Below are 72,089 nucleotides of genomic sequence, written 5' to 3'. Positions count from 1 at the left end.
GCAAACATTTTGAAACCGTACATATATATGTAAATATATTAATTTTGCAAAAACAAAATTCCAACGATTGAAATCAACTGCCGGCAGTTTGGTTTCCATCAGAGAGAGTGCATTCCCGATCATTACCCTTTGTCCGACAAAGTGGCCGATTCTGTCACTATGACCACCCACTCAGATGAATTCTCAAACTGCCCCAACATACCCAGGTTTTGATCCCCACTAAGGATCTCACTGATTGGCATATCAAAGGCAGCCTGATCCAGCACCTAGTGAAGTGTCATAATCGAGTCTAGGGGTCAGGTGTAACTTTCCAGTTTTGCCCATCTATCTCCAAGGCCCAGGGCAAGACTGGAAATCTGGTCCGGTTCAAGGATTCAAGTAATCCCATGCTGTATGTGCCTCGGGTCTTACCCTGATGGCTGAGACAGGCCATCCCAACACTTGGTGGCACACCAGTATCAGCCTTGGCAGGATAAATCTCCCCAGACTTATCCAACGGCTGTGAACATTTAAAACTAACATGAGTCTCTACAAATGTCCAGTTTTAGGGTTTTACACAGAATTAAACCAAACAACATGAATCAAACATGCACTTTATTTATTTCCACTAAATAACAAAAGTACATCAAAATGATTGAAGCTAAGGGCATACAAAACTGTCTAACAGCTCCCACTTGCACTTAGGTCCAATCTGGTACAAAACGGAGTCCCATACTTTCCACGTGTTTCTCAAACACCTTCTGTGTCAGTGGCTTAGTCAATGGGTCTGCCACATTATCCGCTGATGCTACCTTTTGAATTAGGACGTCCCCTCTACCAACGATCTCCCGCAGTACATGGTACTTCCTCTCGATGTGCTTTGACTTCGAGTGGGCCCGAGGCTCTTTAGCCTGGGCGATCGCTCCATTGTTGTCACACAACAACGGGATGGGTGATGTGCTGGATGGAGTCTCTCCCAATTCGTGTATGAATTTCTTCATCCACACGGCTTCCTTGGCAGCTTCACTTGCGACAATGTACTCGGCCTCGGTTGTGGAGTCTGCAGTGGACCCCTGTTTGCTGCTTTTCCAGCAAACAGCACACGATCCTATCGTGAAAACATACCCAGATGTAGACTTTCTATCATCTGGATCCGACTGGAAATCGGCATCGGTATACCCTAGAACTTGCAGTGAACTACCATCGAATACCAGACAAAACTCTTTCGTCCTTCGAAGGTATTTGAGTATGTTCTTCACAGCAGTCCAATGCTCCTGTCCTGGGTTTGCCTGGAATCTGCTTACCACACTCACCGCCTGAGCTATGTCCGGGCGAGTGCACAACATGGCATACATGATGCTCCCCACAGCTGAGGCATAGGGAACGTCTCTCATGCTCTCAATCTCCTCAGAAGTCTTGGGAGACATCTTCTTGGAGAGAGTGACTCCGTGCCTGAAAGGAACGTTTCCTTTCTTGGAGTTTTCCATGCTGTATCTTTTGACAATTTTGTCAATGTAAGCAGCCTGGGACAATCCAATTATCCGCTTCGATCTATCTCTATAGAGTCGAAGACCCAGTATGTATGAAGCTTCTCCAAGATCTTTCATGGAGAACTGCTGTGATAGCCATACCTTGACCGAAGTCAACATTCCTACATCATTCCCAATGAGTAGGATATCGTCCACGTACAAGACTAAAAAGGTGATCTTATCCCCACTGGATTTCCTGTAAACACAGGGCTCATCCGGATTCTGCTCAAAGTCAAACGTTTTGACTGCAGAATCAAAACGGATGTTCCAACTCCTAGAAGCCTGCTTAAGTCCATATATGGATCTATTAAGTTTACATACCATGTGTTCCTGACCAGCAGCAATGAAGCCTTGCGGCTGCTGCATGTAGATATCTTCACTAAGATCTCCATTCAGGAACGCTGTTTTGACATCCATTTGCCAAATCTCGTAATCATGGTACGCTGCTACAGCTAGCAGGATCCTAATGGATTTAAGCATGGCCACCGGTGAAAAGGTTTCCTCATAGTCGATGCCTTCTTTCTGAGTATACCCTTTCGCCACCAAACGAGCTTTAAAGGTCTCAATCCTGCCATCGGGGCCCTTCTTCCTCTTGTAGATCCATTTGCAACCAATTGCTTTTACCCCGGAGGGCGGATCCACTAGAGTCCAGACTCCATTGGTCTCCATTGAGTCCATCTCGGCTCTCATGGCCTCCACCCACTTCTGGGAGTCTATGTCTAACATAGCTTCCGCGTAAGACACGGGATCCTCTTCACTAGTCAAGGCTTCCACCAGGTAACTATCCTGGTCATAACCATATCGGACTGGTGGTCTGGATACCCGGGTGGACCTTCTAGGTTGGTCATTACCTGGAACTTGTGGGTCATCTCCCACTGCTCCTGAGCTCTCCTCATCAAGAACTATTTCCGGACGATGGGTGTCCAGGATGTAATCGGATTCTAAGAATCGGGCGTTTCGACTGCAGAACACTTTCTGCTCACTTGGGTCATAGAATAGATAACCCACCGAATCCTTTGGGTAGCCTATAAACAGGCAACGGCTGGTTTTAGATTCCAACTTGTCCGCACTTGTTCTTTTAACGTGTGCAGGACAACCCCAAATCTTCAAGTGTCTCACACTTGGCTTCCTTCTGGTCCAAAGCTCATATGGAGTTTTCGGAACTGATTTGGTTGGAACCCTATTCAGCACGTAGATAGCAGTCTCTAATGCGTATCCCCAAAAGGATGTGGGTAATTCTGAGCGTACGAGAAGTGACCGGACCATGTCTAATAAGGTCCTATTTCTCTTCTCTGAAACACCGTTGAGTTGAGGTGTAGCAGGAGGAGCTAGTTGTGACACTATCCCATTGGCCTTTAAGTAGTCCCTGAATTCGTCAGAGAGATACTCGCCACCTCGATCTGATCGAAGGGCCTTAATTTCTCTCCCTAACTGTTTCTCGACTTCCTGTCTGAACTCTTTGAACTTTTCAAATGATTCAGACTTATGTCTCATTAGGTACACGTAACCATACCGTGAAAAATCATCTGTAAAGGTGATGAAGTACACGTGTTGATTCCGTGTCCTAACACTCAGGGGACCACATACATCAGTATGTATTAGGTCAAGTGTGCCTGCACATCTTTCAGGCTTACCGTCAAATGGCCGCTTAGTCATCTTACCTTGGAGGCAAGGTTCACAAGTGGGAAGATTTTCTATGGTTAGAAAATCCAAAGGACCATCCTTTACCAGTCTTGTGATTCGGTCGATACCGATGTGGCCAAGTCGGTAATGCCAGAGGCACGTGAGATTTACTGTATCACGAGTCCTTTTCTTGGGATTTTCGACCGACGTAGTTTCGGTTAAGTTAGTTTCCAAAGAAGGATGCAGAACATAGAGACCGTTCTCTAGCTCCCCGCATGCGATGAATTTATTATTCCGTTTAACAGTAATCATATTACTAAAGTAAACAGTATATCCATCAGCACACAATTTTGAAACAGAAATTAAATTCCTTCTCAAGTTCTGTACATAAAGACAATCTTTAAGTACAAGGACTCCTTCTTTAAAAACTAATTCTACGGTTCCTATTGCCGCAGCTGCAACACTTGCAGTTGTTCCCAAGAACAGTGTCACTTCACCTTCACTCAGCCTTCTGCTAACTTTGAACCCCTGCAGTGAGTTACACGCATGAGTTGAAGCCCCGGAGTCAACACACCAGGACACAGAAGTAACTAACATATTAGTTTCTATGACACAAGTTTCGATATTACCTTTCTTAGATTCCAGGTAGGTAGGACAGTTCCTCTTCCAGTGGCCGGTCTGCTTGCAGAAGTGACAGACATCAGATGCCTTGTTCTTCTTCTGCTTCTTGGGTTTGGTAGTCTTCTTCTGGGGCTTCTTTGCCTTTCTCTTTCTCTTGCCCGATTTGTTAGCTTCAGCAAGCATAACCACAGGCTCATCCTTCTTGAGTAAATCCTCGGCCCTCTGCAACATATTGCTGAGTTCCTGGACGCTGACATTCAGCTTATTCATATTGTAGTTCATAGTGAACGCATTGAAGGAAGAGGGCAAAGAATTTAGGATGGCATCCACTTGCGTGCCAAGATCTAGCCCGGATCCAAGAGCTTCAAGTTCGTTGATGTATCCCATCATCCGAAGACAATGGTCATGAACTTTCTGCCCTTTGGTCATCTGCGCGGTCATGAACAATTTCAGGACCTTCTATCGAGTAGAACGGTTCTGCTCCTCATACATTGTCCTTAGACTGTCCAATATGTCCTTGGCAAGTTCGATCTGATCGAACTGCCTCTGTATTGAGTTGTCTAATGAGGCAATGACAAAGCAGCGGGCTAGGGAGTTCTTATCCTCCCAATCTTGGTAGTCCCTCCTACGGGCCTCAGAAGCCCTATCACCCGGACGTTCCGGGGCAGGATTTTTCACTACCTTGTCTAACTTTTCAGAAGTTAGGACCAGCATAAGATTTCTGTACCAGTCGGCATAGTTTGGGCCCTTAAGCTTGTTATCGTCTAGAAGCTTTGCAAATTGACCGTTTGCCATTTTCTGATAAAACAGCAAAATCATTAGTCCACAACCTTAGTTTGATTCATGTTTACCTACATAGATATGGCTTTTAATCTATGTTCCATTCCCATTCGTTCATCTCTGAGATTTCCCTCCTATCTCAGTGACGGAGACGACGAAATGTCTCTGGAAATGTGGGAAATCACATGGGGTGCGTGAAGCCAACTGTTTCAGCTGCATAACCCCACCACCTTTCTGTGACGGATCATATCCACTCATCAAATGAGTTTCCCTTTGGCCTCTGTCAGACAAGGTTCAGAGCCGTTTTCAGGTAAACCCTTCTGTCAGTGAGTGCACACCCATCATATTCAGGTTACGCCAAGGTACCGTGAGAGAGTTCCCATTTTCTGGTGAAGCCCCTCCCACATCGGTCTATGACGCGCCTATCATCTTATGAAACACTCTAACAGATCCAACAGCAAATGGATAGCCCAATTTTATGGTGTGTTTCCTCATTACTGATGGACCCATCATTGTGCTAATGACGGAAGGCCTTTAGAGAGTCCATCATATGGATCTCCCTATCGCTTGCATTCATATTTGCTGGAGGGAACAAAATCACGGCCTAGTTCTAATTTAGGTCAAACCAAAGTGGCTCCCACTGACTTTCATAAAGTCAGATTTCTGGTGGGCCTTCATCGGCTAGGGGTTCCGTACGCATCCCTTTTCAGGGTTGTGGGGCCCACCAGGCAAAGAGGGGGTCATCCAATGACCTTCAGGGACACCATGGCAATGATGTGCATTCAGCCATGGTGTGTGCAAGAGCCACTAACGAGTCATCACGGGCCAAGTACTTATGGCCCATGGTCGCAGCACATCAAACATCCAAACTTCACATGTAAAGGAGGAATTGATCCAATCAATTAATTGCTGTAAAGCCCATTCAACGACCCATTTAAAAACCAAGTCATTAACGATTAATGTCCACTAGGTGTATGGGCTGAATCGCAGATAGCAGTTCGGCCCATACAGCTTATCTCACAATAATGGGCTTTTGCAGTTTTAACCCTTTAAAACTGGGCTTTACAGGTGGGCCGAATTAATCCCTGTAATTGAACATCAGATTTGGAACAAAAGTGTGAGACAATTGGACTGAGAACAGCCCCTTTCGAAACCCAGATTTGGTCCAAACAGTTTTGGTCCAATCTAGTCCGAAATGGTCCAAAACTGATTTTCAATTCAAGAATTAATTATTGAATGATCTGAAATTAATAGTTTTGATTTCTAGCAAACACAAAACAATTATGGACTGTTCGCACCACCTGCAAAACAAAGGTTAATCACAAGGGTTGCAGTTTCATAAACTGCAAATCGCAGAAAACGATTTCTCCATCTGCAAATCTCCAACGCCGCCATCTTCTTCCATCTTCTTTAATCAAGAAAAATAACAGAAATCCTATTTCTATTAATTACATTCTTGATCAAATCCTATACATTCAGTCTAAAAATAAAAAAAAATTATTTACAGACCGAATTGAATGAAATAAATAAATAGAAAAGAAAAAGGGTGCGCAGACCATCTGCGCTAAAACTGCATTGCGATCTCCAGGTTTGAACAGTCCATTAAATCAAAATAAATAAAGAACAATTCCAAATAAATTTTGGATTTAATAGAAATTAATTTCAGATCAATCGCCCTTAACAAGAAACAGTTTCTTGAAAAAAAGAAAACAATCTGCGCAAATCTTGAAAGAACACCTTCTATCCATCTGCGCAGGGTCAGATCTGATTTTCTTTTGGTTCAAGATTCGAACCTGTGGCTCTGATACCACTGAAAGAATGGTAGGATCCATCTAATGGACGCCATAAAGGTTGCGGAATGTGTGGGGCGAATTTCAAAAATTTCCGACCTTCTCCCAACTGGGAATCATATTCCCTGAATTTAGAATACAATATCCAAGGATCTACTTGAACCCTAATCAAACCAGATCTGCACCAAAAGATAAATGGGAGGATTATACCTAATCCGGAGAAGCAGTATCTCCCAAAGTTGGTGTTCACGCCCAAAGAATGCTCCAAGATCTGTCCCTGCTGAAGATGACACAGCTGTGGATGGAACAGAACCAGCAGGGTGCGTCCTACACACTGGATCCTTCACAAGAATCCCCTGGATGTACTAAACACTGAATTCTTTCAGTCTTTCTTGCAAGACTGATGTCAAGAACTGGTTTCTTGACTTTCTTTTCTGCAAAGATCAAATCTTGCAACAATGCAGATGGCGGCGGCAGGAGGAGATTTCCAGAAACGAAAAGGCTGAACTGTTTTCTTTTCTGGAGAGAATGAGATCTAATCTCAATTCGCAGGAACCTTTCTTGCTTACCAGAACCTCTTGGATCGAAATCTGATTTCCCTCTCTTGGTTCATTCGAAAATCTCCTCTCTTTTCTTCTTGATTAAGAAATCTCCTAATTAGGAGTTATCCCAATCCAAATCAGTATTTGGATAGAGGATAATCTTAATCCCTTTCCCAGATAGAGTTAGCTTACTCCTGATCTTATCAGGAGGTTACCAGATTCAAATCTGATTTGAATTTGGTCTCTAAGAGTGGATAAGGCTAAGAGCCCAATCCTTTTTGCTAACTTCTATCTCAAATTCGCCCCATTGATGGGTGATCATATCAGCCCACTTCGAAATGGGCTTTTGGCCCATTAAGTATTCAGTGTTTAATTAGTTTCCAATCTGCTGCCCAGTTGGGCTTCTTTGTATGGCGTGGGACCCAAGCATTGATCTACACACCAGCCACATGGGTTCGGCCCAGCCTTTAATACAAGGCCCAGCCAAATTCACTGAAAATCTCAATGAACCCCTTGAGTCCATCGTATGAACCCTATGGGCCCAACACTTACATTAAGTGGTCCCTGGGCCAAGCCATCTTATAAAAACCCAGGGACTGTGGGCAGGTGCAAGATTAGCCCATCAGGTATTATCCTAAATGGTCTTACACTTAACCTCTCAGCCCTTAATGATCAAGCACTGCCCGACAAGAGAGGACCTCTCCCTCGGCTGCAAGGAACAGTGCCGCACTCTCCTCTCACATGGATCCCGGGAATTAAAACCATTTGCAAACATTTTGAAACCGTACATATATATGTAAATATATTAATTTTGCAAAAACAAAATTCCAACGATTGAAATCAACTGCCGGCAGTTTGGTTTCCATCAGAGAGAGTGCATTCCCGATCATTACCCTTTGTCCGACAAAGTGGCCGATTCTGTCACTATGACCACCCACTCAGATGAATTCTCAAACTGCCCCAACATACCCAGGTTTTGATCCCCACTAAGGATCTCACTGATTGGCATATCAAAGGCAGCCTGATCCAGCACCTAGTGAAGTGTCATAATCGAGTCTAGGGGTCAGGTGTAACTTTCCAGTTTTGCCCATCTATCTCCAAGGCCCAGGGCAAGACTGGAAATCTGGTCCGGTTCAAGGATTCAAGTAATCCCATGCTGTATGTGCCTCGGGTCTTACCCTGATGGCTGAGACAGGCCATCCCAACACTTGGTGGCACACCAGTATCAGCCTTGGCAGGATAAATCTCCCCAGACTTATCCAACGGCTGTGAACATTTAAAACTAACATGAGTCTCTACAAATGTCCAGTTTTAGGGTTTTACACAGAATTAAACCAAACAACATGAATCAAACATGCACTTTATTTATTTCCACTAAATAACAAAAGTACATCAAAATGATTGAAGCTAAGGGCATACAAAACTGTCTAACAAGATGAACTGCCTAGTGTGCTATGGGCCTACCGGACTACCGTCAAGACCGCCATGGGTGAGACTCCCTTCAACCTCACTTACGACACGGAAGCGGTGATCCCAGCAGAAATCAAGGTACCAACACAATGTTAGAGGCCTACGACGAGGAGACAAACAATGACGATCTCTGTACCAACCTCGACCTGGTGAAAGAAGTACGAGACCTGGCATACATCCGGACTGCAGCTTACCAGCAAAGAATGGGTCGGTACTATAATGCCCGGGTCAAGAAGCGACACTTCCGTGTCGGCGACCTGGTTCTTCGGAAGGTTATGGTACCTGAGCCTGGTGTTGGTAAGCTTGGGTCGAACTGGGAAGGTCTGTACCGAGTAAGATGGGTATTCGGGGAAGGTACATACGGGCTCGAGACCCTAGAAGGGAAACAAGTACCTCGAGCGTGGAACATCAGCAACCTGAGAAGATACTACCTATGATCGCCAAACTGGAGAGAGGACTGCGAGTCACTCCCAGAAGCCTAAGGGCCATGATGCCGACCTGACATAAGACCTCGGCATTACGATAAGTCCTAGTCGCCTCTTTGGGATGGGCAGACAAGTCCTAGTCGCCTCTTCGGCATGGGCAAACAAGTCCTAGTCGCCTCTTCGGCATAGGCAAATCACCCCTCATGCCTAAAGCATAAACAGTTCAGGTAAAAACCCTACGATGTCTAGCCCAGTTCGGCATATAATAATAGGTTGGACCCACTAGCTCTAAGGGACAACCGACATCCAAGCGAGTAGCCTATGCGCAGACAGGTCAGGTATTGTTAGATAGTGTATGCCCTTAGCTCCAATCAGAATGATGTACATTATGACATTTATTGTAAATGAATAAAGTACATATTTGATTCATGTTATTATGGTGTGCTTCTGTGTAATACCCTTAAACTAGACACATATGAGACTCGTGTTAGTTTAGAATCTTGACAACCGTTGGATAGATCTGGGGAGATTTATCCTGCCAAGGCTGACACTGATGTGCCACCAAGTTGGTTGGGGTGGCTTGTCTCAATTACCAGGGTGAGACCTGAGGTACATGCAGTGTGGGTTTTCTTGGAACCTTGAACCGGACCAGAATTTCAATATTGCCCTGGACCTTGGAGATTGATGGGCAAAATTGGAATGTTACACCTGACCCCTAGACTCGATTATGATACTGCACTAGGTGTTGGATTGGGTTGTCTTTGATATGCCAATCAGTGAGATCCTTAAAGGGGGTCAAAACCTCGGTATGTTGGGACAGTCCAAGAATTCATCTGAGTGGGTGATCAAAGTGACAGGATCAGCTCCTTTGTCGGACAAAGGTAATGATCGGGGATGCACTCTCTCTGATGGAAACCAAAGCTGTCAGCAGCCAATTTCAATCGTTGAAATTTGTTTTTGAAAAATATATTTATAATAGAGATATACATACATATATATATTATGGTTTCAAAATGTTTACAAAAGGTTTTAATTCCCGGGATCCATGTGAGGAGAGTACAGCACTGTTCCTTGCAGCCGAGGGAGAGGTTCTCTCTTGTCAGGCAGTGTTTGATCATTATAGGCTGAGAGGTTAAGTGTAAGACCATTGAGGGTAATTCCTGATGGGCTAATCTTGCATCTGCCCACAGTCCCTGGGTTTTTATAAGGTGGCTTGGCCCAGGGACCACTTAGTGTAAGTGTTAGGCCCATTAAGAGCCCATGGTGATGGGCTCAGGGGTTCACAATCCATAACAGTGAATTCGGCCAGGCCTTGTAACAGAGGCTAAGCTGAACCCATGTGGCTGATGTGTAGATCAATGTTTGGGTCCCACGCCATACAAGGAAACCCAACTCGGCAACAGTTTAGAGGTTGAATGAGCACATGGACTTAATGGGCCTAAAGCCCAATTCGAATTGGTATAATATGATTATTTAAAGAGGGGCGGTTATGGGATTTAGATCAGTAGGTAGGATAAGGACTTATCCCTATCCACTCAGAGAGTCCAGATCCAAATAAAAATTTGGATTAGGAAACTCCTAATAAGATTATGAGGGTTGATCTTAATCTGCAGATAAGATAAGGATTTATCCTTATCTCCTAAAGAGAGTCCAAATTCAAATAAGGATTTGAATTAGGAAACTCCTAATGAGATTAGAAGAAGCTCTCTTTAGGGTATAAAAGGAGGAAGGGGACGAACCCCAGACACACAATTCAGATTACAAAGACAAGAGAGAAGACAGCTCCAGTGAGACTGACGCCATCTTCTGCTCTTGCCTTCTCCTCCTGCTGCCGCCATTGCCAATTTGCTCTCCACTTGTAGGAGCGATCAAGAAGCGTTCTTGATATCAATTTTTGGTGAAAAACTGATCTAAAGTCGTGCTCACTCACCCTCCATCGAATTCTTGCTGAAGAGTTCGATTCTTGCTGAAGAACCACCTGTTGATTCTGCTCCACCCTACGCTGTGTCATCTTCAGTGCGAGCAGTCTTTGGCGTTTTCCTTAGGCGTGAACACCTTCGTTGGGAGTTACTATTACTCCGTACTAGGTATATCCCTCTCCTACCTTTTGGTTTCAGATCTGGTTCGGTTTAGGGTTCAAGACTGATCCTTGAAAATGCAGTTTTCTAAAACAGGGAATGTGATTCCCAGATGGGAGAGAGAGAAATTTTTGAAATTTCGCCCTACTTTCCTACAAGGTTCGGCTATCCATATGATGGATCTCTCATCCCCTCAGGTATATACCCGACAATGCTTGCTCACCTCAGCATACATTATGCGAAGTTACCCTTACTAGTAGTCCAGCTCGGTAGCTCTACAGTTCAGGGTAACCTGCACTTGGAAAAAATTTTATTTCAGTTACCCCTACTTGCAGTCCGGTTCGGTAGCTCGACAGTTCGGGGTAACCTATACATTTATACTCCTACTTGGTTTAGTTCACCAGTTCGGAAGTTATCTACACTTAAAAAATTTTTGCACAAAAATAGTCAAAATGTTTTAATTTCACTAATGTAAAAATGTTGAGTACAAAAGAGAGAAAAAGCAAAAAACTTTCATTATAAACCGAGCTCGGAGGCCCGGGGTACAAGATTCCAAGAGAAGAGGCAAAAAATATGCGTTCGGACTGCCAGGCAGGTCGGTCTCCGTATGATCCTCCTCCGCGTCCTCTCGACCTGATGGGCCCGCCTCTGGGACTTCATCGTCGCTTTCCTCTTCGGAGGAGCCAGGCTCTTCGTTCACCGCCTTCGCCACCTCGGGAGTAAGGTTAGACATAGAAACGACTCCGAGGTCTAGTTCAAGAAAGTTCTACCGCATCAGATATTTACACAACTTGAAGCCGGAACGGTAAGAGCTTGATCCATACTCGACCTGGAGGTTGTGGAACTCCATAGACTCCTTGAAGTTTTCAATGGTGCGCTCCCTCTCTTCAGCTCGCACCTCTTGAATGGTTGTCTCGAAGATTTGGGTGCGCTCTTGGATCATTGCTTCAAGATTCTCGTTCTCACGTTGAAGCTTCCCCTTCTCCTCGGTCAGCGCCAAGATCAGCTCATGTTGGCTCTAAGCTCCCTTCTTATCCAGAAGAACCTCACCCCAAGCTATGTCCAGCTCGCGGTAAAGTTTCTGTGCCTTCTCCTTCGGCTTGCCGAGCTTGCTTCAGGCGGACCTCGGACTGGTAGATTAATGAGTGAATGGTAGAGTTCACCTAAGCAAAGAAAGCAAAGGTAAGTACACTTAAAAAGCAGACAAGGAAACGAAGTGTAAAGTAAGAATACTCACCACCATGCAATAGCTGGCAGCCCGGCCTCTGAGCTGACTCGTAGGCAAGTCAGCCCACTCTGCGACCTCGGCAGGAAAAACAACATCCTTACTCTTGATTAGCCCGAGCTGAGGGTTCATTATACTTTCCTTCGGGAGCTGGGGCTCGGGCGCGGGAGTACTCTCCGGTTCATGAGGCAGAACGCCTTCGTCTTGGTCTTCGTCCAGGTCCACAATGGGAGGTTGAGGATGGACCTCCTCCTCCGGGAGCTCGGTAGAGGTCGGCTCCTGCGCAGCGACCTCGGATGGAACAGGGGCAGAAGGACCGGCCTCCTGGCGGGACTTCTTTAAAGCCTTCCTCTTCTTCCCTCTCTAGAAACTCTTGAGAAGGTTCTCAGTGTCGACCTCCGGCATGGATACTGCAAGAGGAAAAGAAAGGGGAGTCACGAACTAAAGAAAATTTAAGGTAAATAAGTACCGAGGTGAAGACCTACCAGGAGGGCTCAGCCTAGCTCGCACAAGCTTCTCCTCGGCCAAGAAATATCTCATCTCCAGGCCGAGGTCCCTCTAGGAGTTAACAACCGCCCTAGCCTCTGCGTCTAAACTTACTCTGGGATCTTTGATAGCAACCCTCCAATGAGTCAGGAAGGGCCATCCCTCAAGATTCCGAACAAAAAAGTATCTTCTCTTCCAGGCCGGTACTTTGTTCGGGCTACAGAATAGGATTTTAAACCCGGGCCAAGGAGAGATGTAGTAACTTTGTCAGACGTCCCCGCGTAGACAAGCGGAGTTCTTTTTGATTGAGCAGATCGAACTAAAGACGTCTAAGGATAGAGGTCGGTTGTATTCGTGGAGCAGGGAGATAGTACCTACTATGGTCCAGATAGAGTTCAGGTGTAGTTGGTCGATGGTGATGTCAAAAAACTTGATTACTTCTATAATAAATGGATGGAGCAGGAAGTGCAGCCCGGTTACGAGCTGCTCTTCAAAAACTGCGAGCTCATGGTGATCATGAGCCCAAGGGTATTGACCTAAAGGAACACTAAAAATTAGGCTATCAGGGAGACGATAACGAGCTACCAAAGACAACAGCCTATTCGAGGTCATGGTAGAAGGACCAAAGTCATCCGGATCCCGACCCTGAGAAGAAGATGGGACCTCCTCTTTGGAGGTCGGTCCCTCCTCCCGAGCTTCAGGCTCCTTAGGCCGAGATGGCCCAACTTCAGGTAAGGAAGTTTCCTCTAAGGGGCAAAGGAGGGAGCTACCTAGTGAGGAGCTGACCTCGCCAACAGGAGCCGAGGACTGCACCTCGGCACCCTCGAGCTCACTAGAATCACCAAGGAGCCTATCTATGCTAGTACTAGACATGTTAAAACAGGAACAAGAAAGGAGAACAAACTAAGAAAAGATGAACTCACCAAAAGGAGAACGACCTCGGAATACAAAGAAGGAAGTAGTGAGCTGAAGGACTCCGACGCGACCTCGGGAGAGCTCAATCACAGGATTTTTGGTGAGGAAGAAGGGTCCCTCGGCCCCTACTTAAAGTTCACTGCGAGGCGATCAACGGTTGAGACCCACTAGATCCGACGACTCTCATGAAAACCGATTGCACGATGCTCGAGGATGAAATCGGTTGAGCGCGTTTTTTACGTCCGCAGAGTCCATAAACAGCGTGACGTCCACGCGTACACCTGACACGACTTGGGTTATTGCTGGTTAAATCGGAAGTTTGAACAGGTCCAACCAACTAATCTGCTCGGCAAACCGCCTAGACCTCGTGCCAAATCCACTTGGACTCGTCATGAACCCGCACCGGGTCAGAACCCCTGGCTCGGGGAGTGGGAGGCAATTGATGAAGGGTGATTGGCTCAACCTAGTAAAAAGGGGACACGTGGACACGACCTGACCAAGAGATGACAACTTAGCCCGACATGCCTAGTTTGCAACAGTCGAGCTCGGGCACCCAACCACTTCGGCATTAAGTCACCTCGGGACAAGGCCACATCAGTCCCAAGGCACTTTGGCATTTAGTCCAGTTCGGAACTAAAAAGTATCAGCTCGGGGAAACTGACCCAGACCACTACGTGGCGACCCCGAAAATCTCTCCAACAGACCCCGAACCTCGCGGGATCACACCGCATAACGGCAAGCCTTATCTCCTCCCCACCCAGTTCGGGAGGAATTGATAAGCCTTATCAGTTGGTAACATTATCCTCTAATTAAAGCGGAAACGGATCCCATCGTGATGAAGATCCCGGAACCGATCCGCAAAACCCGCGAGTACTCAGCTATATAAAGGCTCCAACCCCGAGGGCACAGGGTACACGTGATTTCTCTGCTCTCTAGCTCTCTAGCTCTCTACATTTTAAAGGCTATTTCAGCTCGCAAACAATTTACTAATTTAAGCATCGAAGCAACCTCGCCAGGCTAGCCACCCCAGGTTCTCATCTCATTTTGCAGATTTACCTAGCTCATCGTCTGACTGGAAGCCAGATCATCCTTCAGCAGGGAGCAGTCAGATCACACAACATCACTTAATTTTTTAAATAGTTCCTAATTCCTAAAGCATAAGAAAGTTAAACAGTGCAACCCAGTTCGGCCCAGGCCCAAGGCCCGCTCTATGGCCCAGCCCGGCATGGTCCAAGCCCACGGCACGGCCCAGCCTAAGCCTGCATGCTGGCAAGGCATGGCACGGGCCCGCTTAGGCCTGGGCCGTCGACCATGTCGGGCCAACCCTCAAAATTTCCACTGGGGAGGACGGCACAGCCCGTGGCGGCCCAAGAAAGCACGGCACGGCTCGCCTTTAGGGCGAGCCGCGCATGGCTTTACACCTCTAGGAGAAGAAGAAGAAAGCAGTACCGGCGGATGTGATTGTTGCCATGTTCATCGTTCGTTGTTGCAGCACTTTCCCTAAGAAGAAGCATCGCCAACGGCTATCGCAATATTCATTATCACCGTCGTTGCAACATCGTTTATCATTTTCTTACATCTTTCTAAATTTCTCTTAGATTCCAATAGTATTTATTTCATTGATATGTCTCAAATTTCAAATACCAGGTCGATGTCTCATCTCACATCTCTTGCATCGATTTTTTGATATCTTTACTTGCAATTATTTTGCTATTATAACCTAAAAAGAAACACATGAAACTCAAACATTACCGAATAGAATAAACTCATTTTCCTCAACGAAAGCACTCCTATTAAATCATCAATCAACAGTACCGGAAGCAATGCATGATGTACGAAAGCTTCTTCTCGTCAACAAATTTGGAAAACAGCAAGGACATCCATACACATGATGAATTTACAATAGTAGTCTTCACCATTAAACAAACCAACAATCCATGCATGCATATCATTACCAATTACATGCCAAAAAGATTGATAAAAAAGTGCAGACATACGTACCATGTGGGCCTGGGGCTTTTTACGAGCCCATTTGCATGATAGCAAGCTTTTTACCTCGTCAAAAGATGTACGGAGAAGTTTTTCATTATCTTCAGATCATGAGTGATCACTGTTGTAAAAATAGTAAGAAGGTAGAATGGAACTTATCGGTAATCATTTTTTAAATCGAATTTGCAGTACTGTGATGTTGTTGTAACAACTTGGAACTGGGAATTGTAGAGAGAATGAGGGTTGAGTCGTGCATTTGGTCACTCTCCTTAAAACTGCATTTGCCCTCTATGGTGCAACCGGATGATCACAAATTGGTTGCCAAGATAAAACAGCCCATAGGCTTATGGTAGGCATGCACTCACTTACCGGACCTCCGCGAACCACAAAAGAAATTATGCTCAAATTTCACAGACAAAATAGAGAAGAAGAATGTTGAAACTGTTGTGTGTTGACTGGGTCGGCCAAAACTCTTCTTATAGAGTGCTCTCAGACCTGAATGGACACAGATGTGTCCTTTCAGACAGGAGCCTCTTCAGAATAGTGCACCTGTTTGAAGATGCACAAGGAGGAAGAAGAGACATGAACAGAAGAAAAATGTTTTTCATTTAAAAATAAATTCGAAAATTCGAACAAACACCTGTTCGAACAAACACAAAACATTAAGATTGAAATTCAAATCTGGTAAAAAGAAAAAATGATTCGATGTAATGCACGTACATGTACACGCACCTGTGCCCTCGCCCACGCCCCAACCCGACTTGGTCCGTCCTGGCCTAGCTCGGCTCGGCTCGGCACGCACGTATGAAAAGCACCCCCAACCTCCCCTACCTTCACATTAATGGGATATCTATAGTGCTCTCCTCCTATGGATCCCTACCCATAGAGAGAGCAAAGCTACAAATATCCTCAACTTCCACTCCTTTCCCAAGCAATGTGGGATAAGGAGTCTTCCCATGCACTCAAGGGTGGGAAGAGGAAAAAACAAAAAACAAGATGGATGAGAGAGATTCTTGAAAATTTAAATCTCCCTCCAACAGTCCCCACAAGATTCAAAATTACAAGAAGATCGAACAATCTGAGTATCGTAGCGAGAACAGTATTCATGGTGATGTCTTTTGGACTTCAATCAATACTTAGGTATGACAGGCTATGTTACAGAGTATGGGTGGAGTCAGACTCCTTCAACCTTTCCTCCTTATCGTAACTACCTAACCGGCCAATCAACTTAACTCACCAGTTCTTTAGTGGTTCTTTTGTTTTGGAACATTTCGGCCTTGTTCCCCTCTTGGAATCATGAGTGTTTTAGAGAGTCAGCCCTAAATCTCTCTTAGAAGTGACCACACTTCACACTCACTTAGGTCAGTTATTAGTGTGCACTGCACACACCATTCTTAATTGATTAAGAGTCACATGCTCAACATCCTCAAACTATAGTGAACATTATCTTACCTCGGCATTTGAAATGAGACACAAATTGATAGTGCTTTCCCAAGTCTTCTAACGACTCGTTTTTACCCATTCAACCTAATTCCAGGGATCTCCTTTCACATAGGTTGGGTGTCCATCACTAATGACTTTGTAACAGGCTTCAGCCCCATTCCTACCGATGCCTCATAAACCACCTTAGAAATTTGTGGTTTGGTTAACGAATCTACAAGGTTCTTTTCAGACCTTACAAAATCCAGAGCGATTGTACATTTGCTGAAGTATTGTCTCATCAGGTTATGCCTTAAGCGGATATGCCTTCTTTTACCGTTGTACATCTAGCTCTTGGCTCTAGCTATTGCTGCTTAGCTATCACAATGGAGAGATATGGACGGAATCGGCCGCGGCCAAAGTGGTATATCTGTCATCAAGTTCCTTATCCATTCTGCATTGGACCCCGCCAATTCTAGTGCAATGAATTCGTCTTCATTGTTGAACTTGTATTGCATGAATGCTTTACCGATTTCCACGATACTACTCATCCACCTAGAGTAAGTACATATCCACTGGTGGAAGTACTATCCTTTGAATCTGAAATCCAATTCGCATTAGTAAAGCCCTCTAAAACAGGAGGAAAACCTGAGTACCGTAAACCAAAATTTATGGTTCCTTTTAAATATTTTAATAATCTTATTAGAGCATCCCAATGTTCACTTCTAGGATTATGAGTATGTTGACTTAATTTTCCCATAGCTATAGTTATGTCCGATCTTGTACAGTTCATTAAGTAAGATACAGATCCAATTATACTTGCATACTCCTTTTGTGAAATAGATTCTCCTACATATTTCCTTAAGTGAATACTACAGTCAAGAAGTGTTTTAACCGGTTTACAATCATAGTGTCCAAATTTCCTAAGGATACTTTTTACATAATGTGATTGGGAGAAAATAAAATTTCTTTGTTCTTTATAGATTTTAATCCTCAAGATTATATCAGCCTCACCTAAGTCCTTAGTATCAAATTTGGACATTAGAAATTGTTTTGTTTCTTTTACTACCTCTAGACTAGTTCTCATTATTAGCATATCATCAACTTATAAACAGATCATGACTCCTTTATTATTTTCAAATTTGCTATAGACACTTCTATCAGAATCATTTCTCTATATCTATTATTTACTAACACATTATCAAATTTTTCATGCCATTGTTTGGGAGCTTGTTTTAAGTCATACAGAGACTTAATTAATTTACATACTTTATTTTCTTGTCCTGGCATTATGAAGCTTTCAGGTTTCCTAATGTAAATTTTTTCCTCTAATTCTCCATTTAAGAAAGTCATTTTTACATCCATTTGATGAACTACCAGTTTGTAAATTGATGTTATAGCAAACAAAACCCTCATTGTTGTTAATCTTGCAACTGGGGAGTAGGTGTCAAAGAAGTTTACATCTTTCTTTTGTCTAAACCCCTTAAGAACTAATCTGTCTTTGAATTTATCTATTGTGCCATTTGATTTTAGTTTTTTCTTAAAAATCCACTTACAATCTAATGCCTTAGTTCCAAGTGAGAGATCTACAAGTTCCCAGGTGTGATTAATGACTAAAGAGTCTATTTCACTTTTTTATGGCTTCTTTCTAAAATACTGCATTAGGTGAAGTTTAGCTTTCTAATAGGTTATTAGGTCCTTGTCCACAAAAAATGTGAACATTCCGTCACCCAAGTTTGTTTCTCTTCTTTGTCTTTTACTTCTCCTTAAGTCTGGTTCTTGCCTAAGTGATGTACTAACTCCTTGAGCACCTACTTGTTCTTCGTTTCTAATTTGGTGTTGGGAAAGTTCCCTATTTATTGTTTCTTTTCTCTAAGATGTGTTCAAAGAACTCTGTATCTCGGGACTCTATTATTGTGTTATTTTCGACAACATTATCAATTGTTTTAATTACAAGAAACCAATAAATTGCATTGCTTTGTGCATATCCAATGAACACATAGTCACAGATTTTCGGTCCTAACTTCTTTCTTTTAGGTTTAGGTATTCCAACATTTGCTAGGCAGCCCCCAAACTTTTAGATAGTTCAAACTAGGTTTTCTGTTATGCCAAAGTTCAAAGGGCATTTGTCCTTTCTTCTTGGGTGGCATTCTATTATATAGGTGACAAGCCATTAGGATTGCTTCCCCCCACAAATTCAGAGGTGCACCTAAACTAATTAGCATTGCATTCATCATTTCCTTTAATGTTATGTTCAATCTTTCTACAACTCCATTACATTCAGGTTGATAGGGAGTTGTGGTTTCATGTATGATTCTATTTTCTTCAAAGAATTTTCTAATGGTTTATTCATCATAATCAATTCCTCTATCTGTTCTAAGTCTTTTTATTTTCTTTCCTAACTAATTTTCTACTTCAGTTTTGTAGTTTATGAAAGCTTGATCAGCCTCGTCTTTTGATCTAAGTAGAACTACTTTTGGCTATCTAGAGAAGTCATCTATAAAGGTTATATAGTATCTTTTCTTCCTCTAGCTTCATGACATTTAAGGTTTCCTAGATCACTGTGTATAAGTTGTAACAATTCAGCTTCTCTTTGTACACTTTTATGAGGTTTCTTAGTAAATTTTGCTTTTACACATACATGGCATTTTTCATTTATAAAATTAATAGGAATATTCAAAATTCCTAATTTACATAATCATTTTAAATAAGGAGCACTACGATGTCCTAGTCTAGCATGCCAAATATCAAAAGATTCAACAATATAAGCAGAAAAAGAAGCAGTTTTATTCATAATAATATAAAAAATATTCAGTACAAACAATCCTCTTGCATTGTATCATTTTCCAATAAATACATTATTTTTAGTCAACACAATCTTGTTTGCTTCAAATGTGAGTTCCAGTCCTACTTTTTTTAGGAGTGTTCCCAATACCAACTTCAGTTGGATCTCTAGCAGGTGCAACTCATCATTCAACATTAGAATTTTTCTTGAAGTCAGTTTTAGAAGCACATTTTCTTTGTCGATGACCTTCGAAGTTTGTGAGTTTCCCATGAATACTTGCTCTCCTTCAGTCTGAGTTGTATACTCATAGAATGAACTATGGTCCCCACAAATGTGCTTGGTAGCACCAGTATCCAGTACCCACTCCTTCGGCTTATCAACTAAGTTTACCTCAATTACCATGGTTGCGATAACATCCTCAGTCAAATTGACTTTCGGTTTTCCAAAGTCCTTTCGGTACCAGCAATCCTTCTTGTAATGTTCGCGTTTGCCACATACATAGCAATTTCCTTTCTTTTGTTGCTTCTTGAATTTCTGATCATTTTTCACATTCAAGTTCTTTTTGAATTTTGCAGTCTTTTCCTCCACCAGATTGGTTTTGGAAAACTGGTCCTCATCTTTATTTCTATTCTTTTCTTCTGTCTTAATTCGGACCACTTCTTGGTCCAAAGTAGTGTCTTTCCTCTTATGCTTCATACTGGTTTTGAAATCATTCCATGTATGTGGCAGTTTCTCTATGAGAGAATCGGCAATGAATTCATCCGGCAGTACCATGCCTTCCTTTGCTAGTTCCAAAACAAGAACCTGGAACTCATCTATTTGGGCAGACACGTCCATGTCTTCTTTCAAGGTGAAGTGTAGGAAGTTAGCAATGACATATTTCTTGTTTCCAGCATTTTCTAGAACATACTTAGTGTCCAATGCATTCCAGATTTCATAGGCATAATTGTAGGAAGAATAAACATTGTACAATTCATTGGGCAAGCAGTTTAGGATATGGTTGGTGTAGAGGTGGTCAGCTGTAGTCCAATGTTCTACATTAACAGAACAGGCTGGTTCCTCCATGTTTAGTAGGTTTGGTTTTGTCAAGGAAAAAGCTACCCCTAATTGCTCTAAGGCAAGCAACAGGCATTGTCTCCAACGCTTGTAGTTGGTTCCATTGAAGGGTTCAATCTTAGAGAAATCGGGAATTGTTCCGGTTCCTCATGAAGGGGTAAGCAGAGATAGGTTCCATAAATGCGGTTTTAAGATTGTTGTAAAAATAGTAAAAAGGCATAATGGAACTTATCGGTAATCGCTTTTCAAACCGAACTTGCAGTGTTGTGATGTTGTTGCAGCAACTCGGAACTGGGAATTGCAGGGAGAAGGAGGGCTAAGTCGTGCCACTTGGTCACTCTCCTTAAAACCGCATTTGCCCCCTACGGTGCAGTCGGGTGATCGCAAATTGGTCGCTAAGATAAAACAGCCCACAGGCTTATGGTAGGCGTGCACTCGCTTACCAGACCTCTGCAAACCACAAAAGAGATGATGCTCAGATTTCACAGATAGAACAGAGAAAAAGAATATCGAAACTGTTGTGTGTTGACTGGGTCAACTAGCACTCTTCTTTTAGAGTGCTCTCAGACCCGAATGGATAAGAGGGAAGACAAATTCTTGAAAATTTGAATCTCCCTCCAACAATCATTCGCATCAAATTGGCTATGGGCTGTCTGACCACCTATATCCCATGCATATGCTATTTGTCAATGACTTGATGATATTTGGGAAAGCCACGATAGCAGAACTTAGCATTGTTAAGGATGCATTACATTGTTTGGGTTGATGAGCTCGGGACAGGAGGTAAATTACGGGAAGTCTGCTGGGATTTTCCTCGGTAAAAATATCCATCATCGCATATGTAACATGTTGATACGTTTCCTGCATGTGAAATGTATTTCACACAAGAAGAAGTAAGAAGGTTTTGCTCTCTTCTATTGTGCATAGAGTCAAGAGTCGATTAGACTTTAGAGGGTTGGAACTTGGAAGGCTCTCCCTTTCTCTGGCTGGACAAGCGACGTTAATTAACTGTTTCTTCGGTCGTATCTTCGTGTGCACCTTTTCTTATGGAAGCTCTTGTAAGGGGTTGCAACTCTCAAGACAAGAAATTAACTGTTTCTTTGTGAACCTGACAATATGTGTCCATTTGGTAATTGTGTTGCGGTTGAATCCCTAGAACACCTTTTTCTGGCATATTGTCATATTTCACAAGCAGTTTGGTTTGGCTCTCACAACTTTTTTTGAGGACGTACAGATCATATTTCACATTCCATTGTTTCAGAGTGGATCCGTAGTTACATTATGGATTTGCGTCTAAAGGATGCTAATCAGATGCATGTTTTGATACGTCTTTCCACGATTTTGTGAATAATCCGGGACGCTAGAAATAAAGCTTGTTTCACAAACATAACGGTGACACATGTTCAGTTACTGAACTCCACCAGGGTGTTTTGTGCAGATTGGATGAAGGTTAGGCATCTTGAGGAGCTGTCTACTGCCATATGGCTACATATCTTATAATTGCTAATCAAGTTACTTGGTTTCATTCCTAACCAGCACTTAGTATTCTATGAGCTCAAACTAAGAGAAGGATTGGAGATCATTTTGACACTAGCAGAATTAGAGGCTTTTAGGGTACATAGTTTGCAACATGGAGTTGTCTGTGGTTATTTTCCTCTGAGACATTTCTTTTTTTTTCATATTTTGTCTTGCCATGCCAAAGAATCCAATAAGTCAATTAGTTACAACAACTTTCTCTGGGACAAAGATAATGGTAAAAATTCTATTCATCTTCTTAATCGGAAAAAAGTATGTACTCAACGAGGTAAGGGTGGTTTAGGGGTGAAGAATCTCAAGTGGACAAATGAAGCTAGCTTGGCCAAGCTTGGATGAAAAATTCTTAACGAAGAAGATAACATCTGGGTTAAAGTGGTTAAAGGAAAATATTTAAGGAAGGAGAGTCTGTGGGAGAGTAAGAAAAGGAAAGGAATCTTGTGGGCTTGGAGAGGAGTTCTTTGTGCTAGAGATCTTCCGAAAAGGGGTCTCAGACGGGATCTTGATAATGGTAACTCAATTAAATTCTGAACAGATAATTAGGTGGAGGTTGGTCCCCTATTGAGGTATCTCCCTAACTCTGAGATTATCAACAAAGAAGATTTTGTAAGTGATTATATTGACAAGGAGAGAGGGGTTTGGATGGAGGAAAACATTCGTAACTTAGTCCCATTGAACATCTGGAACAAAATTAAAGCTGTCTACATTCTGTGGGACGGTGTACAAGATAGATTGGTTTGGGGGTTAACTCCAAGTGGTTCCTTTACCATGAGATTGGCTTATGACTTGTTAGGTAGCAGTAATTCTCTTAGTGAGACTCCTTTGAACTCGGTCTCAACTGAGGGGATGAGAGATCCATCCTATGGACGCCCAAAGATTGCGGAATAAGGGGCGAATTTCAAAAATTTTTCTCTCCCTTCAATTAGGAATTGTATTCCCTATTTAGAAAATCATATTTTCAAGGATCAATCTTGAACCATAAACTGAACCAGATCTGAACCAAAAAGGAGTGGGAAGGATTATACCTGATACGGAGAAGTAATATCTCCCAACAAAGGTGTTCACGCCCAAGGAAGGATCCAAAGACTGCTCCCACTGAAGATGGCGCAGTGCAAGTGGAGCAGAATCAGCAGTGTTCTTCTCCAAGAACTCTGTCCTTCGCAAGAATCAGCAAGATGGTACGTGAGCACAGCTTCCTTTCAATCCTTTCTCAAAGGACTAATGTCAAGATCCAATCTTGACTTCTCCCACAAGTGGAGATCGAACTGGCAAACAAGGCGACAAGAATAGGGAGGCGGCAAGAGAGTATTTGTAGGGAGCAGAATTCTCTCTTCTTGATTTCAGCACTAAAGAAAACCTGATGATCTGTATGTAGTGTGTCTCTAAAGGCTGCCGCCCCCTTCTTCTTTTATAATTTTAAAGGGATCAGCTCCTAATCAGATTAGGAGTTGCTAATCCAAATCATATTTGGGTTAGAAGTCCCTTTAAGTGATAAGGGATAATCCTTATCTTATCTGGAGATCAGATCAGCCATCTCCTAATTTGATTAGGAGGTTTCCAGATCTAAATCTTATTTAGATCTTGGACTCTCTAAGTGGATAGGGTCTAAGCCCAATCCTATTAGCTGATCCACTTCAGATTTCGCCCCTTTATTAACTAAATAAACAGCCCAGTTCGAAATGGGCTTTAAGCCCATTAAGCTTATGTGCTCACTTAACCCTCTTAACTGCTGCCTAGTTGGGCTTCCTTGTATGGCGTGGGACCCAAGCATTGATCTACACATTAGCCACATGGGTTCGGCCCAACCTTTGTTACAAAGCCTGGCCGAATATACTGTTAAAGACAGTGCACCCCCTGAAACCCATCAAATGGGCTCTACGGGCCCAACACTTACCCTAAGAGGTCCCTGGGCCAAGCCACCTTGTAACACCCAGGGACTATGGGCAGATGCAAGATTAGCCCATCAGGTATTAACCTCAATGGTCTTACACTTAACCTCTCAGCCCGTAATGATCATACACTGCTCGACAAGAGAGGACCTCTCCCTCGGCTGCAAGGAACAGTGTTGCACTCTCCACTCACATGGATCCCGGGAATTAAAACCTTCTTGCAAACAATTTAGAAACCATATATATACTTTTATATCTTATATAAAAAATATTTTGCAAAACAAATCTCAATGGTTGAAATCGGCTGCCAGCAGTCTTGGTTTCCATCAGTGAGAGTGCATCCCCGATCATTACCTTTGTCCAACAAAGGGGCTGATCCTGTCACTATGATCATCCACTCAGATGAATTCTCGGACTATCCCAACATACCCAGGTTTTGACCCCACTAAAGATCTCACTGATTGGTACATCAAAGATAGCCCAATCCGACACCTAGTGTAGTATCATAATCGAGTCTAGGGGTCGGGTGTAACTTTCCAGTTTTGCCCATCAATCTCCAAGGTCCAGGGCAATACTGGAAATCTGGTCCAGTTCAAAAATTCAATTAATCCTACACTGTATGTGCCTAGGGTCTCACCCTGGCAGCTGAGACAGGCCACCCCAACCGACTTGGTGGCACCACAGTGTCAGCCTTGTCAGGATAGGTCTCCCCAAACCGACCCACTGGCTGCGAACATTCTAAACCAACACGAGTCTCATTAAGTGTCCAGTTTAAGGGTATTACACAGAAACATACCAAGGGAACATGAATCAAATATGTATCTTTATTTATTTACAATAAACTCATAAAGTACATCATTCTGATTGAAGCTAAGGGCATACAAAACTGACTTGTTAGGTAGCAGTAATTCTCTTAGTGAGACTCCTTTGAACTCGGTCTCAACAGTGTGGAATGTTAGTTGCCCCCCAAAGTTAAAAGTTTTCTTGTATCTTATGCTTAACAACAAGCTCCTCTCTAAGGTCAACCTTCGTAAGAGGGGTGTGAATATTGTTGATGACTGTGTTTGGTGTGGAGGTAGGGAGGATGTAAAGCATATTTTCTTGGACTGCACCATTGCTAAGCAAGTTTGGGGTTGCACAGATGTCAATCCTGTAAGTACTAACGGGGAGAGTAATCGAATGGTTGATTGGTGGACTACTATTCACAAGAGGGATAGTACGGAGAATAAGTTTTTGAAGGAGAAGTGTGTGTTCATTCCATGGCATGAACAGAAATAGGAAAATGTTTAAAAATAAAGAGGACGATACCTTACTTATTGCTACAAAGGTGGGTAAGGCGTTCTCAGAATACTAGGAGCTTATTGACAAGTCAGGTCTCATCATAGAAAGGAAAAAAAATGTAGTCTTATTGCTTGGATCCCCCCCCACCCCCCAAGTATGGTGAAATTAAGATCAATTTTGATGTCTCTCGATTGAGGGATGGTTTTTGTTCTGTTACAGCAATTGTTAGAGACCATATGGGAAGGGTCTTGGATTTTAAATGCTCAACTCTTGGCACTATTTCTATTAATGCGGTTGAGGCTTGGACTGCATGGGAAGCTCACAATCTGGCCCTTAACTTTAATGACCGCCCAATTACGATTGAGGGGGACTCGAAGATTGTTATTGGTTGTTTAAAAGGGCAGATTTCTCCCTCATGGAATCTTAGGAACATCATCTTAGGTTGCTTGAAGATGAAAGAGCTGCTGGAGAGAGGTGTACAATACAAGCACATGTTTAGAGAGGCAAACCAGGCAACGAATTGGCTCACTCACAAGGCGATGTCTTCTTCTCATTCTGTTTTTTCTTTTAACTATTGTAATCTTCCTAGAGACCTATATTTTATTTGTTTAAGTGACTTCTGGGGTCGTACTTCCCCCGTCTTTTGTAGCATATTTTCTTTCATATCAAAAAAATAAAAAAGTGCGTTGGTTTTGATTAGGGTGTAACAGGAAACTTAGCAAAACTCAATCTTGGTCAAAGTTTTTTTTTTCTTAGTGAAAGATTTTCACCATTAGAGGCTTAGTTAGAGCTACTTAATGAGTAGCTCTATTACAATCCCTACTAATATCAAAAGACATACACAACCATATTTTATCTACAATGCCCCAAAATCCCCAACAAATATAGCCGCATCTGATCCATTAACAGTCAGCATAGTTCTGCTTCTTTCACTGCACACCAAAAGGAATATCCACTTGAACTCTTGCAGTACAAACTAAGGTGGCGTTTGATAGATCTAAAATTTGAAAAGTTAAGAAGATATTAAAAGTGTCTGAAATCGAAAAAGAGCTATGATGCTTTTCTACTTTTTAGATGCTTTGAATGAATAGATAGGATTGGTTGTGTTGGATCAACCATTTAATATTTGAAGTTCCCTGATTTTATTATTTTACCCCCAAAACAGACTATTTGATAATTTTGAGTTCAATTTGCACTATTTCATATCAAATAATTTATGAAATTTAAAATAATACAAATAAAAAATAATAAAGTCTAGCTGGTGCTCTTGTTGAAAAAGTTAAGGCCAAAGTAGTAAAGTTGATTGTTGAACCACTAGAGGATGACTGTGATATCACACCAATTGTGACGGATGCCAAGCATAAAGGATCAACATTTTGCCAAGAGTACAGGAGAGAAGGAAATCTATTCTGGCCTCTCTTGTTAGATCATGTTCGACCTGATATGAGAATTGCATGGGAGGAACCATTTGGACCTGTTTTGCCAGTCATAAGGATAAACTCTACAGGTAAATATTCCATCTTATCCTCCCTTACACATTAGTATAAATCTCTTTGTCTTCCTATGACACATTGAAGATTCTACTCCAAGGTGTTTTCTCCTAACCTGTCATTCTATTGAGAATGTATGATATTTCCAACGCCAAGTTTGCTCTATTGTAATCTACTTGGTCCTAGCTATTAATTAGAAACAAAGATAGCTCCTCAATCCAGGAGTTCCAGGACTATCCAATGAGTGGTTGTCTTGGATTTCTGTAGTCCAATAATCACTCGCCTTAATAAGTTAGTGGTTTGATAATTCATTTAAATTGGTATTGGGATAACAATTAGAATTATACTGTAATATGGTTTTCAAAACCAAGATAGCTCATCTCATAGGACGGATTATTCCCATGGGATTTTTTGGAACAATATGCATATGCATTTTACTCCTAAAAGTAACAGATAAGATGGATTTCAAATGAAAAAGTGGTTTGTAGTTAGGTTGAGCTTAGAGTTCATGGTGTGAGTTATGATGAATGAAAAAATCAGAAACATACAATCGAAAAAAAATGATAATTAAATTCATCAATGGTTTGGAGATTATAACAACTATAATTAAACAAATCAAAATCAAAATAAACATAAAGAACCGTTTGAAAAACTGTAAAACATAAAGATTAGATTCAAAATCAAAATAAACATAAAGAACCATTTGAAGAACTGTAAACATAAAGATTAGAACAACTGTAAGCCAGCATTTGTTAAACATAAAGAGTCGTTTGAAAAAGAATTTATGAACCCTATGAACAACCATTTAAAGAAGAAGAGGAGGATGATACCTTTGACGAGATGAGCAGTGGATTTCAATTGAGACGAGCGGCAATCTTCAAATGAGACAAGAGGTGATCTAAGGATGCTCTTCTAGAGAGAAAATGCAAATGGAGGAAAATGTTAGGTTTTAGGGATAGCAGGGGCAAAATCACATCATTTTCATGTTTCTTGGGGGGTATTTTTGACTTTAAGTTCGCTCTGAAACCCGTTTGAGTGTGTTAAGAGCTGGCCCATGAGCTTTAAAATTCAGATCTGAAAATGAGATTCAAACCCATTTTCAGAAATAACACCAAACGGCTCTAATGTCTGCAAAGAAAGTTTTTCAAATACTGAACCTTTAAAAAGCATTATCAACTGCCCCCTAAAAGTAATTTGAGAGAAAGGAGAGGAACGAACCAATATGTATCGAACCAAGGTTTAAAGTATCGATACATATCATGCTGATGACTTTCTGATACGCCCCTACAAGAGGTGCATCAGGGTTTGGACCAGTTCAGAGGTGGAAGAACCTTAAAATGACCCCCTCGAACCAGTTTTGAAAAAAATAAAGAAAAAGGGTTGAAAACACTATCGATATCGCCCGATACACCGGTAGCCCCCATCAGCGCATCGAGCATATCGATATTTTAAACCTTAGAACGAACATCTTAAAGCGAATGCCGCTTGTAGCGGTTGCGGGTGCGGCCAAGGAACAATTGGTTCCAATGTGAGTCGTCTCCTCTGACATTTGAGACGAAAAGTCGAAAACCCTTTGTTGCGTTACCTATCGTAAATTTGTGGTAAGGGACCTCGATTATTTATACTAAAGCTTAAACTGATTTATTATCGTACCCTTTGATCGGTTGGTTCCATTGCATCACCCAACCCAAATCTATCACATTAATTTGGGTGAAGGATCAACCCACAGCTATAACACTTAATCCCAACTTAGAAATTGGAAGCATAAAATCTTTAAGCAAGCACTCAACATCCAATGTTACGGCTGTAGTTGCATGGCTCAATTCAGTATTGAATGCTCAATTACCGTAGTTTGGCATATCACATGACAAGATTGCAAGGTAAAAGATAATTCCAATACCCTAAACCCCAGATTTCAAAGAATTCAATTTAAAATTCTAAATCAGATAATCGCTGCAATTCAATTAATTGATTTCTTTCGGTCAGTCACTGAAAAAGGTATTGTCAGTGAGCAATGGGCGAGGAAAAAAGGGATGGATATGTGCGACAACTAAGAATATACATTAGAAAAACTCACTTCCCCCAAACAGTCAGTGATACACTTAAGGCAGACATACTCTGATACTTAGCTATGAGGACTTCCTCAAAGTCACCTAACAGTTTATGATATATATATCTATCTACATATAATTAGGACTATTTTAACTTCGATAACCCAGTTACCCAAATTGCAAACAAGAAACAAGCTGAAAAAGGATACATATGTTACAGAAAATTACTACAATCCGAGGGAAGAGGACCATATGAGTACCGGTATCTGTTAGTGCCGATAACCAAATGTGATGCTTCTCTCTCAAGGTCAGCTGCACATCGTCTTCAGTCTCTTTGCAGCCTGCACGAACCCCACAATGACCTGCAACTCATCCAGTTGCTGCACAAACAAATGGAAGCATTTTAGTTTCACATGAATTAGGGATATAAAAAGGTGAGATTCCACATTGACTAGTTTAGTTATGATTTTTCTCCTCCTTTTCTTGAATAATAATAAAACAAGGCTTTGCTCCTTCAGATAAGTACCTCCCTTTCATTTTTCTATTAACCTGTGCTTACTCTTCTTAGAAGAACAAACATTCAGATTTCACATGAGTACCTGTGCCATGAAATGCCTTTGAACAACATCAATCAGCTGCTCTTTTGATGGGTTCGGGATGGCATCTACCTGGAACAGAAAAAGAATAAGCATCATTCAACAGAAACAATCACCAATAAGCAATAACCAATAATTAAAATGCACAACCATTCATTCAAATATTTAATTTACCCATAGTATACAGTATACACACAATGGCAATTTTCCGCAGAAAACAAAATAAAATGCATGTAGACACATTGGCAAAAAAACAAAAAACTTACAAGGTTGAAGTGTCGCCAATATCTCCATAGAGCAGTCATTTCTAGTTTGCTTAGGTCAACCTTCTGCAGAAAACATGATAAAAACTTAAGAAAAAAGATAACAAAACGTTCATTTGCAAACTGAAGATGGATTCATGGTGAAAAATAAGTAGAAGCACACTTTTAAGAATGCAAAGTCATTTACCGTGGCACTTCGAGCAGGTGAAACAGATCCTTTCAACTGTGAATCGCAAGAAAGAGACCGACTCATGGTCTTGTGAGATGACCCTACTGATTTATGTGAACGATGACTAGGTCTGTGGGACTTTTGGGTGTCATCAGATGCTGCAACCCATTAAAGAAAATAGGAAAAATAAATAAAAGGTGCAGAAGGGCATTGTGAAGGATAATGACAAATCAAAACAGGATTTTTGGAACAGTAAAAGGATCAAATGATGTACAAGAAAAATTGGATCCTAAGTAACAAAGACAGCTACTTTTCTCTAAAGAAAGTTACATGCCGGACATAGCACATGGTGATCCCCAAAAAAATGAGGGGAGCGAGTTCTTTTAGCTGCCTTTAAGGCCATTGAAAAACATATGTTGCAGGGTCCCCATCACAGAAAGGACAAGTAATCAAACTCACCCAATTCTGAACCATTCCACTGCATGTTTTCACACTCGAGGTCATCATCCTCCTCGTTACCGGTTGGAGCTTCAATCACACTAAGGGCATTCCTCTGTAGCTTCACCTCTATGCCATTTGTAAGAACCTGCAGTTTGCACAATTGGAACAGATGAAGAACAAGTCCAGGAGTCCAAGCACCAAAAATCACAAGCTAAATGGATTTTAAAAACTGTCAGGCTACAACAAACCTCATCACAACTAACACAAAAAAGCAAGTGAAGAAAAAGGCAAAGGAAGATAAATTACAGTGAATTAAGCTTCTCATCTGGGGGGAGGGGGACAGAGAGACTGCAAGTAAGCAAGCTATAATTTTATCAAAACTTTTTTGAGGAGAATCCTTTTATACCCACATAGTTAATTGAAATTAATAAAAAGCATAAACTTCCCTCATAAATTGCAGCACATTCACCAAACCACATGTCAATAACCACAAGGAGCTGCAATGATGCAGATAAAACCACAAAGACACAAGTAGTACCAAATCATAAAGACCAACTCAAGTCCAATCAGCTAAAAGGAAAATTTCCAAATTTCTTTTTCAATAAGCAAAATTAATAGAGCATTCTTGGAAATACAGAACCAGTGAAGTTCTCATAACCCATGAAACAAAGTTAACAAACACAAGTTCTAGAGGGCAGTCAGTGGCAACAAATTCGGCAAAAATACAAGTTAGATGAAGAAAACACATGCAAGCTACCTCACCCAAAATAAAAAGAAATTTTAAATATTCAACAAAGAAGAAAACACTAGAAAGTGGCCTCATCAAAATCCAGAAATAAAAGCAGAGACACAATTATTCAATCTCAAACCCACAATCATCCTACATTTCCGTATTTTACCAACGAAATCAAAATTCCCAATGGTTATTTCCATATTTTCATTCAATAACAAGTCCAAGATCCAGAAATAAAAGCACAGACCCATTAGGCAATCAGAACCCTACTAGTCATTCAATGTTTCTGAAACTTTTTCCAGTGAAAACAAACTATACAAGAAAAAAAGACCACCGATATCCAATCAGAAACTCCATGCATCCACAGATGCTGCAAAAGAAAATTCAGTAATCAGAAGGCAAAACCCTAAAAGTTTCTAGAAGAAAGAACACAAGTCCATGCAGCCACAGGTACCGTTCCACCTCTCCCCAATACACACAATTGGAAGAAAATAAAAGAATTAATAAGAGAGTAAATAAAATCATTCACAGACTTTGAAGCACCGTTTCCGAAGAAATTTAGTCCAAATCACCAACTACTCAAAAACAAGGAAACAAGAAAGGTAAAGCAGATATTCTTAAACTACGATCAAATTCTCTCTCGATTATATCACATTATAAGAAACCCATAAGAACCCCAGATCCACATAGAAGAACTCACATTCAACCAAATCCATATAAAAAAAAAAAAAATCCAACAAAACCTATATACTAAAAAGAAAATGAAATTCACGCAATCAGGAAAAAAAGGACAAGTTTAACATGAGAAACAAAATTCTGCAAATCTATCAAAATTTAGACCACAAGAATGGGACAGCTAGCAACAAAACAAAATCAGGGTGAAAGTGAAATAGCTAAAGAAAAAAGGAGAGGAAAAACAAGCATCAAATCGAAACAAATGGCTAAATAAAGAACGAACTAATACCAGAGTAAAGAACCAGACCGAATTAAATCCAATTAACCCACATTGCATAAAAGCCATCGAATCAAATCTCTCAACCGAAAACCCCTAAAATTCTCTAACAAACTATATCAATCTTAATCTAAAACTCATTTCCCCAGGTGACCACAATTCATAATAGAAGTAACCAAATTTTATGAAAGAGGTTACCAGCCAATGCCACCCGCCTAGCCCAACGGCTTTCTTGACCACTCCTTGGAGTCCGACGAGCACCGACTTGGTACGATTGTTACCAGTGACAATGACCTTGGTGTGACGTGGAAGAACAGAGAGCTCTTCTTCACTACTATCTCCACAGCTCTGCAACTGTGAAAATCCTCCATTAACGGAACTCTCAACTGGTTCGAGCATTTCCAGTGTCGTCGAATTTTCGATGAATGAAACCGGATAAAAATCGGCAATCAGAACTCTAATTTGCATGTAATCAATAGATCATGCACTGAAGAACCCGTAATCGAATTTTTCAAGAATAAAAAATTAGAAAACAGGGAGAAAATGGGGAAACTCGGAGAGCAACAAAAACACAGACAGACAGGAGAAGGGAAGCAGCGTGGGGAGCTAGAAAGAGAGAGAAGGGAAATGAGAGTGACTCTGTTTTCTCTTTCCTTTCATTTTTACCTGGTCTGAATCCCGACGACCTGATTGTATCCAATAACATGGAGCCACGTAAGACTCAAAGTTTCCTCAGTACTGCGCTCCGAGCTCAATCGTGTTGCAAACTGCAAAGACCGCTAGCGCTTATATTAGGGAGAGTGATTACATGGTTTTGACCGTTTGACTAAATATGCTTAGTGGTTTTCAATTTGCCTTAAATACCCTTATCTATTTTACAGAATTGCCAAGCTTAAACGAACATCAACTCATAAGTCATCAACCGACGAAAATGCCCTTAGAGGTTTGCTTATATAAAAAATGAGATAAACAAATTGACGTATGTACCCTTAGCATCATATGTCTTAATTGCAATCTGTTAACAGTAAAAATTGGTACCTATGACGGGATCTGCTCCTCACAAATGGGCGCCTCACATGCACATCCACCGTGCATTGGGAGCATCTCCTGTGATGGGGAGCCGATTTTATTCGACTTCGTTGTGGCATTAATTCTTTATCCGACACGGGCCCACAGGCACAGGTTGAGTTTCTCCAAAATCCATCTAGTAAAAATATCTGGTTTTTCTTCTCTTTTCCCTCGTAATCCGGTTTTCCCGCCAGAACTGGATAAGGCGAGCCAGATGGACCTGATAAAGACCCCAAGGAGACAAACACCAACCGTCTGTTCGCGCGGGAAAGAATCTAACCGTTGGATCGGAAAATTAACACTTATAACAAATATATAGTTAAAAAAGTAAATTATAATTAAAAAAAAACGTAAAGTAAAAGTTGAAGGAACAGAACAAAAAATAGTGGGTGAGCATAAGCGTTGTTTCTGGTGGTACGATGGTGGTAGAGCAGAGCGAATAAAATCTTAACCATTGATAATGATTCATCAGGGACTGGGATGATTGTGATCAATCCCAATCCTAGGGTGTTATCAGCAAGATATGGTACCACTCTCTCCAATGACAGTGGACCCACCAAGGTAATAAATAAAGCGAAGGCAGGACTACGGCCTACGGGCAAGGCCAAAGCAATCACATATAAAATCCCAAAACGCGTAGTACGTACTACGTAGATCGCGAGTCCACGACCGTTGGATTAAAGTAGTATGAATCCGTGCACGAAGCCTAGAAGGATCTTTTCATGCATCCCCATATGGAATGGAAACTTGAAGCCGGCCAGCTTGAAGGGAGAGAAGCTGAGTCAACGGTTGCTTCAGGATTGTTTTTTTTTTCTTTTTTTAAATTTAATAAAATGAATAAACTTGTTTTGGTGGGCAAGTAGGGTTTGGTTGTTAAGTTGGAATCCGGATCTGCTACTAACACAGCGCGCCTCATATCCACCTCACAACATATTATGGCTGCATATTGAAACATCACTCCTACTTGTATTTATTATTTATAAGGAAATGTTCCGATATAGCTGTAAGGTTGGTGTGAGACACCTGTGAGTAAAAAATCCCAATTAGTTAAGTTGAGGTGAGAAATATAACTTGAGTGGCGTGGCTGCGTTTGCGTGGGGCAACGTCTATCACAATTCACAAAGCAACAAATGTGTGCTACTGTTTAAATCCAATAGGCCAGTTCCAGGTGGTGAAGGAGACATTGCACACTTGCTCTTAATCGGGTTTATAGGTAAATTGACAATAGAAAAAGTAATTCGAATTTCAGAATAGGATCGCACGTGGAAACAAATGCAAGAGGAAAAAAATAAACAATTTTTTTTTCTTGAAAGGAGTTTAATTTGTGCCGTTGTTGTTAATTAACTCAGAAGTCAGAAGTGGCCGTAGACAAGTGGGTGAAGTGTTATCTCATATATTATATAAACTGATAAACATGTTGGTACTGTTGTTCAGGGTAGGTGAGGAGGAGTTGAGGTTGTAACTTGTAAATCAGTGTAACCAATGTAGTGTGTGTAGACCACGGTGCCGGACTGCTGGTGGCCAGCCAGAATAGTTGAGCTGAAGAAAACAGCAGTCGACAAATTAATATGTATTCAATCAATGAAAACAAATATTATTAATGGTATCTGCTATTTTTCATGCAAGAGAAGCGTTCATTCTGACTTGCATTGCATTCATTGCCAAACGGGCTGGTACATCAATGGATTTAAGGCTCATTTAAATACATACAAAATAACATGGTTTTTAAAAACGAACCGGTGATTGAACCGGTCAGGGGTCCGATTACCGGTTCGAATGGTCTGACGTTTGACCCAAATGGCCAGTCCGTTCTAACAAAAAAAATAAAAAAATTAAAAGAAAAATAAAAAATTGGAAAATGGTCAAAACTGTTCAAACGATTAACCGGCTGGTTCAGCGGTTTGTTAACCAAAATCAACGGTTTTGGGGAAAAAAACGGTTTCGGAGGAAAACGAAACCGATTAGGTGACTGGTTCCCGGTTTTTCCGATCCGGTCCGATTTTGAAAACAGTGCAAAATAATATAAAATATAAGATTTTGCACTTTATAAAATTGTATTTATATTCTTTTCAAACTAAGCCTTGGAAAGAGTATAAATATAAATATGTAGAGTGCAAAACCTTGTATTTTATATTATTTTGTATGTATTTGTATTATACATATTTATATTTATACTCCTTCTTAAGGGTTGTTTAATTTTATTAGAATTTATTTAATAAACATTTTATATAGCATTTATCTTAAAAAAACAGATGAAAAATGTATTTTTTGTTTTTTAACAATTAGATGTCATTAATTGCCACGTAAGCTAAATAGTGAAAAATACCTTAATATTAGAGAAAACATTAAAAAAGCATCCTCCAAATAAATGGTTTTTTATACAAATGGAAATAAATGTTTATTTGATAAATGGTTTAACCAAACAAAGTTTCAAACTCTATTGAAAAAATAAGTATGTTACATGGAACTGACGTCTTTAAATAAACGATAATGAAATTAAATACCATCTTAAAGGTACAACTTTCTGCTTGACCTTTACTTATTAGCTTTCAACTTTCTACTCCCACGTGGTCTCAGAATTGCCACTAATAATGGTTAAATAGAAAAAAAAAAAAAAAAGCAGAGCAGCTTGCTCCTTTGACTGAGCAATATGTTTGGCCAAAACGGTTCATTACGACCAACTACTATTACTGCGCTAAAACTTAACACATTTTACACTAGTGGGGAAGAAATCCTGTTTGACGACTTGGGCCTGATCTACTATTGACTGAAATGAACGATACCCTGACCCTACCACCTCCAGCACAATTCCAATAGTCTCTCTCTTCCCACAAATACTTTCTCTCCTCTTCCAAATCTCAGACATCTGAGTTCGCAGATTGGCCTCGGATTAATAAAAAGCCTGTAAATCAGAATTTCAGAATCACGTTCAAATAGTTCGCAGGTATACGAATTCAAAAAGCACAGTGGAGTACTCTGTAGAACCATAATTGAACCAAGTTCTTAGTTAGTCGGAATGAACTTCAATTATACGAAGGGTTCATTAATGAGGACGTTATTTTATATCATGGGATAAACATACAATAGAAAGAGCATGATTTGCATAACTAGCGAAGCTCCAGCTGTATAGAAAACCCAAAAGATTAACTACGGCCCCACCTTCACCCCTTTCAGGCCTATCTGAATTACTACCACTAGCACTAGCAACCTACTATCTTTTAGAGAGTAGTCACATTAATTTGTACCTCCTCAGGCCTCAGGGCCCTCAATAAAAGGAGCTAATCCATGACCAATCAATAAAAATGAGGCCTCATATCATACACATATGTCCTACTAACAATCAAAGATGATTGATTGATAGGAAAGAAATAGGTGTATATTTCCAGGCCTGGCTAACCCATCTTGAAGTTTTCGGGTTTACACCAGGGGTCGGGTCTGGGTGGTTCCAGTCCTGAATCAATTATTAACTGGGATAAAATTATGGGTTCAGAACCATTTTGATTAATAGTCAGATATATCCTTGATTGTACTGGATATTTTATTTATTTAAAAAATAACAATAAATTTTGATAATATAATCTGATGTCGCTCAATCTGCCCGGATCCTTTCAGATCCAACTGTGTTTTGTTAACAGTGGCTTACTATGAGGCCCACTGAGAGTGACCGCTTGTTCGGGTTGGGGGTGTGTAGCAGCCAGCCTGGGGTCTTACACTTCGCAAACTGGGATGCCTCAGGTTTCGAGTGAGGTGGTTGTTTTACTGTTCGTTCCTTGGGGACATAAGTAAGGTCCTGCCGTTTTGACGTAGCTGTCTGTGCATGATTTCTCGAGGAGTGAATTTGTGAAGCTTACCGATCTTCGTTGCTGAGATATGATTGCCACGATCACCGGTGGCAGCGACCTGCTTGTCGCGGTATTGGGGCTGGTCCTTTCTGTTAAGCGGGTGGGCAATTGATGTTCTGCTGTGGGTCTTGCGCATGTGCTTCGGTAGAGGCTTGTCCCATGGTAGCCATACATTGCTCCTATGTTTGCATCCGGAGGTCGATTCCCCGGATGTAGGTCATCAGTTCTTGAAATTGCTGGTGTCAACACCAGTCAGGATTGCCAAAGATCGACATTTTGATGTTGGTGAGCAGGTGTTGCCCTGATGGTGTTGGTCTGGGTATCCTTTTTGATGTGGGGTGATCCAACCCAGCCCATTCGAGGCTAGGAGGCCCAGCCCACGAGCGACAGAACAGGGAACGAGATCTACTATAGTAGGGGGGTTACCTTGCTCCCATCGTACGGAGCTAACTGCGATGCGATCACATGACCCTGCCAAACCCGCTGAAGGCCCCCATACGGCTCCCATCTCAGGTGTTAATCTCCGCCTACCTCCAGGCAGCTCAAGTATAAATAGGGCTATCCCCCCCCTCTAGGTAAAAGGGTTACAAACTCAAGACCCACAGCTATTGTCATAATTGCTATTGCAATAACTACTATTGTGACTTTAGTCTATAACTAGCTACCAGGATCCTATCCTGGTACTCTCCCTTTGTACGTACCCTGTACTAACTTGACCGTCGAAGACTCTGCCTCGAGTTCTCACCCAGGGCCTCTGATGAGCTCCTGTCTTGCAGCACTTTGGCCATCTACCCTCGGCTTCTACCGTACTAGGAGTCCACCCCGCCTCGGCCTACACACCTCAGCTTCAGTAGCGACCTCTCCGAGTCCTCAAAGCCTTCGGAGTCTAGGGGCGAAATTACTTTGTTGTCCTCGGCCATTCCGAGCTCCAACAATTGGCGCCGTCTGTGGGAACAACACTGATACGTTCCCCAAAAGAACTATAGCAAGTTAACAAGTCCCCAAGCTCCGAGCAATCAACATGGTGCGAAGAACAAGAAATACGCAAAATCTTGTCACCAATGAACAGTTCCAGGTCGTGCTCGACCGCCTGGAATATTTGACACAATGAGTCGAGTAGAACTTCCCAGAGGAAGAAGGTCACCCCAAGGTGACCGCCCCGCCAGGAAGTCAACATAGCCGGGCCGGCACGGGTCCACCACCCAGTCAGAGTCTGGCAGCAGTCGCCCGGCCGACCTGTGCTCTAGCACTTTCAGACCTCCCAACAGAAGGGAGGAGGAACCAGAAAAGTTGGAGGACAACCACCAGCCCTCCGAGCAACACCACTAACGCTGGAGGACTGACCTGAGGGACGAAGGCGGGCACTATGATCGCCCCAATGCCCAATCCAGGGCCAAGGGCCGGCACCGATCCTCTTCCCCTCACATCTCGGACCTTCAGGATGTCCTGAATGACCTACGCGCTAGGCGCGAAGTGCGCGGCCTCAACTCCAAGCACTCTAGCATCCGCGCCGAGCATCATCACGTCCGCGAAGACCGGGATGGCGCCTAGGCCAAGCCCGACCCCATGTTCACTGAGCTCCGAGCCGAGCTCAAATAGGTCAAGGAGGGCCGAACAAAGCTCCTACTAAGGGAGAATGGATGCCTTCTCCCCTGATATCATTGCCGAGCCTCTGGCCCCAAACTTGGAGATGTACGATGGGAAGCCCATTCGAGGCTGGGAGGCCCAGTCCATGAGCGCTAGAATAGGGAATTAGATCTACTACAGCAGAGGTTACCCTGCCCCATCGTACGGAGCCAACCGTGATGCGCTCACATGACCCTGCTAAACCTACTGCAGGCCGTCGTACGACTCCTATCTCAGGCGTTCATCTCCACCTACCTCCAGGCAGCTTGAGTATAAATAGGGGTACCCCCTCTAGGTAAAGGGGTTACAAACTCAAGACCCACAACTTTGTCATAATTGCTATTGCAATAACTGCTATATGTAGAACAAATATGAATTAAGTGATGCCAAAAAACCAAGGGATATTGATATCATTTGGTTTTCAATAATGATGCCACTGGTTTCAACTATGATTGCTGCTTTAGTGCTTTGTTGGTATATTCAACAGATAATTTCCCAATGATGTCACATGTCATGATCTATCATCAATGTGGTGGTTTTCTCATTCAACCCAGCATAGTGGTCCATTTATCATTTTTTAGTGGGATATTGTGCTAGTTGTTCGTTAGTGATTATATTATAGAATGATGTCTCCATTCATGACTTAGTTCCTAAGAAACTGCTACCATTAACTTTAGGTTGTGTTTGCCTTTATAGAAAGATAAGACAAACTAAAAGTTGAGGGGAAGTTCTTAAAGTAGATGAACCTTAAGTTCTCAATTGTTAGAGATGTTCAGGACTACAGGAGATGATTGCCATCAACCAAAAATATAAAAAATGCTGATAAGCCTATATTTGTACATATTTTCATACCTCTAATTTGATGATTTTGTGTAATAATGTTTTTGGAATTAGCACGGTATTGCACTAATTATGATGAAATTGTCTTGCAAGATGATTTAGAGCTTAATTGTGCAATTTTAAGGAGGAGTTCAATTTAATTGATCAAGATAATCATAGAGGAAGGACCATGCAGCAATGATGCTCCATGATGTAGCCATGAAGGAAAGAATCCATTGAAATCAGATTTGATATGTATGCACAAAAATCGGGAAATTTCCTGTTTTGATATAGTTTCCGTATTTTGGGCATAACTTTCTGCCTACAACTCGGATTAAGGTGATTCAAATGGATAATTAAATCTTAGAGATAGGGCTACAACTCTTATGTTTATCACTCAGCATAACTCCTCCGCCAATCAAGTTCAATTCGAGCTACAAGTTTTGGGTTTGGTAGTTGGCAGTGCAGAAGAGATACAAATTCAACTGAGATAAAGACTAAGAGACCTAATTTGTGTTGAATTAGGAGTCTACATTGAGAAGCAATTGAGGGGAGAAGAGAAGATGAAGCAATTTCATCATGCCAGAGAATGAGAGGAAGAATCCAAATTCAAGAGGGAGAAAGGCTTAGTTGCTGCACTTGTCTTTTACCTTCAAAGGCTAAAGTTTTCTTCTTATTCTATTCATTCGTTGATGTGTTCTTGTTGTGTTTCCCCTTTCATTTTCTTGAGTATGTTAAATTTAATGATGTCTAGCTAAATTCTCTTTGCTAGGGTTTAGATGGATTTTGATCATAGTTATTTGTTTAATTCAATTCAAGACCTTTATTATTTGCATGAGAAATTTTTATTGATATGCTTAATGCTTTAAAAGAATTGGCCAATCTTTTAATGATTTGATGATTCATGCATGACTGACCAAAGGAATGTTATGAATTAGATTCCTAGGCAATAAAAATCGCATGATAGACTATGATATCGAAAGATGATTAGCTCATGTGTGGGAATCAATGAAGCTTAGTGAGTCAAATCCCCTTCTACGATTAGAGGTTTCCAAAGAAATTAATGCTTATTTTTCTTTTTGACAACCGCTTAGAAATTTGATGGTAGAATTGGATTAATAAAGGATTAATATGACTTGAGAAAGCTTATTAATTAATTTAGGAAAATCCACCATCACATGCAATTAACTTTAATATACCTTAGGGTAATTTCGGTCTTGAGTTGGATTAAATAGATAATTATATAACATTAATTTAATGAAATCTAAACCCTAACTGCATTCATCCATCAATTCAGTTTTTATTAAGTTCTTGGATTTGCATTAATTCTTTTTGCTTTTTTTCATTCAATTGATTCACGAGTTCAACTTAGGTTAGTTTAAAATTGGTTTGGTACTGTGATCTAGTCTCTGTGGAATCGATGCTTTTCTCATCATTATACGCACATTTGACTAAGGTACACTTGCCTGAATTAACTGTGCATAAATCACACAACAAGTTTTTGGCACCGTTATCGGGGACTAGTTTATTGCATATCAAAACTACCTGAATGAGCCTTAGATTGAACATCTATTTGTTTTATTTTCGGATTTAAAATTTTTATTTCAATTTTTGTTAGGTTCGGATTTATAAAATTTTTTAGGATATTTTTAATTTTTTTTCTCTTTCTTTTTCTTTCCTTCAAAGGTTCCTAGTGCATGACACGCACTAGTGGTGGAGAATTAATACCCCTTGATCAAGAAATCGAAAGGACTTTGAAAAAGCAAACGAGGGAGAGAAAGAACAAGATGCCTCAAGACCAAAATAATCCAAGGACATTGATCTCCTACGCTATACCTACTCTGGATGGTACTACATCAAACATTAGGAGGCCAAATGTGCAAGCAAACAATTTTGAGATCAAACCTGCAATTATTCAGATGATCCAGATGAGTGTGCAATTTTCTGGCCCCAATGATGACCCTAACTCTCATATTGCTAATTTTCTTGAAATGTATGATACTTTTATGTATAATGGAATTAGTGATGATGCCATTAGACTTAGGTTATTTCCTTTCTCCTTAAGGGACAAAGCAAAAGATTGGCTTAACTCTCTTCCTGCAGTTTCGGTTACTACATGGGATGACTTGGCACAAAAGTTTTTATCTAAGTATTTTCCACCTGTTAAAATGGCTAAATTAAGGAATGACATAACAATTTTTTCTCAATTTGATAATGAAACCTTATATGAGTCGTGGGAGAGATTTAAGGAACTATTTAGGAAGTGTCCTCACCATGGTTTACTTGTTTGGATGCAAGTGCAAACTTTTTATAGTGGCATTAATCAATCTAATCGTTCAATGTTAGATGTAGTTGCAGGTGGTACCCTCATGAGAAAAACTCCCAAAGAAGCATATAGACTTTTGGAGGAGATGACGACCAATAGCTATCAATGGGGCAATCAGAGAACAAATAGAAAGGGAGTTGGAATTTATAATGATTTCTATCACTGCTTTATCGGCTCAACTTGCTGCATTAAATAAGAAATTAGAAAATTTTGGGGTTTCAGCTATGAGTGTTTCTTCTGTTCTCTTCCCTTCTTGTGAGCTTTATGGTCAAGGGGGACATGCTAGTGTAGACTGTCAAGTAGGAAATCCATTTTCTTCTTCTTCTGAACAAGATAATTTTGTTTCTTAAAGTGGCAACAGGTCCAATTTCAATCCCTACTCCAACACTTACAATCCAGGATGGAGAAGCCATCCAAATTTTTCTTTGAGTAATAACCAACAAAGAGCACCTCCCGGCTTTCAACAGAAATAACAACAAAATCCACAAGAGAAGAAACCAAATTTAGAGGATATGATGGCAAAATTTATCAACAGTACGGAGGCAAGAATTCAAGGGATAGAAACTCAATTTGGACAACTTGTTCAAGCAATTCCGGTAAGGCCACAAGGAGGATTACCCAGCATACCGAGAAGAATCCCAGGGAACAAGTAAAGGCCATCACTCTACAAAGTGGAAAAGAACTTAGAAAAGAAGAAAAAGATGATGAGCAGGTAAAAGAGGAAGAAAGCCAAAACCTTGAAGCCAAAGAAGGAGACTACGAGTCATCAATGGAGAAAAAGGGAAGTTCTTTTACTCTTAATTTAAAATCCTACAAACCCCCTCTTCCTTTTCCTAAAAGATTTCTTAAGGCTAACTTGGATAAGCAATTTGCTAAATTTCTAAAGGTGTTTCAAAAGTTGCATATTAACATTCGTCTTCTTGATGCTATTTCTCAGATGCCAAATTATGCCAAATTTTTGAAGGAAATAATTTCAAATAAAAGAAAGTTGGAGGAGTTTGAGATGGTAAAACTTAATGAGGAATGCTCAGCAATCCTACAAAATATATTACCTCCAAAACTCAAGGATCTAGGGAGCTTCTCTATTCCGTGCACCATTGGTGAAATTAATTTTGATAAGGCTTTATGTGATCTTGGTGCAAGCATTAATTTTATGCCTTTTTCTGTCTTCGAGAAGCTTGGGTTGAAGGAGCCAACACCTACCACTGTTTCTCTACATTTGGCTGACAGAAGTATCAAATATCCAAGGGGAGTAGTGGAAGATGTTTTGGCAAAAGTAGATAAATTTAATTTTCCTGTTGACTTCACCGTTTTGGATATGGAAGAAGATTATGATATGCCCCTAATTTTAGAGAGACCTATTCTTGTCATAGGAAGAGCTTTAATTGATGTCCAACAAGGAAAACTTAGCCTTAGGATTAATGATGAAGAAGTTGTTTTTAATGTGTTTAAGGATATGAAACATTCTAATGATGAAAAAGAAGTCTTAATGATAGATTGCATTGATGATTTGGTAGAAAGAAAATTTCATGCATTTAGGTTAGATGATCCTATAGAAAATTGCATTGCTAACTCTTCTAATGTGAATGAACAAATTTTAGATGAGAAGCATAAGGAGGCCAGGCCATAGGCTATTTGGGAGAAAAGCAAAGAGGATTCATAACAAAAAGAGAAAAAAAAATTCCTTTGGATATTTTTCCTCTTCTTCAAAAGCCAAGCCATCAATCCAGAAGCCTCATACTCTTGAAATTAAACCTCTTCCTTCGCATTTAAAATATGTTTATTTGGGGAATTCATCTACCTTACCTGTGATTATTTCTTCTTACTTGATAAGTCTTGAAGAAGAAAAGTTGATAAGGGTGCTTAGGGAACACAAAAGGGCAATTGGATGAAGCATTGGCGACATTCAAGGAATAAGTCCATCAGTTTGCATGCACAAAATCATGATGGAAGAAGGATTCAGCCTACGTTGCAGCCCCAAAGGGGGTTAAATCTTAATATGAAAGTGGTAGTAAAAGAAAGAGGTGATAATATGGCTTGATTTAGGTATTATCTTTCCTATCTCTGATTCTTCTTGGGTAAGTCCTGTGCAAGTTGTGCCAAAAAATGGTGGGACCACTGTAGTCAAAAATGAAAATAATGAATTAATCCCTACAAGGACAATAACAGGTTGGAGGGTATGTATCGACTATAGGAAATTGAATGATGCTCATGCCTATGTATGTTCTTGTGATCGATGCCAATGGACAGGTAATATATCAAGGAAAAATGAGATTCCCTTAAATAATATTCTTATTTATGATATTTTTTATGTTTGGGGCATTGATTTCATAGGTCCTTTTTCCAAAATCCTTCAATAATGAGTATATATTTGTTGTTGTTGATTATGTGAGTAAATGGGTATAAACGATTGCATGTCCCATTAATGATGCTAAGGTTGTAATCAAATTCTTGAAAAAAAATATTTTTACTAGATTTGGTACACCGAGGGCTATCATTAGTGATGGAGGTAAAAACTTTTGCAATAAACAGTTTGATAAGTTATTAATTAAATATGGTGTTACCCATAAGATTGCTATCCCCTATCATCTTCAAACTAGTGGACAAGTAGAAATTTCAAATAGGGAATTGAAAGGTATTTTGGAAAAGACTGTGAACTTATCTAGGAATGATTGGTCAATGAAATTGGATGATGCACTTTGGGCCTATAGGACAACTTTCAAAACACCCATTGGAATATCTCCTTATAGGTTGATGTTTGGTAAGGCTTGTCACCTCCCTATTGAATTAGAGCATAAAGCATATTGGGCAATGAAACTGCTTAACTTTGATTTGCATGTTGCAGGTGAAAAAAGAAAGATGCAATTGAATGAACTTGAAGAATGGCGGCACCAAGCTTATGAGAATTCTAGAATTTATAAATAAAGAACCAAAGCATGGCATGATGCACACATTAAAAAGAAAGAGTTTACAGTTGGAGACAAGGTTCTTCTTTATAATTCTAGATTGAAGCTTTTTCCTGACAAACTAAAGTCAAGATGGAGTGGTCCATACATAGTAACTAGAGTTTTTCCTCATGGTGCAATTGAAGTATCTAATGAAACTAAGGGGACTTTCAAAGTCAATGGGCAAAGATTAAAGCCTTACATTGATGGTGGACATAATCCTTTCTTCAAGTCCACCATTTACTTGAAGGATCCATGAAAATGGAAACAGAGTCAAGCTAACGACTATAACTTAGAACTATATTTTTCATTTATGCACTTTAGGAATTCTAGTTGTTTCATATTTCTTTATTTCCTTTTAAGTTTTGTTTTAATTTTTTCTTTCTCTTGTTATTGATGTTTCTTTCTTCTCTTTTGATTGATGAAAGGTAGGTTGCAATTTTGGAGTCTATGGACAAGAAATTTCAGTATGTATAGCTGAAACCAAGACCAACTTGAAAGGATTCTTTCCCTTAGTTTTGCTCTTTAATTTACTTAACATTGAGGACAATGTTAAATTTAAGTTTGGAGGGGAGGAGATTGCAATTTTTGTGAACCCAAGAGCATGGTATGATTACACAAAAAAAAAAGTTTTTTTTTTTTGAAATATGTTTTAGTTTAAGTTTGTGATTGCTGAATTTTTCTTGATGACTAAAAGCCTATGATAAATTCTTTATTGAAATCGAATATGACTTAGAAAATGAAGATAAATTATAATCCTGAGGATTGATTGATTCTCATGTTGACTCTATTGCATCATGAAAGTTGAAATTCTTGAGCACATTATGTCATGATCTTGTGAATTGTGTGCAACTTGGTGAATGATTATGTGAGCTATATGGAACAATATGATCATTATGTGATATTCTAGAACTTGTTTAATTAGCCTTTGAGGCAAAATCCTAGACAACATATTACTTTGGAGATGATTTAGGCCATCTTTGGATCGTTTGAGCCTTTTCAAGCCAACCTTGATATATTTCAATCCTTAATTACTCTTTTGAGCGTTTTCAAAAGAATGGCATATGCAAAGCATATGATTAGCCACCATTCGAATTTTTTTCTTTAACACTCATTGTACTTAACCTGTCAAACCCGAAAAACCATAACCTACCCTTCAAGAGAGCTTAATTTTGCACAATGATGTTAATGAATGAAAGAAGGGAAGATGAAACAAAAAGAAACAAAAAAAAAAGTGTTGAGAAAGAAAGAAAAGAGGATTCAGAAATATATCATGAACCTAAATTATGTGCTGAAAAGTTTATTCACTACCCAAGAATATCAAAAGAAATAAGTTTGGGGGTTGTAATGCATGTGAAAAATAAAGAATATGGGGATATCTGGAGAGTACATTTATATGTGCATACCCTTCTATGCTCTCTTGCTTTATAATTCCTTATCCTTTCTTTGTTAGCCCCTACCTAGGCCTCACACTATAAGCTTAATAAAGACCTATTGATCTAAAGTTTTATGATTGTCTACATTAATGGAGAAGGAATATGAAGAGCAAGCCTATGAAATATCCAAAAATTTCAAAGATCCATTGTTTGCATAATTTGAGCTAAGAAGCATGCAGGACACTCAAAAATTGGCGAAACACACACACACACACACTTCAATTTTTAGGATGAGATTTTATTATCATAAGATTAATGATAATTCTTGGATGGTATTTTGAATGCTTTCTAAGTTATATACCTTATACAATCTTTGAGACATATACTTTGGAAAATCAAGATAAGCAAAGCATGATCAATTCATGAGCTTAAGTATGATTTTATTCATATTTTGATCGAGGATGATCAAAAGCAAAGTTTGGGGGTATTTGATAAACCTATATTTGTATATATTTTCATACATCTAACTTGATGATGTTTGGTAATAATGTTTTTGGAATTAGCATGGTATTGCACTAATTATGATGAAATTGTCTTGCAAGATGATTTAGAGCTTAATTGTACAATTTTAAGGAGGAGTTCGATTTAATTGATCAAGATAGTCATAGAGGAAGGACTATGCAGCAATGTTGCTCCATGATGTAGCCATGAAAGAGAGAATCCATTGAAATCGGATTTGATATGTATGCACAAAAATTGGGAAATTTCCTGTTTTGATATAGTTCCCGTATTTTGGGCATAACTTTCTGCCTACAACTCAGATTGAGGTGAATCAAATGGATAATTAAATCTAAGAGATAGGGTTACAACTCTTGTGTTTATCACTCAACCTAATTCTGCCGCCAACCAAGTGCAATTCGAGCTACAAGTTTCGGGTCTGGTAGTTGGCAGTGCAGAAGAGATAGGAATTCAATTGAAATAAAGACTAAGAGACCTAATTTGTGTTGAATTATGAGTCTACATTGAGAAGCAATTGAAGGGAGGCTGCACTATAAAAAGGACCATAGATTCAAGGAAAAGGGGCACATCCTTAGAGAGAATTCAGTAGAGAAGAGAAGAGAAATCAGTCTCAGCATATCAGAAGAGAAGAGAAAGCAATTTCAACACACCAGAGAAGGAGAGGAAGAATCAAATTCAAGAGGGAGAAAGGCTTAGTTTCTGCAATTGCCTTCTACCTTCAAAGGCTAAAGTTTTCTTCTTATTCTATTCATTTGTTGATGTGTTCTTGCTGTGCTTCTCCTTTAATTTTCTTGAGTATGTTGAATTTAATGATGCCTAGCTAAATTCTCTTAGCTAGGGTTTAGATGGATTTTGATCTTAAGATTATATAGTTATTTGTTTAATTCATTTCAAAACCTTTATTATTTGCATGAGAAATTTTTATTGATATGCTTAATGCTTTAAAAGAATTGGCCAATCTTTTAATGATTTGATGATTCATGCATGACTGACCAAAGGATTGTTATGAATTAGATCCCTAGGCAATAAAAATCGCATGATAGACTATGATATCGAAAGATGATTAGCTCATGTGTGGGAATCAAGGAAGCTTAGTGAGTCAAATCCCCTTCTACGATTAGAGGTTTCCAAAGAAATTAATGCTTATTTTTCCTTTTGACAATCACTTAGAAATTTGATGGTAGAATTGGATTAATAAATGATTAATATGATTTGAGAAAGTTTATTAATTAATTTAGGAAAATCCACCATCACATGCAAGTAACTTTAATATACCTTAGGGTAATTTTGGTCTTGAGTTGAATTAAATAGATAATTATATAACCTTGATTTAATGAAGTATAAACCCTAGCTGCATTCATCCATCAATTCAATTTTTATTAAGTTCTTGTGTTTGCATTAATTCTTTTAGTTTTTATTCATTCAATTGATTCACGAGTTCAACTTAGGCTAGTTTAAAATTGATTTGGTAGTATGATCTAGTCTCTGTGGGATTGACACTTTTCTCATCATTATACGCACATTTGACTAAGGTACACTTGCTTGAATTAACTGTGCAGATGCCAAGTTGATTACAGAATTGCCTCACCATCTCTATAACTAGGGACTATGTTGTATCCAATTATCAATATATTCTCTTAAGTTGAGATAGTAGTCAAAGTTCAGGTAAACTTCACTACATTAGTTTCTCAGGCCTTTGTTCTTACAAACTCTGGTGTCTATCAATTCATGGTGTATGTACTCTATTGGCCACTTCTTTGGAAGGAATATTGCTTCTTGACTACATTTTTCTGTGTCCATCTGCTTGGTGTATATCCTCGTTGATTTTCTTTCTTCTTGGAGAAAGATTGACCCTAGCTTGTAAAATTTAACATATTAAATCACTAAATTGTGACATACAACTATAAAGAATAGCAAAATGGCTATAATACTGGGAGGTTTTGTAAACTATAAGTCTTTTCCATGTAACATGCTAAATACAGATTTTGAATATTCTTCTCATGATTATTTCCGTTTGTTCAACTTTTGTGTCATTGTGTTGAATAAATACATGTATTTGAACTTCTTGCTAAGTTCAAACAGCTATTGGTCCAATAAATATAAGAAAATATAAGTTTCTTTTCTCCAATGCTTCTGATAGTTGTAAAAGCCACTATATTGGACTTGTCACCCTCACTTATAAAGGAAAAAAATAATGACTTTGGTACATTTGATTTATATATTCTGTGAACTTATATTTCAAGGAGTTTGGAAACTGAAATCATCTCACCAGGCATTGTCTTGGATTAAATGAATTCAATCAAACAATTATCCATGACTAAAAGCTACCTGCATTTATTAGGGATGATTTTTCCTCCTTAGGCCCCGTTTGCTTTTCGGTAAATTACTTACTCAAGTAAATGTAATTACTTGGGAAGTGTTTTCTTGGAAAACACTTACCTGGGTAAGTACATTTACCTATGTTCTTTGATTTCCTAGGTAAATAAGGTAATGACCATTTTAGCCATAAAAATTCATTACTAAAAGGGGCATTTTTGTCCCATTCAAGTTTTAGCAACTTTCCCCCTAGGTGGGAAAGTTATTTACCCACCTAGGAGATGGGTACCACTTACCTAGGTAAATGATACCCAGGAAAATAAACTTCCCCTGGTCCCCACATAAATCTGAAAAAAGAACATGGGATTGTTGGTCAATGGGAACCATAATCCCATTGACCCTCTTTCCCCCTCTCAAAATCCGAAAAAAGAACGCCCCCTTAATAGTATTTATTTTGGAGAAGAGGAATTGGGGGTGGGGCAGAGCAGGGTGCACTTGAGGCCCACTAGCCATAGCACAGAGAGCCTATGTATCCGCTGGTTTGATTCCATGCCTTCTAAATGGAGGGCTTTCCATGCAACCATCTCGACTACTAGGTCATTGGCCTCCTGAGTAGTATGTGGCTTATTGAAAAAGACCTTCGATCTAAGATGTTAAATGAACTAACATCAGTCTTGAGTTTAAGTATCTAACTTCAACATTTATTTGACCATTGGAGAGACCATTTCTGCTCCTACTCAATGTCACCATCAAGTTGGAACTGGGTACCTTTCTACCATCAATGGTCTAGGATATACTTAGGCAATAACAAATCATGAGCATGAAGGGATGGGAGATCCATCATATGGATGGCCAAACTCTGCAGGAAGGATGGGCAAGTTTTCAAAAATTTCTTAATCCCATCCGGGAATCATATTTCCAATTTAGAAAACTGCATTTTCAAGGTTCGTTCTTGTAACAAAATCGGACCAAATCTGAAACCAAGATTAGGGAGGGATATACCTGATACGGAATCCACGCAAAAATATCCTCCCAATGCAGGTGTTCACGCCCAAAGAGTGTACCAAATCCTCCCTCCATTGAAGATGACACAACTTAGGATGAAGCAGGATCAACAGGTAGTTCTTCAACAAGAACTTGTGATTCTTCAGTAAGAATCGAATGGAGTAGTGAGCACAACTTCATGATTGTTTCTTCTAGCAAGAAACAATATCAAGATCCAATATTGATCAGTTCCAAGAAATGGAGGTCGAATAGGGTAGGGCGGCAAGAGCATGGAGAGAAAGAACTGAAGGCAGAAATAGTCAAACTGAGTTGTCTTCTGTGTTGTATGTCTTTTTCAGGTCCGTTGTGCTCTCTATTTATAGCCTTAAAGAGACAACCTCCTAATCTGATTAGGAGTCTCCTGATCCAAATCTTTATTTGGATCTGGACTCTTTAAGTGTTAAGGATAATCCCTTATCTTATTTGCATATCAAGATCAGCTATTCCTAATCAAATTAGGAGTTCACTGATCCAAATCTCTATTTGGATTTGAACTCTTCAAGTGGATAAGAGTTATCCTCTTATCCTTATCTGCTGATCCAAACCTAGATTCACCCCTTTTTAATTAATCCAATTAACCCAGTTCGAAATGGGCTTTAGGCCCATTAAGCTTTCAGGCTCACTTTCTCTTAATGTTGGCTAGCTTAGCTTTCTTTGTATGGCGTGGGACCCTATCATTGATCTACACATCAACCACATGGGTTTAGCCTAGCCTCTATTACAAGGCCTGGCCGAATTCACTGCTAAATACAGTGAACCCCTGAGTCCATCACTATGGGTTCTTAATGGGCCCAACATTTACACTAAATGGTCATTGGGTCCAACCATCTTATGAAGGCCCAAGGATTGTGGGCAGATGCAAGATTAGCCCATCAGGTATAAGCCTCAATGGTCTTACACTTAACCTCTTAGCCCTTAATGATCAAACACTACCTGACAAGAGATGACCTCTCCCTCGGCTGCAAGGTACAGTGCTGCACTCTCTACTCACATAGATCCCGGGAATTAAAATTTTTTGCAAACAATTTGTGACACCATAATATATAAGTATATCTCTATATAAATATATTTTGCAAAACCAAATTTCAAACACATTTGAAATCCACTGCCAGCAGTTTAGGTTTCCACCAGAGAGAGTGCATTTCCCCGACCATTCACTTTGTCCGACAAAGGGGCTGATCCTGTCACTATGGTCACCCACTTAGGTGAATTCTCGGACTGTCCCAACATACCCAGGTTTTGACCCCCTTTAAGGATCTCACTAATTGGTACATCAAAGACAGCCCAATCCGAGACCTAGTGTAGTATCATAATCGAGTGTAGGGGTCAGGTATAACATTCCAGTTTTTCCCATCTATCTCCAAAGTCCAGGGCAATACTAGAATTTGGTCCAGTTCAGGGTTTCAAGAAAACTCACACTGCATGTGCCTCAGGCCTCACCTTGGTAGCTGAGATAAGCCACCCCAACCAACTTGATGGCACATCAGTGTCAGTTTTGGCAGGATAAATCTCCCTAAATCTATCCAACGGCTGTGAAGATTCTAAACTAACATTAGTCTCATATGTGTCTAATTTAAGGGTATTACACAGAAACACACCACAATAACATGAATCAAATATGTACTTTATTCATTTACAATAAATGTCATAATGTACATCATGCTGATTGGAGCTAAGGGCATACACTATCTAACAGAACATACTACAAATGATCCTATAATACAATCAATACAACTTTGTCTTTAAAGCTCTTTTTCTCATTAAAATTCACTTGGAGATAAGTAGAAGGAATAGCTGCTGAAACCATTTGAATGACTATCTTGTCTTGTTATTACTATAACTGTTTTGTCATTATCATCACTTCTTTTCTTTTATTATCTACTAATTTTCCTTATTCCATGATAATGGAAGAAGAACAAGCATTGAGGCATGACACTTCCATAAATAAATTGCCCATACTGTTTCTCCTTGCTATTTTTCATCAAACTTAAGAGTTCAGCTATGTAGAATAGATGCCTAGGCAGTTGTATCTTGTATGATAGTATGAGTTCTACTTAATGGATTTAGTGCATTTCATAATCTTTTTGTTGTCATACAAATCATAGAGAATTACTACTTAAGAAATTGGGTTGGATGCTTTCCCCCAATAAGTTTCTCCAACTTCAAAGATATGTTGATAAACAGAAGGAATAACATATTCTAGGGATTTAATCATGTATTGATCTATAGCCAGGTACCTCGCTCACATCTGCATGGCAGTCAAATAAATTCTTTAGGCTTGAATCAAACCAAAAACAGTAATAAACATGGTTGTAAAAGAATGTAGCACTCACCATCCACAAGTTTGTGAATCAAAGAACAATATTAATGTTAAAACAATAAATACATTTACACATGAAGAGATGAAAGTTGGAAACCATCCAAGTTTAGATCTGAAAGTTAACTTTTTTTTTTCCTATTATTCTTCATAAGGTAAGGTATTCAATTCAATAGATCCAAGATCCAGAACTTAACATGTATTTAGCTTGAAATCAATAGAGCATACCAAAAAGCTGCATCAGTTGCTGGAATTCTTAATAATCCTCTGCAGGACTACTGTTCTTGCCCTTCTTATATCCCTGCTGCACTTGTCAGCATGCTCACCCAGATCCTCAATGCTCTTGACAAAAATCCCCAATTTCTTCTTGATCTCCTCTATTCCGAACTTCACAGCATCCTCTTCTCGAAGGGCAAAATCAGCATTTTGCATTAGAGAGTCCATCTCTATTTCCAGACGGTCAACAAGAACCCGAATGCTATCTAAGTCCTTGATAGCAATATAAGTGCCTGCCTGCATTGAGTTAATAACCTCTTTCTGCCCTTTCAATGCATTCTCGTAATCCCTCCAAAGTGAATCAAACCATTTACCCATCGATCCCAAAGGAATTGAAGTTGCAGCTGCCAGGGCAGCTGCAACAGGGGGTGCCGCCATGGCAGCAGCCACCACCGAGCAGATGAGAACAGCAGCAAAAGCCGCAGCAAAGATTATGCTTGAGACCTTTCTCCACGCCTTGACGGATTTCAACTTCTTATCGAGCTTCCTCTTCCGCAATAACAACTTTTGCAACATCAAAACCTGCTGCTTATAAACTGATTGGAAGACCTGGAAGAACTCCTCCGTGAATGGGTCCTCAGCGGCCTTGAAATTCTTTAATTCCTCCAATGTCCTCGAATACTTCTTCTTCCCGTCTGCCCCATCTTCATCTTCAAACTGTTGAAGAGCAACATGAAGGATCAATTGGCTATCCCGGGCCCTCTTCAGGCATTTCTCGAGAGCAGTACAAAAATCTAAGGTTTGCAAACTGTTCTCGAAGTATTCTTCTACGAGTTCGAAGAGTTCTTGGTTCTTCCAAATATCTGTCTTACATTCCAAGATGATCTTGACAACTTCCTGGTTCATATCAAGCAGGCACCCGGTGACTTCTTTCAATGAGTGGAAGGATAGCGCTCGAACCTCGACGCCATGGGCCAGGGTGTTGATGACATGGTTCGTACGGGCTTGGAGGGTGCTGTCGAAGGTTTGCAACTCTGGGTCGAGCCTGCATGCTGCCTCATAGGAGCTCAGCTCAGCTGTGTACTGAAAGTTGGTATTGAGTTGAAGGATGGGCGGATTTTCGACAACCTTCTTGCTGAATTGGCCCCCCATTGATGCAGGCTCAGATCGAAGATTCAACTTTAGTTGAAGTGACCAATCTCGAGATAGTTTCTCACTTCGATTAAAGCCTTTCTAATAGAAAAGGAACTCGATTTCCAGCAAGAAAAAAGAAAGATCTATATTGGAGAAGAACCTGATACTACTGAAACCACTTTCCTAACCTTTCTAATATGAACCACTATGAAAATAAATAAGAAAGGAACAATACAATTCATCATCCTCTAGCCAGAAATCCCCGACTTATTTGCTATGAAACTCGTTTAAGATTCATTTGTTTCATCAGACGTCGAGGCGTTTATTTATTTTTTAAGAAAAGAAAACGCAAGCAAATCAACAACAGAGAACTCAAATTCCTCAAAGCTAATCAGAAAGCACCAAAGGATGGAGCTTCTAGAACAGATAAGCGAAACGTGAGTGAAATGAGAGCAAATGTTCGAAATTTGGGAAGTAGAGGAAGTGATCAAGTTATACAAGTATATCAATGCATTGCGGCGAAAGCATAGTGAGAAAATAAGAACGAAGAAACTTGGAGAGAATTAAAACCGTTAGGAAGAAGACTTAAATAAGGTGGGTATGTTTGAGAATGGCTTGCACGCATGAGAAACAGAGAGACGGGAAGCGGCAATCAGGATAGGAAATGAAGGAAGCAATGTCTTCTCTCTCTTCATTTCTTTCACAGTTTCAACGCGAAAAACAAAAAAAAAAACAGTGTGCATAAAAACGTGGCCTTAATATACGGGGTAGAGTATTCGTGCGGGAAAACCAAGAAGTCCAATAGATAGAGTGAGGAGGAAGAAAGCAGAGGAAACGAGGTTTTATTAGTGGTGGAAAACAAAGAGAATAGGATGAAGGAGAAGAAAATGGGCAAATTTCTTAAACTATCATTTTGGTTTAGCAAATTGATTAATTCATTCTTATTGTTTATATATTGTGTTAAAGTATTCTTATTATTTTTGACAATTATCTAAAACTTTTTTTTAATTTAACTGATAATTTTTTAGAATTTCTAAAATACCCTTCCCGTGAACTGTTCATCATCCTCAACCTTGAAATCCAAGGATCTCCTTCTATTCTTCTCTGTCCTCTGTTTCTAGGCTGAATAAATTCATTGAGGAGAACTCAAAGTGTTCCCGTAATACTATCATCGTCGACTGAATCCCGTAATACCCAAACAGAAAAAGCACCTTCAGTTTTGGAATCGTTGCAGATCACACCGCTGCTCTGCTCATGCAAGACTATTGTTTTGCTCCAGTGAAAAAAAATCTCCTCGGTCCACCATGGAGTCTATTCCTAGCCAGTCTCCTCCACACTCAAATAGAAGCACATATAATTCCAGCCATTCTACGGACATCCTTCACAGTGCAGACCAGAGTGCCCATGACATCCATCGATATGCTTTTGCAAAAGCTCACGCAAGAAAGCCAAATACTTCTGAAACAAGTTGATCAGATTCAGAAAATATGGTGGTTTGTTTCTCATGTGGACCAAGGGAGACGAGAAGACAATTGTGCAAAGGAGCCAGCATTGAAACTGCATAGAATGGCGATAGCTTAACTACAACACCATTATCACTAACTTGGGCTTGAGCTGATAGCTTAACTAACAAGCATTGGACGAGGTCTACTGTATGAAGCCTCTCTACAGGGGAATGTTAAACCAGTGCAGCAGATGCATATGAAGCCATCGGCAAACCTCTGTTTTTTCGCTTAAGGTATGTCCAGCCACATTTTCATTCAGTGGGGATTCTCGACGACGATGTCCACATAATCAGAACGAGAGAGAGAGAGAGAGAGAGAAGGGGAGTAGAAATTCTACCGCGTGACATGGTGGCTTGGGAGATTCGTGTGTTAATGGAAAGTTGGAAACCGGTGGTTTTGTTTCGTTTGACAAATGGTGCAAGGGAATAAATGGCGGGAAGGAAACGAGAAAAGGAATCCGGATTTCCTGCACTTGTTTGTTGTGTGCCGTGGTGCACTCCCAATTACATTGTAATTGTAACACGTCACGTTTTAAATTGATGGTTTGCTTCTTTAAAAATAAAAAACAGAAAAAGAAATCTTTTTATTTTTATGCCCTCTCCTTGTCCCTTTCTTTCTTTCTTTTCTTCTTATAGGGGCTGTGATCTATAGTGTGGAAAAGAAATTGGTGTAAAGTGGTCCATATCACATTTGTATGATAGACCAATCCATATAACACCACAGTCCACAGCTATTTTGAACTGTGGATAGATTGTGTGGACCAGACTAGTCTACACCCACGGTAACATTCTATAGGTGTGGTGTGTAGGCCTGTAAATGGATCAAATTCGAATCGAATCAAGTTAGATTCGAATTCAAAACCGATTATAGATACTGATATTCGAATTCGATTCGATATCCGACGGATATCAAATATATCAATTCGAATTTGATTTTGATTATTAAATCGAATATTCGATTCAATTCGAATTCAACTGATTGGCTTTTCGAATATATTCGAATCCGATTAGATTAATTATTTTACAATAGACAAATTTTACAAATTAGGGATTAGATTAATTCCAATTTTACAATCAATACCCCCACTTACACCCGGTATTGTTTCCTCTACCGGACCTGATGCACAACATTTGTAGCCTTTAAGTTGATAAGCCTAGAGAGTCTCCGGTGTCAAATGGTGTTTTTGATTTCAATAATAAACAATTTCCATTTTCACAGCAAGAAGAGCATTTTTCATCAACAACAACCAAAAGCTACAAAGACCTCTCTGTACACGCCCATCAATGGTTTGGGTTCTTCATCATTAACACTTTTCACACACAAAACAATCTCCTCTCCAGCCTCTACAAGTAAGACACAATAAAAAAAAAAAAAAAGAAAAAAAAAGTAAAGACCCCCCTACCCTCATGGGCCTCATCCCACCCACCCCCTTCCACAGAATGTGGTCGCAACTTGCCACTCTCGTGGTCTGGTGTTGAGCAGGAAGACTTTTTAATGATAAAGGTGGTTGAAAGAATGTAAAAATTACTTTATATTTCTTGGATTCTTTGGAATTGCCCTCATGTTAAAATTAAGTCCTCTGTTTTCTTCTGCTATCTGCTCTCGATTCTGGATTTTCACTCGTCTGTGTCCGAGTTCTCCCTCTGGCTTTCCATCTCTATACTCCCTGCTTGACTTCTTCGGTGTCTTCGGTCCTGAGAAATTATAATACAAAGTTCAATCCATCAATCAGATAAGAGAGAGAGAGAGAAAGAGATTCATCAAATTGACTACGTTATCAGAAATATATATGGACATGGAAAGAACCACCATCAGCACTGCTTGAAGTTTTCTTTTTGAGCTCCCGGACGCCTTTGAGCAAGCAACTGCTTTGTTCTCTCAAGAACACCAAGGAAAATCGAACCACCAATTCCTATCCAAAGTACCCTTGGCCCAATACTCTGTGAGAAGCAGAAAAATACAAAGCAAGAATAAATATTACTTCAAGGTGTATGCAACTTCAAATTTTCCCAGGCACAACATGGCAAATGTACCAACAAGTTCTCCAAGATTTCTCATAAATTGTTGGAGCAATGGAGCAATGAAGTTTAATAATAAAGGCCCAAAATATGTCTACAGTCTACTTTATGATTATATCTATTACCTATTATAAAGGCCCACTTAAATTCATAGACATCATCTTTTATATCCTTATAATGTCCTCTCTCTCTCTCTCTCCGTTGTATTCATTACTATGCTGTTTAGAACTAAGGCTACATGGACAAAATAGATTTCAGATCTTCCATGCATAATAAAACAAGAATACTAGAGCCTGGATAAGGTTGCCACTCAAAGAGAAATTACTTTTTTTCTAAGATTATTTGTCATATTAAATGAGATAGTTAGGAAGCCTTTCCAACTTCATAAAGGCAATATCTTAATGGGGGCATTTTTCTCCTTCTTCACTGATCATAACTAAGGGGTTCTCAAAAATAAGGGATGTTTTTCTCTCAGCTTCTACATGCTTGAAGCTCTCCTGTGCTTCACATTCTCCTGCATTTCAAACAAGTTAGAAGAATACATGGTAAAACGTAGGATGGCAATACCTTCAGAAAAGCCTGAGATCCTTCTTCTCTAACAATGGTTTGAACACAATCAATAATTCCTTTGTACTGGTTTGAAGATCCCTACATACAACAAAAGGAAAAATTCATCGACTAAACAACATCCAAATGGATAACAAGATCTGATGTAAAACAGTTGAAATACACGTGGGAAACTCGGAAAAAAAAAAAAAAAAAAACTTTAACCTAATATGCAGATTAATGTGTATGTGTAGTTCGCCAAACTTGAACAGATTAGAGTGTACCTGGACCATCAATCTTGTCTTAATGAGAATGTTTCATACATATGTAAATGCAGGAGTGCACCTATGAAGCAAAAATGTTCAATTAATGGAATGTTTCATACATAGGTAAATATGCATGAGAAATGAACTTTTCTACAGCATCAATTCCTAACTCTTCATTTCGACCTTACAGTTAAGTATTATGTTAAGAGATCTGGTAGCAGAAAAAACTTTTCATAAGCATTGAGTGGAAAAGTGATACTGTAACAAATAGGTAGGGCACCATGGAACTGAAGTGTATGTCCCTTCAAAAAACATGGAAAACCAAAGTATATAGCTCTTCTACAGAAAAAGGGGGGAACACAAACCAAAAGCATATTTGGAGCTTTAAGTTACCAGCAAAAGCACCAATGATAGCATTTTCTGGATCATTTAAATCTCTCCTTGCCTGCATGAGCAAATAAAGAAAAAAAAAATCAATTATTTTGCATATATTTATGCACTCTCTGGATCAAGAAACAGAACTGCTTGAGCCAAGATACAGAACCTTAAATGACAACTCTACAAAATAAGAATGAAAGCTTGTAATGTTAAGTGGGACATTGGTGAACCCTATCAATAAGCAAAACAAGTCAAGCTGTCCAACAAATCTAGGTAAATATCTAATAATAACAAAAGTAAGCTTACCGCTAGCTTATAACCAACCCGAAGCTGCTCATAGATACAGAATTGGATGGCATCAAATGGAAAATCTCGCAATAAAATAGACCCATATCCCTACCACAGCCGTTGTGGCGTACGCCTCGCCCGGGTGAGTGACACGTTTCCAAAGTGGCAGGCACGCCTTAACCTGCTAAGAGATGTGGACGCAGACTGTCGAAAGGACTGGGACTGCACCGTCAGTAGAGGATATTGCGCAATCTGACCGGTACGGTCTGTCAGTCAGAAGCTTCCTGAAGAGTGCTAGTGCGGCTCGTTCGCGAGCTATTTTGCGGTGAGCTTGGAGCACTCCAGGATTACCCTTAGTGGAATTGGTCCTCGGAATGACTTGTCTGCTAGGGAACTCAGGCGAGCTAATAACTTTAGCTCGTGAGCTACAATTGCCTCGGAGTTATCTCTTCAAAGATAGCACGGGGAGCCCGGAGTTCGCGTCGCAGCGGACTCCTCCCCTCGTGAGCTGTAACGTAGCGGACTGCTTCGTGGGCCTGTCACTTGGTCGCATCGGGCTTCAACGCTGGGTTGTCGCTCATGCCAAGTCAGCATCTACGTGTCACTGTTTCATAGGTTGGGTCAAATCATCCTTCATCAATTGCCCCCCACTCCTCGAGCTAAGAGTACTGCCTTAGCGCGGGGAGTTTATGAACCGCGATGGACTGATTTGATCAAAATTCAAACTTGATTGACTGTCCTCCTTAAATGCATTTGTGGGAATCAAGAGATTTTCTGACCTTCCTAACTTTTCGGATTCCGAAAATGTGTTGAGGTGGCTTTTAACTCCGAACGTCGTGTGGTTGCGACTACCTTAATTATGGAAGACGTGCCGCCAATCGCCTTTGGTTTTCAGAAGGCGTGCGGTCAAGGTGCCTGTGGGCCGTTGGATCTGCTTTGATATGGGCCGTCAATTTGAAAGTGGGGAGACTATAAATAGGGGGCCCCCTCAGGCCTCATTTTCTCCCATGCCATCTTGCTGTCTTTAGATTCTGTGGTCGTGCACTTCACCTAGTCTACCCAAATTCCTCACTTTGCTTCATTCCGTCTCCTCTGGTGAGTCCCAATCGCTGTCAGCCATGTCTAGGTACCCATACCACACCTATCATAGGGACGATAGCCAGGATGATGATGCTCCCTTGAGCTTAGGGGGAGCCTAGGAGCAGATCCCGGAGGCTCGGGAGGCCTCCGGCGACATAGCATCTACTTCTAGGGGGAGGGAGCCTGATACCTTTGGCCCTTCCTTGATGATAGCAGAGAGACTCAGGTCTCTGAGATGCTACTTTCGCCTCCCTGGGGACCTGGTTTATAGCCTCCCTACTGGCAGCTTCCCTTGGGAGCATGGTCCCAATGACATAGTAATCTTTCAGGAGCAGCTCGAGGCTAGCTTGCGTCTCCCCCTGCACCCCTTGATAGTGGAGGTGTTAAATCACTTTAACGTCACCATTGACCAGCTTCATCCCAACGCCATTCGAAACAGGGTTGGGACTATATCCCTGTGTTACGAGTACTGCCTTCCTTTGGACCTTGATATTTTTGCCTCTATCCTTTGTATAAAGAACGTTGCTCTTGAGGTTCCTCCAGAGAGGCGCTTTTATTACCTCTCTCCCCGTCGCGGCTATAAGCTCTTATACAAGCTGTCGAATAAGATTCCCGCCTGGAAGCGGAATTACTTTGTGGTCCGTAACCCCGAGGGGTGGCCCTTCCCAACTGCTTGGAGGGGCGCCATCTAGGACCCCAAGGCCGAGCTGGACCCTGAAATTTGGAAAATGATGTTGTCCTAGGCGTCGGTAGGCTTCCTTTGTTCGGACTACTTGGCTGAGGAGAAGCTTGCACAGGTAGGCTTGAGCCCGGGTAGGTTGCCTTTTTAGGTCGCGTAGTGCCTTGTAACAATATTGTGTACACATGTATTTTGTTTCTTGCCGGACTAATGTCTTGTGGTTTTTTGGCAGCCATCATGTCTAGTGCCGATTCGCGCCGCCTTCTCTCGAGCAGCCAGAGGTGCCATGCGAAGAGGATGCGCCCTGACCAACCCCCTCCCCCCTTTAGGAAGTACTGAGTTCGGGTCTGCCGAGCCGGTTTTACCCTCTCCTCCGCCCGAGCTCCGATGCCCCCACCTGAAGGGACTAGTGGGATTAACCTCGGGGGGGACGAGCTCCCTCAGCCGGGGGAGGCTCCCTGTAATCCCCTCCAGCCACGTCCTTACCCTCGGTTCCCAGTGGGGAAATGGGAAGTGGTAAATGATTATCTTGTGGCTTGCCGGAGGAGCCGGAAGGCGATTACTAATGATGAGGTCGCTCAGTGGGGGAATATGGAGCCCGGGGACCTCTCCGCGTTCGCCTCTGCCCATTGCATGGTGGTAAGTGACCCTTTTCCCTTTTCCTCTCTTGTTTTGCTCCTCTCCGTTGTCCTCTGATCTTCTCTTCCGTCGGCAGGTGAATTCCTCCATCCATGCCATGGCTCTCCAGACGCGCATCCATCACGTCGACGCCCTCGACCAGCGGGCTGCTAATAAGAAGCTCCAAAGTGAGCTCGACCGGATCCGAGGCGAGCTCCATCACACCCGCAAGGGGAGCGAGTCTTAGGAGCTGCTCATCCACGACCAGGAGGCTCAAATCGCCCAGCTTTCTGAAGAGAGTGCGCGTTACAGGGAGGAATCGTCGAGGATGGCGGCGGAGAGGGAGCTCTTCAGGTAGCAGGTGCGGGACTTGGAGTCCACTCTTCTAAAATCGGACTCAAAACTTTGATCAGATGGTGGAGGCTGAGCGAGAGAAAGCGGTCTGGGATTTTAAAGACTCCCAGGAATTCCACGACCTCCAGGCGGAGTATGGTTCGGGTTCGTACCGCTCTGGGTTTAAGCTTTGCCGGTGGCTGGTTCGGAAAAAGTTCTCCGGACTCAACCTCGACAGCATTACTATGAAGGGTCTGTCTCCTGAGACGGCAGACCAAGCGGAGGAAGAGGAGCCTGACTCCCCAAAGGATGAGGAGGCGGATCCTTGAGGCGGTGTTTCTCTAGACTTCTAGTGCCTTCCGGGTGCCGTAAACCCGGTCTTTCACAAGTCTTTGGTTGGGCGGTTGTGCCCCGTGATAGTCAGACTTTCCCGAGCTGTTTAGCTCGGTTATTGCGTTGTTATTTTTTTTCTTCTTCTTCTTCTTTTTTCAAGTGATAATGAAAGTTCTTTCCTTCTTCTTCCAAGTATGATGGGCTCTTTGTATCTTTGCTAAGGCGATCTTGATACCTAAGCTATTAGAGCTATTTACCCGAAGTAAGGCATCTCCATGGTGCACGACAAGTCGATTGCCATGTGTACCCGAACTATTTGTCCGTCGGTTATTCTTTATTTCGATCATTGTACTAGGACAAGCTACGTTTGGTGGGGTTTAAGCCCGAGCTGCTTACACTCCTAACCTTGACAAGCTATCATGGAGACGACTGGGTCTGACTGCGCCGAGATCGTGTTAGCTCGGCATTCTTTGCCCTTAGGCTCTGGGGGTGACTTATAGTCTACTTTTGAGGTTTGCCCGTGCCTCAAAGGCGATCGGGTCTTATTGCGTCGAGATCGTGTTAGATCGGCATTTTTGCCCTTAGGCTTTGGGAGTGGCTCGTGGCCTACTCGGTTGTTACAGATAGTAATGTCTTAAGTTGACAATATCCATACCCGAGGTACTTGTTTCCCTCCGAGGGTCTCGAGCTCGTACGTTCCTTCCCCGAGCACTCGCTTCACTCGGTAGGGACCTTCCCAGTTGGACCCGAGCTTGCTAGCGCCGGGCCCAGGTACCATAACTTTACGAAGGACCAGGTCGCCAACGCAGAGGTTCCGCCTCTTGACCCCTAAAGGTGGTGGAGAAGACCACGCATATGCACGACTCACTTGCTTTTGGTAGGTGCATCTACGACTGGAAGGCATCTATGTGATCATTTGGGTCGAATGACCCATCATACTTATCAAGAGGGGGGAGCTTGAAATCTTTAGGCATTGGGACTACGAGTAGCTCGGGAGATAGGGGATTGAACTGAAAGAATGGACGCTTTGACCTCGCCCGAGCTTACCTCTTCTTTGCCTCCGAGCTCGGGTAGGTCGCGGGTAGCAGACTGGCGAGCTCGGCGGCGGCATCTCTGCTTTCTGGCGGGCTCAGCATTCGTGCTGCTCACTTATGTACTGTCAGGAATGGTGTGTGCAAGAAAAAGCTCAGGCCGCTGGTGATGACTTCGGACAGAGGGCTCTTGTTTGGAACCTGCGGCCAGGATTTCAAATCGGTTTTCCAGAAACGGAGTACTGGGCCTTGAGGGTTGAGGTGACATGGGCCTGCCGAGCTGAGGTCCTCCCGACTTGACTGCCCATGGCGAGGTCGGGGCGGCTGGTCTTTCTTGTCTGCCGTGGGTGGAGGCCTGGCTCCTTGGAGGGTTCTAGGGTGCCTCTCCTTGGCGAGATGGGTGCTCCTTCTGTTAGGGAGACTGTGATTGCTGAAGCTGAGGTTGAGGTAACTGGGGAAACTGCTGCTGATACTAGTACTGAGAGACCTGGTGCAGCACATGCTGTTGATAGAGTTGAAGTTACTGGAACTGTTGCATTTGGGCCTACATGGCCCGCATGCACTGCGTCAAGTCTTCTAGTTGACGCGACGACGGGTGCCACTGCAAGAGGCACATTCAAGCTGGGAATTCCGTCCACCGAGAGGGGGACGGTAAATTGTCCAATGCAGACAGTAGGAAGCTGGGGTTGTTCCCTGGAGTTATCCATTTTCGTGCTTCGTCCGATGTTGCTGGAGGAAGCCATGAGTGTTGGGTTTCTAGGGAATAAAGAGACGTGAAAGTTTGGAGAAAGGCTTTTCGAAGTGTTTCCCACAGACGGCACCAAATGATGTAGCGCAATCTGGTCACTCCTAGCTAGCACTCATGTGGCTCCTGAAAGACACCTGAGATGGGGAAGAATAAGAAGAATCCCTTGGGGGTCTGCCCGACGGGGACACTCTGATGCTTAAGTCAGTACTCGGTAGAAGCAAGGAAAAGGCGAAAGGCTAAGAGTGCAGATAGCGCGTTACCATTATATTCAAGAGATCAGAAGTTCAAGAAGTTTCTCTTCTGCCCTGAGGGCTTCTATAGGGATACTCACACTAGGTCGGGCATAACCGCCACTGGGCTCCTACCACAGTCGTTACCTGCCAGGGCTGCGCGGGTGGCCGTTGTGGCGTACGCCTCGCCCGGGTGAGTGACACGTTTCCAAAGTGGTAGGCACGCCTTTACCTACTGAGAGACGTGGACGCAGACTGTCAAAAGGACTGGGACTGCACCGTCAGTAGAGGATATGGCACAGTCTGACTGGTACGGTCTGTCAATCGGAAGCTTCCTGAAGAGCGCTAGTGCGGCGAGCTTGGAGCACTCCAGGATTACCCTTAGTGGAATTGGTCCTCGGAATGACTTGTCTGCTAGGGAACTCGGGCAAGCTAATAACTTTAGCTCATGAGCTACAGTTGCCTTGGAGTTATCACTTCAAAGATAGCACAGGGAGTCCGGAGTTCGCATTGCAGCGGACTCCTCCCCTCGTGAGCTATAACGTAGCAGATTGCTTCGTGGGCCCGTCATTTGGTCACACCGGGCTTCAACGTTGGGCTGTCGCTCATGCGAAGTCAGCGTCTACGTGTCACCGTTTCATAGGTTGGGCCAAATCATCCTTCATCAGAGCCTAAGAGGAAAGACGAGACACGAGATGAGCGACGATGGTGTTCAAACTTCGACGAAAGGCTGGTGCCTAGTGGTTGGTCGGACGATGAGGGGGTGACTGGTGATGGACCGATGATGGTTGCTCGGGCTGCAACCGGCGACGACGAAGGAAGTGACAGATGAAGGGTTAGGGTTTTCTAGGGTTTTGACTTTGAAAGGTAAAATGAATGAAAGAGTTTGAACAATCGAACTAATATTATTTTTCATTTTCTTTTTTTTTAACTTTTATATTATATTATAATATAATGCAGGTAGATAGGAGTGACCAGATCGCGCTCCATCAAAGTTATTTAATAACAAAAAGTTCTCTTCTTCTGCATATATACGGACAAGATAATATGTATCAGTATTTAAGTCTTCAAAAGAATTATGAATCTCTTGCCTATGGCTAGAAAATTTGATTTTGTAAAATATCTTTGCATAACGAAATTAGTATAAAATTTTCATTCATACATATTACCGATGTAAATTTATACATATGTTGCATTCATCCGAGATATTTCCCAATGCACAGTTGCAATGTGCTTGAGTTGATGCGGTGAGTACCAATTAACAAATCTGGATTCTGTTAATGTGGAATTGTGGCGGTTGTTTTGCGTTGAGACCGGAGAAATAAAGTCATGAACAAATCCTCCCATTAAATCAAATGATGTGACGCTATATATGACAAATCAAAGACACCTCAGTGTCATGTCATAAACACTCCAGAAATTCTGAATTGCACTGCAAATTTATAATAATTCAAAATTTCAAACATCTTCTCGTAAATATTAATATCTGCCCGTGGATTGGCATTAATTTTGAGCTGATATCTACTCCAACTAACTGTACAGTGGAGCTAAGACTTTTGAGGGTGAACTGAATGGTAAAAACTCCAAAAATGAAAATAAATTTAATATTTTTTACAACAAATTTATCAATCACTCACATTTTTTTTTTGTGAAAAAGGAATAGGGTTCTTGTATTGAATTTCAGTGTATCTTGCTTTTAAGGAAAAAGAAAACCAAGCCTAGAAAAAATGAGTAAAATAATGCGGAGGAAAAAGGTTTTAAAATAAAAAGCCTACAAATGTGGTTTGAATAAGTGATAGAGTATATGATCATGGGCCCATACATGGGCCATGCACAACCCTGGTTTACGTGGGCTCTAGCAACAGACCCACTCCCATGATAACCTTCGAGAGACCTAATCCTATGGACTCTAAAGATAATTCTCCCACCTAGACTTTATCTAGATAACTCCCTCATCTAGGATAACTCTCTTCCGGATTCTATCTTATCCTAGATTACTTTGTATGAATGTAAAACTCTATTCATCTTTATCTCTTGTAAATATAATGTAATTATAACTCCTCTATAAATAGAGTTGGAATCGGCCATACCTACACAGGTCAGCCGAACCATTGTTTTTATGGGCGAGAGGAGGTGCTGCGTAATAGAAAAAAGAGTAGCTATTCAGCATACATTTGATGTTGTGGTTGAATCTAAGAAAATCACCACCACATTGGTATCATATAGGTATTTTGACTTTACCTAAACAAAAGCTTATTTGGTCGGGTCTATCCAAATAAAATCAATTATCTTTTTTCACCTTGAAAGAGACTTTCGACAAAAACAACTTTTATAAAACTTATTGCTCCTAAGATGTGTTTTCACTTCTGATGCACTCATGTAAAGCTGACCAAATGTTGCATCAAGAAACGACCACACAATCAAACACCCCTTAAATGTAAAACATGACTAGCCAGCTAATGTTATGTTATGTTATCTTTGTCAGTTGTTAATCACAAGAACAATTCAAACCAACATGTTTTAAAATACTATGCATTCTAAATTTCTAATCATCTATACCTGAAGTTTAAAATACTTACAATTGAAGCTGACGTTTAAAAGTCACCACCAAACTTTATTTAATGCAAAATAAATAAATAAAAACTTCCTGCAAATTTTTATTCTTAGGCTGCTATTGGGTCTATATTTGCGTATATAGAAATATGCAAGGTTCAAAGTATCGAAAACATCAAGTGTATCGGAAAGATAATTTTAAGAGATGTATCAAAATATGTCTTGCATATGCATGCGTATCCGAGAAAAACTAAAATACGTATAGATATGCTTGGAAACACTATAAACACTTTAATGAATCATAAAAATACATCAATAACATTAAATATAAGACCTCAATGAGGTGTATATACATTAAATTAATATATTTTCATGGTTTTATGAAGAAATATATAGTAGTTAATTATAATTTCATTAAAAATCTTATGCTTAAATATAATTTATAAATTATAATTCTTAAGTTTTAATATTTTATGGGATGGGAAAAACCCAACTCTCCTATCCAACCATAAAACATGCATTGGCACATCTTCTAAATGAAAATATAATCAATAATTATTTATTTCCAAAAATTATAAAATTAAATAAGCATTATATAATATATTCAAAAAATAGTTATTAAAGAAGAAACTTCAATTGCTTTGTAGATATGATAGATCATCTATAGAATTATAATGTATTCAATCATTGTGATCAAATGATAAAATATAATTATTTATTTAATTTTTAATTCTAAAACTATAAAAATAAAAAAATTATTAAATAAGAAATTTCAATTGGTCTATGGATATGATAGATCATCCATAGAATTATAATATATTTAATTATTGTGATCAAATGATAAAATATAATTAATTATTATTTATTTTTTAATTCTAAAAATATAAAAAATCAAAAAAATACTAAAGAACAAATTTCAATTGCTTTATGGATATGATAGATAAATCCATAGATCTAAAACATATTTAGTCTTTATAGGCAGAGAAAAATTATATTTTCAATTTTTATTAATTTATATTTTCCCTAAATATCTTCATGAAATTTCCATAAATTTATTAATAACACAAAAAAACATTGTGATTTTGAAAAATTTAAACATTCAAGAAAAAAAAGAAATCACAAGATATTATAAAAAATTGAAAAAACTTACTTATTTTTGCCATATTTTTTCAAAATTTGAATTTTTTTAAAAAAAATGAACGATCCACACTTGTTTCTTGCAAATCTAGCACTCTAGGAATGTGGTTTGGAGTTTTAGAGTCATTTAGGGGGTGAAAGAAGACTTATTTCAGGGAAAAGAAGCTTGCTTTTCCCCTTTTTTTTTTAGTTTTTGGCCATATATTTTTCGTTGATATGCCCCAATACGCTCGATACTGTCCGATTGCATGAAAAAAGATGAGATGTCTGATTTCCATGCGTATCCCATATCTGTTTTTCAAAGATACGATACAATACGCCCCGTATCGGGCATATCGTATCGAAATTTTAAACCTTTGATAATATGTATATATATTAAGAAAAAAAAAAGAAAAATTATAAACCTTTTCCATTAGGTTATGTTTGGTTTGAAGGAAAAGGTAGGGAAAGGAAGGGAAACGTATCAAAACCTATACAGGGTTTGTAAAGGTTTCCTTGCCTTTCTTTTCCTTTCCCTACTTTTTCCTTCAAACCAAATATGGCCTTAAATTAAATCACGTGCTGATGAATACGTCAAGAATTGTATTGGGATGCTTATTATTATCCATTGTTAGGAATCATTTTTTTTTTTAATATCAAAAGATGAGCTACACAAACCTGGGGGTAGCTCTTCCCCTTACATCCGCATCACAAATGAAAAGAAAATCACTAAACCTAAATTCTCCATTACACTCCCCGTCATTAAGATCTTTACGAGCTAACCAGTCAGCCGCTTGATTTGCTTCCCTATACGCATGCTTGAATTTAATGTTTAAGTTGAAGAAGTCCACTAGGTTCCAACATTCTTTGATGACGCTTTCCAATCTCCACAGGGGCGTAGGTCTACCATTGAGGCAGCCGATTACTAACTTAGAGTCACCTTCTATGACAATTTTCTGATCCCTATAGTTAGTAGCCATATTAATGGCTTTCCCAAGCTGCCCAAGCTTCTACAAGATTGATAGTCGATATTCCAATTCCAATAGCTTTAGACTCCAGGACTTTGCCTTGATGGTTCCTACCTATACAACAAATTGCACATTTAACACAATTTGAGCAAGAGGCATCAAAGTTAATCTTGATGCAGTTGTGTTTGAGCCTGAACCACTCAACATGGGTTAACATTTTTCTATTATTGTTAATCATACAAGAGGATACCTCTTTAATCTTTTTCCTATAGGCAAAGGCACTATTAGTTGCTGAACTGAAAGATTTATTATTTTGCCTTTTGTTAATAAATAATTTAATAATAAATTTTTTAAAGGTATAGTGATCTATCCACTTCAGTTTCAAGAGCCCACAACATGTGCACACTGTATTCTTGTTTTCATCTCATTGTTGAACGAGTTGATTGGATCCATTGATATCCATCAATTTGTCATATTTTCCAGCTTATATGTATGTATGTATTGAAATGATTTAGGGGTAAAACAAGGTAAAAAATAATTTAATAATAAAATTTGTTAACTATTGAAGTTGATAACTACTAAATAATTTACATACACACACATATGGGGACAGGGCAGGCAAAATCCAGCTCCACCCCACCCCGCCTTATTGCCATTCTTATCAAAAGCCTGCCTGACTGGGTAAGAAGAGAGGGAAGAGGCCATTTGACGTGGTCATTTTTATTTTAATATATGCAAGAGTTATTGCCCGAAACACCCCTCCACTTGGATTTCTATTTCTTGAACTTACCCTCACTTTTTATGCCTACAAAACCCTACTATTAGATATTTGTCATTAAAAAATTGACTGGGTTTGAATGATGACAATGATATTCCTCCATTCAACTCCATTCTTTAAACCAGAATTCCAAAAATAGGCCATCCATTCATTCAAATTGAACTATTAGTGAACAAATGAAACTGCTGGTGGGTTGTTGGCTAGATGAGTGAGTAGATAATTAAATAGGGGAAAGAAATGTCTGAAGGGCATTTTTATCGAGATTGGCTTCAATGAATGCAAGCTTATGCTCACACCGTTCGAACAGCCTCTTGCAATTTTGCATTAAGAATATTTCTTATGAAATAATACACATAAGTATGGAGATATTCCCAATGCAAGACTGTAAAGACTGTTCCATTGGACTTGAGAGAACAGTTGGTCAAGATTAATTTTGTCATTAAAAATAAAAAATGGCACATATGGATCACTTCTTTTGTGGTCATTGACATTGGCTTGACAGAAGGAAAGTACATAATTATAAATTGTAAGTGTCTAACAGAGGGGTGGCTTTCAGAGGTATCAAAATGTCAAGGTGAGTTTAGGAAAGTGTTAGAGAAGTGAAGGGAGTTTCAGATAACTACCCATATAATAATTCGTCAGGCTCGATTTGAAAAGAGTAGATACAAACTTGTATGGTATTTCTAAATTAACCTTGTATTTGAAATGACATATTTGATCACCAATCCCTTTACAAGCTACAACATCTCTAGAAGTTTGCTATCGTAGTTGTTATGTATTTTCATCTCTTGACTCTTTACGTGAATATTTAATTATTCTCTTCCTTTCTTTTGACATTGAGATTTCATCTACATGGATAGTTATAAGGTACCTGATAACCTAACATAGAATTAGACCCTATTCCTACAGAATTTTAAATTTATGAACCCTATTGGACCTGAATATGTTTGGGTTCAATTTTGGGAGACCTATACCCTATTTATCTGACTTATCATGTCAGGAATCTGGTTAGCTAGGCAAGTATCCATTGCCATATTAATCTGTAAAGAGGGAAAAAGTGCTTTTTCCAAAGTCAGAAATGTTCCGCCTGCTATTATCTGAAAGCTTTGGTTGCGTTTGGAAGTGATGTAGAAAGTCATGTCGTCATCCATCGATGTAAAAATTCAGGCTGATTTGGTTTTATTGGCTTTTGGATAGAGCGTAAATCAAGATTGATGTAAAATTATATTTCTGATTCAGATTTATTGATGCTTGGATGAAGTGGAGTTTTACATCATAAATCAATCTAAAATCTTATTTAAAGTAAAATTTTACATCAATTATCAATATAAATACTAATTGATAAAATAGATATAAAATGTCACGCTTTTGAAACTCAATGGTCAAAACCTTTTTATGATTCATCGATGAAGTTTTATATCGATGAGGTTTTACACCACCTCCAAACGCAGTTTCAAAGAACATAGAGCAATTTGCTTCAGGGTTTGGACAATAATTCCAATGTTAACATCTCAAACACTTAAAATAAGTTTTTTGATTACTGCCCAGTAAATTAAAAAAAAAAAAAAATCCTTTTCTATTCTTGTGTGAACACAAGAAGAACAAGATATTAGTCAAAGAAGTTGACATGGTCACATCCCCTCAAAATTGTTTACTAATGCAAATATCCGGCCGCTTGTTATGCTTGCCCCACAATATTTATTGTTCTTGCAGCGATCTTTCCCTCAAGCATGTGGGTTAAAATAGTGAAAATGACCTATTCATATTTGGACAACCAACTGTGAAAATGACAGTCGGGAGAAGAAAAAAAAAAAAGATGAAGATCAGTAATAAATTCTGGCTTTTCGTCAAGATCAATCTTCCCATTGTTTCATTTTATTATAGCTAAAACGAAGGAAACGTTTGTGAATAGACTGATAGAAGAAATTTGGTGATGAGTAAATATATAAAAAAGCACACATAGCATCATACATGATGTAAGGTATATTTTTTTACCAAACCTGTAGGGGTGTCTTTCGAAAATCTGATTTTAAATTTGAGATTTGATATAATCAAATTAAATTTGGATAATTCAAAATATTTAATTGATCGAATTCGAATATCCTATTCATACCAAATAGTTAATCGGATTTGAATTCAGATATGACCTTATTTGATTCAATACATATCCAAATTCAATCGATTATTTAATTCTTATATATAATATATACAAATTTTAAATGTTTTATACAATTTATATAAATAAAATATTTATTTTATATATTTATTAATTATCTAAAATAATTAATTAGTCAAATTCAAATTGAATCGAATATTCTAATATTTAAAATATATAAATATATTCGAATCCGTTTAATTAATGGCAATGATTCATATATTCTACCACTGAAAACTCTTTAACACATCACATTGATAGATCTTATTTATTGATTCATTTATGGATTTATCATCTTGACAAACTAGGGGTGATCATTTCCACCCCGGCCGGTTCACAATTCTGGCCCGGTTTGGCCCGCAATTTACTCCCGGCCTGGCCATGATCACCCCTATGACAAATTAAGTTTTTGGCTTGATTTTATAATCACCTGGGAGTTGGGATGGGCAGACATTACCATTTTTAGGCACATAACAAGCAAATAAATTATGGATGTATATGTAACGTTAACTCTTCTAATGTTTGGATGATACAAGGGCAGAGGATCAAGGGACCGTTTGACAACTGCTGAATTTGCTGAATTTGAATGACTTATTACTTTGTGTTTAAGTTGACAAAATAATCAAATAATAAAACTTTCAAGCACATAATGATTACCCAATTTCAGTTTTAGTAATTAAGAAGCACACAACATCCTTATAAGCTTATTCACTAAAATGACAATGCAATAAGTCTAGTTCAGCATTTTAAGGATCACAAAAAATAGTGCAGAAAACTAATCAGCTTAAGGTAGGAATGGTAATAGAGT

General features: G+C 40.1%; 4 protein-coding genes and 1 non-coding gene across 6 annotated transcripts; 1 reads left to right on the top strand and 4 right to left on the bottom strand.

Annotated features, from left to right (window-relative positions):
- Positions 1 to 19,710: 19,710 nt before the first annotated feature.
- On the bottom strand, positions 19,711 to 20,721 carry LOC104590159 (uncharacterized). Its single transcript, XM_010248703.2, has 2 exons — positions 20,245 to 20,721; positions 19,711 to 20,124 (listed from the first exon to the last, which is right to left on the bottom strand). The coding sequence occupies exons 1-2, from the start codon at positions 20,719 to 20,721 to the stop codon at positions 19,711 to 19,713; spliced, it is 891 nt and encodes a 296-aa protein (XP_010247005.2).
- An 8,224-nt stretch (positions 20,722 to 28,945) lies between these two features.
- LOC104590151 (uncharacterized) lies at positions 28,946 to 32,749 on the bottom strand. 2 transcript variants are annotated; one of them, XM_010248697.3, is made up of 6 exons: positions 32,309 to 32,749; positions 30,444 to 30,570; positions 30,003 to 30,142; positions 29,819 to 29,881; positions 29,556 to 29,624; positions 28,946 to 29,336 (listed from the first exon to the last, which is right to left on the bottom strand). In XM_010248697.3, the coding sequence occupies exons 1-6, from the start codon at positions 32,576 to 32,578 to the stop codon at positions 29,265 to 29,267; spliced, it is 741 nt and encodes a 246-aa protein (XP_010246999.1). In that variant the 5' UTR covers positions 32,579 to 32,749; the 3' UTR covers positions 28,946 to 29,264. The 2 variants fall into 2 exon arrangements, with proteins under 2 accessions (XP_010246999.1, XP_088748889.1); XM_088892763.1 differs by lacking the exon at positions 32,309 to 32,749 and adding an exon at positions 32,123 to 32,267.
- Positions 32,750 to 41,252: 8,503 nt separating this feature from the next.
- LOC104590158 (uncharacterized) lies at positions 41,253 to 43,421 on the top strand. Its single transcript, XM_010248702.2, has 3 exons — positions 41,253 to 41,901; positions 42,014 to 42,090; positions 42,327 to 43,421. Exons 1-3 carry the CDS (start codon positions 41,253 to 41,255, stop codon positions 43,419 to 43,421), a joined length of 1,821 nt encoding a protein of 606 aa, XP_010247004.2.
- Positions 41,640 to 41,746, bottom strand: LOC148803711 (small nucleolar RNA R71). Its single transcript, XR_016081524.1, has one exon. It is a non-coding gene; the product is annotated as a small nucleolar RNA R71 (small nucleolar RNA).
- Positions 43,422 to 51,657: 8,236 nt separating the features above from the next.
- LOC104590154 (UPF0496 protein At4g34320-like) lies at positions 51,658 to 55,749 on the bottom strand. The gene is made up of 2 exons (XM_088892754.1): positions 52,537 to 55,749; positions 51,658 to 52,239 (listed from the first exon to the last, which is right to left on the bottom strand). The coding sequence occupies exon 1, from the start codon at positions 53,674 to 53,676 to the stop codon at positions 52,549 to 52,551; it is 1,128 nt and encodes a 375-aa protein (XP_088748880.1). The 5' UTR covers positions 53,677 to 55,749; the 3' UTR covers positions 51,658 to 52,239; positions 52,537 to 52,548.
- Positions 55,750 to 72,089: the final 16,340 nt, after the last annotated feature.

The sequence above is a fragment of the Nelumbo nucifera genome, chromosome 1, assembly GCF_055504915.1.
Source record: "Nelumbo nucifera cultivar China Antique chromosome 1, China Antique-T2T, whole genome shotgun sequence".
Taxonomy (NCBI): Eukaryota; Viridiplantae; Streptophyta; class Magnoliopsida; order Proteales; family Nelumbonaceae; genus Nelumbo; species Nelumbo nucifera.
Note: the sequence above shows the minus strand (reverse complement) of the source record. Positions and strands in the feature narration are given on the sequence as shown.

Coding starts and splice junctions, on each gene's coding strand:
- LOC104590158 (XM_010248702.2), top strand. CDS start 41,253: ATGCCTCAAGACCAAAATAATCCAAGGACATTGATCTCCTACGCTATA. Junction 41,902..42,013: donor GACCAATAGCTATCAATGGG/GCAATCAGAGAA, acceptor TTGGGGTTTCAG/CTATGAGTGTTTCTTCTGTT. Junction 42,091..42,326: donor ATGCTAGTGTAGACTGTCAA/GTAGGAAATCCA, acceptor ATTTATCAACAG/TACGGAGGCAAGAATTCAAG.
- LOC104590151 (XM_010248697.3), bottom strand. CDS start 32,578: ATGCAAATTAGAGTTCTGATTGCCGATTTTTATCCGGTTTCATTCATC. Junction 30,143..30,443: donor GTGGAATGGTTCAGAATTGG/GTGAGTTTGATT, acceptor AATGGGTTGCAG/CATCTGATGACACCCAAAAG. Junction 29,337..29,555: donor AAAGGCATTTCATGGCACAG/GTACTCATGTGA, acceptor TTGTTTGTGCAG/CAACTGGATGAGTTGCAGGT.
- LOC104590154 (XM_088892754.1), bottom strand. CDS start 53,676: ATGGGGGGCCAATTCAGCAAGAAGGTTGTCGAAAATCCGCCCATCCTT.
- LOC104590159 (XM_010248703.2), bottom strand. CDS start 20,721: ATGGAGGAACCAGCCTGTTCTGTTAATGTAGAACATTGGACTACAGCT. Junction 20,125..20,244: donor AGTTTTCCAAAACCAATCTG/GTGGAGGAAAAG, acceptor CATTACAAGAAG/GATTGCTGGTACCGAAAGGA.